The sequence below is a fragment of the Phyllobates terribilis genome, unplaced genomic scaffold (assembly GCF_046119375.1).
Source record: "Phyllobates terribilis strain yellow unplaced genomic scaffold, ASM4611937v1 Scaffold_9__5_contigs__length_417890890, whole genome shotgun sequence".
Taxonomy (NCBI): Eukaryota; Metazoa; Chordata; class Amphibia; order Anura; family Dendrobatidae; genus Phyllobates; species Phyllobates terribilis.
This window is the reverse complement of record NW_027362769.1, coordinates 179,354,161-179,426,249: the sequence shown is the minus strand read 5'-3', so window position 1 is coordinate 179,426,249 and position 72,089 is coordinate 179,354,161. Positions and strand designations below refer to the sequence as shown.

At 47.9% G+C, this 72,089-nt stretch overlaps 1 protein-coding gene across 1 annotated transcript; it reads left to right on the top strand.

Moving 5' to 3' along the window:
- Positions 1-27,622: 27,622 nt before the first annotated feature.
- SMARCAL1 (SNF2 related chromatin remodeling annealing helicase 1) lies at positions 27,623-56,905 on the top strand. Its single transcript, XM_073647458.1, has 17 exons — positions 27,623-27,774; positions 33,304-34,116; positions 35,044-35,094; positions 35,432-35,686; positions 37,752-37,802; positions 39,481-39,664; positions 40,550-40,700; positions 40,926-41,084; positions 41,169-41,234; positions 41,555-41,695; positions 41,768-41,986; positions 46,894-46,964; positions 50,472-50,574; positions 51,345-51,527; positions 54,849-54,949; positions 55,093-55,189; positions 56,646-56,905. The coding sequence occupies exons 2-17, from the start codon at positions 33,345-33,347 to the stop codon at positions 56,811-56,813; spliced, it is 2,772 nt and encodes a 923-aa protein (XP_073503559.1). The 5' UTR covers positions 27,623-27,774; positions 33,304-33,344; the 3' UTR covers positions 56,814-56,905.
- The last annotated feature ends 15,184 nt before the right edge of the window (positions 56,906-72,089 follow it).

Genomic DNA, 72,089 nt, shown 5'->3' with positions numbered 1-72,089 from the left:
GTCACAAATCTTACATGCGACCACGCTTTTTACCTGTTACAAAACGACTTGTTTTTTCCCTGGAATAATAGAAATAGACCATTGAGGGGCATAAAGTATTTCAGGGGATAAAGGAAGCCATATTCTGCACAGTGTTGTGTTGCTGGCCGGCAGCTCGCAGTCTCTATTGTCGTTTTTGCTAAGCGCGTTGTTCCAAGGCTGCGATGCTTATTAGTGCAGGGGTGAGGGCTTGTTTTGTAACAGGTCAGTGTGGGGCCTCGGCGGGGGTCCTAGCTCCATACACAGAACGCTCTGTATTATTCATTCAGTCTCTAACACTAATGAACGCTCACTGAGCTTTTATGTCATCGCTTCTTTACTTGTGAAAATGAGCAGTAAAAATGCAAATCATATTTCACATCAAGAACATTGCAAATGAAGGTAAAAATGTAGGATCCTTCCAGCGTGAATGCAGAGTGTATGATTAAAGCGCATCTGCCACCAGATGTCACAATATAAGTGGCACGCAGTGGATTCTCAGGTAGATCCATTGGACCTGATGAGACTGGGGGCCTCAAAATGAAAATCCATATCAGAATGGCTGTATAATCCTGATATGAAAATCAGCATTTTAGGAGTCCTGGTGCAGAGAAAGCTCATGAGTCCAAGTTTATTTAATCTCCGCCGGCCCAGTCTGACAGCTGCAGCTTGTACTGAGCAGTGCGAGGTCTCAGCAGGAGGGAAGGGGGACACTGACCGCAGATAATCATGTTGAGGAGAGCCATAGGCTCAAATACTTAATTAACCTCAAGACATAGGAGATTGAGAGAAAAGACCCACAAAGTGTATTATTTCACCTTACATAAGGTTGTTTAGATCAAAAGATGGCTGCCACTTCCTGTCTCATCACAGCATGCTCTATTCTGGGAGGAAGCTGCATTCTATAGAAGGACTAACAAACCACAGAGCGACACATCGCATGGATCACGCCCCCTGATGACCTCATGGACCAACCCACCTTGATGACCTCATGGACCAACCCACCTTGATGACCTCATGGACTACGCCCCCTGATGACCTCATGGACCAACCCACCTTGATGACCTCATGGACTACACCCCCTGATGACCTCATGGACCAACCCACTTTGATGACCTCATGGACTACGCCCCCTGATGACCTCATGGACCAACCCACCCTGATGACCTCATGAACTACGCCCCCTGATGACCTCATGGACCACGCCCCCTGATGACCTTATGGACTACACCCCCTCATGGACCAACCCACTTTGATGACCTCATGGACTACGCCCCCTGATGACCTCATGGACCAACCCAACCTGATGACCTCATGAACTACGCCCCCTGATGACCTCATGGACCACGCCCCCTGATGACCTTATGGATCACGCTCCCTGATGACCTCATGGATCTGCCCATGGACTAACCAATGAATACATCTGGTTACTCCCATTCTAGGGTTAACCGAGCCCCTATTTACAGTCCATATAAGTCTATGTTCGGGTTGAATAAAGACCCTTGGAGCTGTGCCATAGCTGATCAAGGAGAGCTTACATCCGACTGTGTGTGTGTCTGATGTTATTCTTTCTTGCATGCACTTGATCATATCCATTAGGCCAGGAGCAGGCAACTAGTGAACATACGAAAGTGTTCACCCTAACATTTTTGGCGCTCAACGTAGGGCTAGCAGAGGGAGAGCCCTACACCCTGAGGACTGGCGAGTGGAACGGCAGGACGCATTGAATACCCCGAGCCAGGAGACTTGATCACCTCCATAACCAAACACGGTAAGTCTGCAAATTTTCATGATCTGTAGTCTTTTCCGGTGTTCCTCCGGGTATTCTGTGCAGATTGCCTGACTGAGTCCGGTTTTCGAGGTATCTGTAAGACGGCAGAAGGGTCTCTCCACTGCTGGCCATTTAATTGCGGAAGAACCGTCACGTGCTCAGTTGCCTGCTGCCTGTTATGTGTCGTGTTGAGGGGAGATTGACTGGTATTAAAGGGAGCAAGTGGATTTTTGAGCGGTGTCTGGAGAAGTAAAGGATATTGTCTGTGGTACAGTTCACGTTTGTCACCTGTGATACGATTTTCAGTTCTGGTGGAGAAAGTATGGGTACTTAGCCTGGAGTGAGTGACTCGGCGTGGCCTAGAGTGAGTGACTCGGCCTGGTACTGGCACGGAGCCTGGAGTGAGTGACTCGGTCCGGAGCCTAGTAAATTGAGTTTCGGCACTTAGCCTAGAGTGAGTGACTCGGTACGGGGCCTGGTAATTGGATTAATACGAGGTGTTTTATTTATTATATATATATATATATATATATATATATATATATATATATATATATATACATGCACACACATTTATATACAGTATATACAGTTAGGTCCATATATATTTGGACAGAGACAACATTTTTCTAATTTCGGTTCCAGACATTACCACAATGAATTTTAAACAAAACAATTCAGATGCAGTTGAAGTTCAGACTTTCAGCTTTCATTTGAGGGTATCCACATTAAAATTGGATGAAGGTTTTAGGAGTTTCAGCTCCTTACCATGTGCCACCCTGTTTTTAAAGGGACCAAAAGTAATTGGACAGATTAAATAATTGTAAATAAAATGTTCATTTCTAGTACTTGGTTGAAATCCCTTTGTTGGCAATGACTGCCTGAAGTCTTGAACTCATGGACATCACCAGACGCTGTGTTTCCTCCTTTTTGATGCTCTGCCAGGCCTTCACTGCGGTGGTTTTCAGTTGCTGTTTGTTTGTGGGCCTTTCTGTCTGAAGTTTAGTCTTTAACAAGTGAAATGCGTGCTCAATTGGGTTGAGATCAGGTGACTTACTTGGCCATTCAAGAATATTCCACTTCTTTGCTTTAATAAACTCCTGTGTTGCTTTTGCTTTATGTTTTGGGTCATTGTCCATCTGTAGTATGAAACGACGACCAATCAGTTTGGCTGCATTCGGCTGGATCTGAGCACACAGTATGGCTCAGAATACATCAGAATTCATTAGGCTGCTTCTGTTCTGTGTCACATCATCAATAAACACTAGTGACCCAGTGCCACTGGCAGCCATGCATGCCCGCGCCATCACACTGCCTCCGCCGTGTTTTACAGATGATGTGCTATGCTTTGGATCATGAGCAGTGTTACGGGTCCGGGTGGTGGAACCTCTGTGCCGAGGTGCAAGGAGGGACCCAGAGGGGCGTGACTAAGTATCCACCCGAACCGACCCTGGTCGTACGGCAGCAAACGACACCGTGACCAGGGAGGATCCGGGCTGAGGGACCAGGTGCTACTCTGGGGACGACCTTGTAAGAGAGCAGGTGGCTCCCACGGGTCAGATGGCTGGTACTGACCGGTATGGCGGATGGACACGGAAAGCAGGCGGAAGTCTCTGGTAGCAGACAGGTGGTCACAGTTAGAGAAAGCAGGGCAAGTAGCAGTCTTTCGGTTTACCAGGAAGGTGGTCACAGCAAGTGATGGCAGGGTCTCCAGGCAGGCTGGCAGGAAACAGGCAGGTGCTCCCAGGTGAGCGGGCAGACAGACGAGGCGGGTAACTGGCAGGTAACTGGTGGGCGCTCCCAGGTGAGCCGGCAGACAGACAAGGCAGGTAACAGGCGAGTGGTTCCAGGTGGGCGGCCAGACAGACGAGGCAGGTAACTGGCAGGTAACTGGTGGGCGCTCCCAGGTGAGCGGTCTGACAGACAAGGCAGGCGGATGCTCCCAGGTGAGCGGACAGATAGCCAAGGCAGGTAACAGGTGAGCGCTCCAGGTGAGCAGGCTGGCAGGTAACGGGCAGTAAACAGGCTGGAAGGCAGGACGAGAAGTCAGGCTAGCAGTGGGACCTGAGGGCTGAAGCACAGATCAGACACAGTGCAAACAACTTTGCTCGGGCACCTCCATTTTGGAGGAGGTGCCTTATATATGGGAGGTCCTCCGGCAATTGGCCGGGGACTCCTTAGGATGGCGCGCGCGGTCCCTTTAAGAGAGGGGGAGCGCGCGAGCGTCCTAAGCACACAGCCGGGGAAGGAGCGCGTGCCGGAAGCAGCGGGGAGAGAAGCGCTAGAGGACGCCGCGCCAGGAGCGGGGAGGTGAGAGGGACGGCGTCTCTGCCTAGCAAGGGGCAGAGACGCCGATGCTACAAGCAGTACCACGTCTTCGCCATACTTTTCTCTTTCCATCATTCAGGTAGAGGTTGATCTTAGTTTCATCTGTCCAAAGAATGTTCTTCCAGAACTGTGCTGGCTTTTTTAGATTTTTTTTAGCAAAGTCCAGTCTAGCCTTTTTCTTCTTGATGCTTATGAGTGGCTTGCACCGTGCAGTGAACCCTCTGTAGTTACTTTCACGCAGTCTTCTCTTTATGGTAGATTTGGATATTGATACGCCTACCCCCTGGAGAGTGGTGGTCACTTGGTTGGCTGTTGTGAAGGGGTTTCTCTTCACCATGGAGATTATTCTGCGATCATCCACCACTGTTGTCTTCCGTGGGCGCCCAGGTCTTTTTGCATTGATGAGTTCACCAGTGCTTTCTTTCTTTCTCAGGATGTACCAAACTGTAGATTTTGCCACTCATAATATTGTAGCAATTTCTCAGATGGGTTTTTTCTGTTTTTGCAGCTTTTTGCAGGATGGCTTGTTTCACCTGCATGGAGAGCTCCTTTGACCGCATGTTTACTTCACAGCAAAACCTTCCAAATGCAAGCACCACACCTCAAATCAACTCCAGGCCTTTTATCTGCTTAATTGAGAATGACATAACGAAGGGACTGCCCACACTTGTCCATGAAATAGCCTTGGAGTCAATTGTCCAATTACTTTTGGTCCCTTTAAAAACAGGGTGGCACATGTTAAGGAGCTGAAACTCCTAAACCCTTCATCCAATTTTAATGTGGAAACCCTCAAATGAAAGCTGAAAGTCTGAACTTCAACTGCATCGGAATTGTTTTGTTTAAAATTCATTGTGGTAATGTCTAGAACCAAAATTAGAAAAATGTTGTCTCTGTCCAAATATATATGGACCTAACTATATACGGAAATCAGACAGTAACCACGTGGCAGGACGGAGACGGATAGAAAGTGTGTGCTGCAGACTCAGTTTTTTCTTTAGAATCTCAGGTTTGAGTCATCCTCCCTCGTCTTATTGTTTGTTTTGTGTTTATCTTGGTCTATATAGAGAAAGATGGAGAAATTAATGTAGTTTTGTCGTATTGGCACTAAGCCAAATTCAGATGGCAAGTTAGACCCGTGTGCATTAGTTGCGACCCGTGAAGGGAAAAGTCACGTTAAACAATGTAAAAAGCTTATGAAGTTGTGTGGAATGCCAGAAGGGGGGAGGTTACAGCCCCTGGAGTGGAAGACTGTCTTAAAAGAGAGAAAAGGTACTTTAGAAGATAATGGATTGTTGTCTACTGCCAGGGCATGGGAAAGAGTCTCTGAAAGTTTGTATAGAGAAAATTGGGTAGAAGAGGAAAGAAAAGAGGACAGAGTTTTGAGTTATGTGTATTACAAAAATGTATCCTGTGAGCGGCCACTGCCATATAATGGTGGCACATTGCCATGTGCTGCTTCTGGTGGTGGCCATTTTGTGGATGGCAAATGTGCTCCTTCTGGCGGCAGCCATTTTGTGGATGGCAAATGTGCTCCTTCTGGAGGCAATTTTGTGGATGGCAAATGTGCTCCTTCTGGCGGCGGCCATTTTGTGGATGGCAAATGTGCTCCTACTGGAGGCAATTTTGTGGATGGCAAATGTGCTCCTTCTGGTGGCGGCCATTTTGTGGATGGCACATGTGCGGCCTCCGGTGGCGGCCATCTTGGAACGTTGCCCCAGATCATACAAACTGAGCCATATCATCATGTAACTGACATAGATCTGGCTAAATCGAGTGAGGCACAATCCAGGAATATACACACGACTTTCGGAGGTGAACATACTAGGCCAATGCTACACACCACAAGACCAGATCCTTTTTACCCAGTAATAACCACTAATAGCCAGTACTATACTCCTTCGGGAAGTGAACAGGCTTTACCCATGTTCCCTGTCACAACGGTGTCCAGTGGGCCACCGACCCTTTCACCTAACACTCCCATCGTGAGCCCAGCTATTCTCCCACCTGGATCATCCCCAGTACTGACCCTTTCCACTGTCACTTCCACCGGCAACTCAGCCGCACGTCCACACGAGTTACTTCAAGCAGCGACCTCTCCTCCCAACACTTCCGCTACAACAGCACTCTCACGCAGTCTACCTAACTCTATTCCCAGTACCTCACAGCCCCTCGAGCAGCCGAGCGCACACCTGTATGGAATAGTGGCCACTGAATCAAGGAGGGGCTCAATCTGGGGGGGGCACCAACATCACAGGAAGCACAAAGGGGAGGGAATGTTGGCAACCCATTTTTGAAAAAGAACTTCCTGAGGGACCCTTGTTACTGGTGGGTAAGGGTGACATAATGACAATGGAAAAGGACGCTATTGTTAATGCGGCCAACCCTCGGTTAGAGCACAACGGAGGTGTGGCTGGAGCTATAGTGGAGGCAGGAGGGGCGACTATTCACACTGACAGTCGAATCATTGTTGAGTCGCGTGGTCAGATAGCTGTTGGGGACATAGCGGTGACTAAATCTGGCAATCTTCCTTGTAGAATGATCATACACGCTGTAATCCCTATTTTTGACCCTATTCATCCAGATGTCAGTGCTCGACAACTACGCGCGGCAATAACTCGTATCTTAGAGTATGCGAATATTAGTGAGCAGAGATTGAGACCTTGACAATTCCTGCCATTGGTTTTGGCATCTTCGGGTTCCCTGTTCATGCGTGTGCAAGGGAGATTTTTGGAATTATAATGAACAAGTGTAGCCCCCGAAGCATTTGCTGCCTATCCGAAATCAGGTTAATTAGTAATGAGCAAAAAAGAAGCAAGACAAAAATATAACTCATACCCTACCATAATTATATATAAATGTAAAGCAAAATTGCATAATAAATATAGGGTACTTAGTGAACTATTTTTGATCAAAAAAAGTATACAAGCCGTCCCACCAGCGGCAAGGTGACCCTAAATTGGGACGGTACCTATACTGCCTATATTAAAAACCTTACTGTATATCAAAGTTGAAGTAATGCATATAAAAGGGTAGACAAATAGGACCGGGTCCCAACTCCAGACCACCTAGGCCCGTGGTAAGCTACATATATACCAATCAGCTCAACAAAGGGCATGCCACACCCTTAAATTGCACAGAATGCAAACAAGTCAAAAAACCAGACAATGTGAACTGAGGTCTAAGATGGCAGACATACAAGAAACAGAGGCATGTTCACACTAGCAAAAAAGAAGCAAGACAAAAATATATCTCATACCCTACCATAATTATATATAAATGTAAAGCAAAATTGCATAATAAATATAGGGTACTTAGTGAACTATTTTTGATCAAAAAAAGTATACAAGCCGTCCCACCAGCGGCAAGGTGACCCTAAATTGGGACGGTACCTATACTGCCTATATTAAAAACATGCCTCTGTTTCTTGTATGTCTGCCATCTTAGACCTCAGTTCACATTGTCTGGTTTTTTGACTTGTTTGCATTCTGTGCAATTTAAGGGTGTGTATTTTTGTCTTGCTTCTTTTTTGCTAGTGTGAACATGCCTCTGTTTCTTGTATGTCTGCCATCTTAGACCTCAGTTCACATTGTCTGGTTTTTTGACTTGTTTGCATTCTGTGCAATTTAAGGGTGTGGCATGCCCTTTGTTGAGCTGATTGGTATATATGTAGCTTACCACGGGCCTAGGTGGTCTGGAGTTGGGACCCGGTCCTATTTGTCTACCCTTTTATATGCATTACTTCAACTTTGATATACAGTAAGGTTTTTAATATAGGCAGTATAGGTACCGTCCCAATTTAGGGTCACCTTGCCGCTGGTGGGACGGCTTGTATACTTTTTTTGATCAAAAATAGTTCACTAAGTACCCTATATTTATTATGCAATTTTGCTTTACATTTATATATAATTATGGTAGGGTATGAGATATATTTTTGTCTTGCTTCTTTTTTGCTAGTGTGAACATGCCTCTGTTTCTTGTATGTCTGCCATCTTAGACCTCAGTTCACATTGTCTGGTTAATTAGTAATGAGGACAGGACTGTTACAGCTTTTAAGACTGCCTGCATCACCTGGACTCCATCCCATGATATAGGAGCTGCCCAAATAGAGCCCCTCATTCCAGGACTGTTACCTCCTCCTGCTCCTCATACACCAGTAATTAAACCTGTACTTCCGGTGCCATCTCTACTCCCGCCTCAGGTGCCACCAACCGTGCCAAAGCCCACGTCTGAGTAAAAGCCCACCCTTTGTCAAGTTTACACCCCAGCAAGCTGCTACTCTGCTGAACCAACTCCCAGATCCAGAAAAAACAGCCGATGCCTTTCTATAGAAGCATGCTTCAAATCCAAAGGAATTACTCCGCCACATGGCAAGATCTCATTTCCCTGGGAAATCTTAAAGCAGGCGATGCATATTGGCCTGTTATGGACACTGCATTTAATGATGCCTCACTTGTCAGTGACACCACATGGGACTCTGGTGTTCAGTTCTGCCAACGACTTAAGCTCTGACCTGTTAACGCAGCAACCGTACTAGAAAGTCCCATTGTGCCCAATCCACATACACTGTTGTCAGAAATACCATCAGATGCAAAACGTTTCACTGTCATCGATCTGGCCAATGCTTTCTTCAGCGTACCACTACATCCAGAAGATTGGTACCTGTTTGCCTTCACTTACAGAGGATCACAATACACCTGGACGGTCTTACCACAATGAGCACAGAACTCACCAAGTCATTTCTCTCAGGTTCTTGCCTCTTGTTTACAGCCGCGGAAAGAGACTAACCATCAAGTTGTCCTTCTTCAGTAAGTGGATGATCTCCTACTATGTTGTCCGGATCAGGCGACAGCTAAAGAGTCGAGTCTCTGTCTTCTCCTTCATCTTGCACAACAAAACTGCAAGGTGTTCCTCAACAAAATCCAGTGGTGTCAGCCCAAAGTTGTGTTTTTAGGCCACTGTCTCTCTCCAAACCTGAAACACCTAACGGGTGAAAGGAAACTTGCTATTGAGACCGTTCCTCTACCAAAAGGACCTAAGCAATTACAAGCTTTCTTAGGACTTATCACATATTGTCGCCAATGGATTCCAGATGCCTCAAAAGCTGATGCAACCGTTGTACGATGACCTCAAGACGTCAGCTTTTCCACTACGCCCCAAATCCGTGGAAGCCTTCTACACTCTTAAACAGGCCATACAGTCTGCACCAGCTCTTGGAATCCCAAATTATCAACTACGTTTTTACTTGGTTGTCAGTGAAGTAGCAGGACATGCTTCCGGAGTCCTAGCACAGAAACATGGGGGAAGAACAAGACCCATCGGCTATTACTCTGCCCGCCTGGACTCGGTGTCTCAAGCTTCCCCGACTTGCCTCAAAGCCGTTCATGCTGCACATGTGCTTCTGGACAAAACTTCTGATATCATCTTAGGACATCCAGTTCTCTTAATGGCTCCACATGACATAAAAGCTATTCTTGACCAAACTCAACCTAAACATCTGTCGCTGCAGCGTCATATGAGACTCCAATGTTCCCTCTTGATTCCGGATAATGTCATTATTGTCCACTGCACCATCCTCAACCCGTCCACGCTACTCCCTCTTTCCAGGGGGGATGTGGATGATGATACTGATGCTCTAGGTGAAGATGCCTTTACACACTCAGAGGATCATGATTGTCTCGAACAGATGCAGGAAGAAGCTGCCTTCAAGAGAAATGTGTCTGAAGACCCACTCCCGCATGCTGACCTGACGTTCTTCACCGATGGTTCCAGAATTGCAGATGAAACAGGAAGATTCCATCCGGGATATGCCGTGGTTACACATGACCAGGATTCATTTAGGAAAGAGAAAGCAGCGGTGTACGTGTCTCAAGACACTGAAGAAGGGCCTCAAAGCTCTCTTATGAAGTTTTATCCATTTACATCAATACAAGACACCGGATGATGAAAAGAAGTCGTGGCAAGAAGCAGGAGCTAAAAAGGATGAAGATGGAGTCTGGAGGAAGAACAAAAAGATCAGTCTACCTCGTAATCTGTACCCCTCGGTGACAGAATGGGCACACGGTATCACCCATAGAGGCAAGAATCAGATGAATGACTTGATTTGGAAGATTTATATGGCACCTGGAATTTCTACTGTCACCCAAAAATATTGCAAGTCCTGCTTTGTGTGCACAACATGCAATCCAGCACCGCCTCAGAAAGTTACTCAGAAACATTTGGCTAAACCACTCTATCCCTTCAAATCGATCATTTTCAAATGCCAAAAGTAGGGAAGTACGAGTATGTACTGGTAGTGACTGACATGTTCTCGGGATGGCCTGAAGCCTATCCAGTAACCAATATGACTGCCAGAGTGGCTGTTAAGAGACTGATGACTGAGGTAGTGTGCAGATATGGATTCCCAGAGGTGATTGAGAGTGACCAAGGACCCGCATTCATTGCAGCACTGACTAAGGAACTATGGACATTGGTAGGGGCCGATTTGGGTTTACATACTCCGTATCACCCCCAGAGCAGTGGTAAAGAAGAAAGACTAAATGGCACCTTGAAAAACAAAGTACTGAAAGCCAGTCAGGAGGTCAATATTTTCCACAACAGCTAGCCTTAGGAAGTGATACTCTTGTAAATTATGTCATTGCTCTTACTAAAGAATTGTCAGTAACTCATGCTCGAGTTTTATCATCCATTCCAGATCCAGATTTCATTGAAGGTACTCACACTTTCCAACCTGGTGACTACGTGCTGGTGAAGAAGTTCACCAGAAAGACATCCCTGGAATTGAGATTTGAGGGTCCCTACCAAGTGCTCCTGACCACTCCTACTTCAGTCAAACTTGAAGGAAGACCGACGTGGATACACGCCTCCCACTGCAAGAAGTTCGTGCCTCCATGAGAACCTTATACATAATGTTACATATCATCTACTTTGTGTGTTGTACTCATTTGTAGGAACACAACAGGTCGCAATCACCCAAGCAAGAGGGGTGACACTTAACACTGATGGGTGAGGGAACCACAGTAGGGACAAAAGGTTAATAAAGTATTTAGGGGGGACTGTTGAGGAGAGCCATAGGTTCAAATACTTAATTAACCTCAAGACATAGGAGATTGAGAGAAAAGACCCTCAAAGTGTATTATTTCACCTTACATAAGGTTGTTTAGATCAAAAGATGGCTGCCATTTCCAGTTTCATCACACCATGCTCTATTCTGGGAGGAAGCTGCATTCTATAGAAGGACTAACCAACCACAGAGCGACACATCGCATGGATCACGCCCCCTGATGACCTCATGGATCAACCCACCTCGATGACCTCATGGACTATGCCCCCTGATGACCTCATGGACCAACCCACCTTGATGACCTCATGGACTACTCCCCCTGATGACCTCATGGACCAACCCACCCTGATGACCTCATGGACCACGCCCCCGATGACCTCATGGATCACGCCCCCTGATGACCTCATGGATCACGCCCCCTGATGACCTCATGGATCTGCCCATGGACTAACCAATGAATATGTTAAGGATCCGGGTGGCGGAACCTCTGTGCCGCGGTACAAGGAGGGACCCAGAGGGGCGTGACTAAGTATCAACTCAGACCGACCATGGTCGTACGGCGGCTAACGACTCCGTGACCAGGGAGGGACCGAGCAGAGGGACCAGGTGCTACTCTGGGGACGACCTTGTAAGAGAGCAGGTGGCTCCCACGGGTCAGCAGACTGGGACTGACCGGTATAGCGGATGGACACAACAGGCAGGCAGAAGTCTCTGGATAGTTGACAGGTGGTCACGGCATGTGACGGCAGAGCAGGTAGAAGTCTCTAGGTAACAGACAGGTGGTCACGGCAAGTGACAGCAAGAGCCTCCAGGTAGGCTACGGCAAGTGACGGCCAAGCAGGCTGAAGTCTCTAGGTTAGCAGGCGGGTGGTCACGGCAAGTGACAGCAGGAGCCTCCAGGTAGGCTTTCAGGCAACAGGCAGGTAACAGGCGAGTGCTCCCAGGTGAGCAGGCTAGCAGGCACGGCAGGTAGCAGGCAGGTAACTGGCAGGTGCTTCCTGGTAAGCAGGCGGACTTGCCCATAGACAGACTGGCGGGTAGAACGGAAGGCAGACTGTCGGGCTGGAGAGTAGTCAGGCTGGCAACTGGACCTGAGGGCTGAAGCAGAGGTAAGTATGCTGTGCATCAACTTTTGCTAGGGCACCTCCATTTTGGAGGAGGTGCCTTATATATGGGAGGACCCTCGGCTATTGGCCGGAGACTCCTTAGGACGGCGCGCGTGGCCCCTTAAGAGAGAGGGAGCGCGCGCGCGCCCTAAGCACAGTGCCCGGGAAGCTGCGCGCGCTGGCAGCAGCAGGAAGAGGAGCGCAGGATGACGCCACGCGGGGAGCGGGGAGGTGAGAGGGACGGCGTCTCTGCCTGGCAGGGGGCAGAGACGCCGATGCTACAGTACCCCCACCTTTACGCCCCCTCTTTTTTAGGCCAGAAATAAATTTTTCAAGGAGAAGAGGGGCATGGATGTTCTCCCTGGGTTCCCAAGTTCTCTCCTCTGGGCCAAACCCCTTCCAATCCACCAGGAAAAAGGTTTTTCCTCTTACCCTTTTGGTAGCCAGAATATTCTCTATCTCAAAAACGTCCTCAGCAGAAACCGGAGCAGGGGGAGTACCTGGATTGTTGGAAAAAGAATTAAAGACAACTGGTTTGAGGAGAGATACATGGAAGGAGTTGGGAATCCGTAAGGTGGCTGGATTGATTTGTTTAAGGACTTCAAATGGACCGATGACCCAACTTGTAGGAGGGTATTTTGAGCCAAACATGTTTAGAGGAGAGCCAAACCTTGTCTCCGGGACGGAATTGAGGCGGATCCAGACGTCTCTTGTCAGCATGGTCTTCATCCACTCGGAGGACTGAAGAAGTGCGGACCTAGTATTCTCCCAAATGGTGGAAAATTCGCTGACCAGAGACTCCACAGCAGGGTTGTCCACAGAAATGGAGACGGGAAACGGAATCCGGGGATGTTGACCATAGACTATAAAGAACGGAGACTTGGAAGATGATTCGCTCTCATGGTTGTTGTAGAAGAATTCGGCCCATGGCAGGAGATCCACCCAATCAGTATGGTGAGCGTTAACAAAGTGCCGGAGGTAGCTGGTAAGGATCTACTTGATCCGCTCCACTTGACCACTGGACTGTGGATGATAAGCGGAGGAGAAATCCAGGGTGACATCCAGCAGCTTACACGTAGCTCGCCAGAAACGTGAGGTGAACTGAACCCCTCGATCCGACACGATGTGGAGGGGTAGGCCATGGAGACGGAAGATGTGGAGGAAGAAGTCCTTAGCTAGCACTGATGCAGACGGGAGACCAGGCAGAGGGATGAAGTGGGCCATTTTAGAAAAGCGGTCGGAGACCACCCAAATGACTGTACAACCGGCAGAGACAGGGAGATCTGTAATAAAGTCCATAGAAATGTGTTGCCACGGGCAGCAGGTACGGGAAGAGGCAGGAGGTGACCGGCTGGAAGATGTCTGGGAACTTTGTTTCGGGCACAGGACGAACAGGCTGAGACGAAGTCTACCACATCCTTGCGCAGGGTAGGCCACCAGTAATGCCGGGCGATGAGCAGGAAGGTCTTCTTTTGGCCAGCATGGCCGGCTAGTTTAGATGAATGACCCCAGCGAAGAACCTTCTCACGATCCGGTACTGCTACAAACGTCTTACCAGGTGGAAGACGAGTTAGATCCAAGGGGGCCACATTCATCACTTTGGAGGGGTCGATGATGTGCATAGGTTCCTCCTCTTGATCGGAGGACAGGAAGGATCGGGACAAGGCGTCGGCTTTGACATTCTTGTCCGCCGGGTGGAAGTGTAGGACGAAGTCGAAGCGGGCGAAGAACAAAGACCACCGGGCCTGGCGCGGGTTGAGTCTTTGGGCATTCTGGAGATATGCCAGGTTTTTGTGATCCGTATAGATGATCACTGGGTATAGAGCCCCTTCAAGCAGGTAAAGCCACTCCTCCAGCGCCAATTTAACGGCTAACAGTTCTCGGTCTCCTATAGAGTAGTTGCGCTCAGAGGAGGAGAAGAGTTTGGAGAAGAAGCCGCAGGTTACCATTCTCCCGGAAGAAGATTTTTGGGTGAGCACCGCTCCGGAGGAGGAAGCATCAACCTCCAGGTAGAACTGTTTGTTGCTATCCGGACGGTGCAGCACTGGGGCAGAGGAGAAGGCTTGCTTTAAGGAAAGGAAGGCCTCCTCAGCTTCGGGCGACCATTCCTTGGGATTTGCTCCCTTACGGGTGAGCGCAGATATGGGAGCAGTCCGAGAAGAGAAGTGCGGGATGAAGAGACGATAGTAGTTGGCGAAGCCCAGGAATCGCTGAATCGCCTTCAACCCCTCCGGACGGGGCCACTTTAGGACAGCAGAGAGCTTCTCAGGATCCATTCGTAGGCCTGTCTGGGAGATAACATAGCCCAGGAATGGAAGAGAGGTCAGCTTGAAGAGGCACTTCTCGTATTTTGCATAGAGGTGGTTCTGCCTGAGCCTAAGCAGGACCTGACGAACATCCCTCCGGTGTGTGGGAAGATCCGGAGAGAAGACCAAGATATCGTCCAGGTATACCACCACGCAGGAGTAAAGAAGATCACGGAAGATGTCGTTGACCAATTCTTGGAAGACAGCGGGAGCATTGCAGAGACCGAAGGGCATCACACGGTACTCATAGTGACCGTCCCGGGTATTGAATGCCGTCTTCCACTCATCTCCTTGACGGATTCGGACCAGGTTATACGCTCCATGAAGATCCAGCTTGGAAAAGATCCTAGCTCCCTTAAGGCGATCAAACAACTCGGAGATGAGCGGCAGGGGATATTTGTTTTTTACCGTGATCTGATTGAGTCCTCTATAATCAATACAGGGGAGTAGCGAACCATCCTTCTTCTTGACAAAGAAGAATCCGGCTTCAGCCGGGGAGGTAGATTTCCGGATGAATCCCCTAGCCAGATTCTCCTCAATGTACTCAGACATGGCTCGGGTTTCGGCTGCAGACAACGGGTAAATAAAACCCACGGGGTGGAGTGCCGCCAGGTACCAGGTCGATCGGGCAATCATATGGCCTATGAGATGGCAGTGTCTCTGCTTCCTTTTTACCGAAGACATCTGCATAGGACCAGTAAGGTAAATAGACCGGGTAAATAGACCGGGTAAATAGACCGGGTAAATTAGCTGGGGTAGGTAGTGGACGAGTCGGGCGAACCGGAATCAGGCAGGTCCTATGGCAGTCCTGCCCCCACCGGAGTACTTCACCGGATTGCCAGTTCAGCACGGGTTCATGTGTCTGGAGCCAGGGTAGACCTAGCAATAGGGAGTGAGAGAGTCCGGACAGCACATAGAAGGAGATTTTCTCCGAGTGCAGCATTCCCACCTGCAGGGTTAGGGGCTCAGTGACGAGCAGGATGGTCACCGGAAGGAGTCCTACATCCACGGAGGTGACGGACAATGGTTCAGCCAGAGGTTTGGTGGGAATACGGTATCTCTCTACCAGGGACTGGGAAATGAGGTTTCCAGCAGCTCTGGAATCCAGATGAGCAATTTCAAGGAGACGGTTCTCTCCCCAGGAGATAGAGACAGACAAAGTCAGGGATGGAGAGGGCTTACTTTTGCCTAGGACGACCTCTCCAAGCGGTCCTAGACACTGAAGTTTCCCGGCCTCTCCGGGCAGGAACGGATCAGGTGCTCTTTACTGCCACAATAGAAACAGCTCCCCTCGGCTTGACGTAACTCTTGGCGAGATTTGACCATCTTGGTCTGGTCGATCTGCATGGGTTCGGGCGAGTGCGCCCGGGGAGTGACTAGTTGAGAGGCAGGTCTCTGGAAAGTAGGAGCGAGGCGGGGGAACTTTCTCTCCCGAGTGGTCTCTTTGGTGCGTTCTTGGAACCGGATGTCAATGCGGGTAGCGAGTGACACCAGGTCATCCAGGATGGTAGGAATGTCCGGACCGGCTAGCTCATCCTTAATCCGACCGGAAAGACCCTCTCAGAAGACGGACACCAGAGCCTCGTTATCCCAGGCAAGCTCAGAAGCGAGGGTACGGAACCGTATGGCATATTGGTCCACGGTGAGACTCCCTTGGCGGAGACGTAGCAGAGAGGAGGCTGAAGAGGATTTTCGCCCTGGCTCATCGAAGACTCTCCGGAAAGCCGCGAGGAAAGACGATAGGTCAGACACCAGGGGGTCCCCTCTCTCCCACAGGAGGATTTAGCCATGCCAGTGCTTCCCCAGTGAGATGGGACATGATGAATGCCACCTTAGCCGGATCGGAGATGAACTGATGTGCCAAGAGTTCAAAGTGCAGGGTGCACTGGTTTATGAAACCCCGAGCTAGAGCGGGGTCGCCTCCAAAACGAGGAGGTGCAGAAAGCCGGGGGCCTGGGTTGGATGCCGTGGTATTGGTGGGCAGCGGCGCTGCCGGAGCGGGTGTTGCTCGACTAGGGGAGGACACAGGTGGTACGGACAGCGTGTCCAGGCGAGTGTTGACAGACCGCAGGTAGGTCAGGATGGTTTCCTGTTGGGATCTCTGACGAGAAACCTCCTGGTACAGGTCAGCAAGCAAAGGAGCCTGGGGGCCACCGGGTTCCATGGCCCGAGCAAACTGTTACGGATCCGGGTGGTGGAACCTCTGTGCCGCGGTGCAAGGAGGGACCCAGAGGGGCGTGACTAAGCATCAACTCAGACCGACCCTGGTCGTACGGCGGCTAACGACTCCGTGACCAGGGAGGGACCAGGTGCTACTCTGGGGACGACCTTGTAAGAGAGCAGGTGGCTCCAACGGGTCAGCAGACTGGGACTGACCGGTATAGCGGATGGACACAACAGGCAGGCAGAAGTCTCTGGATAGTTGACAGGTGGTCACGGCACGTGACGGCAGAGCAGGTAGAATTCTCTAGGTAACGGATAGGTGGTCACGGCAAGTGACAGCAGGAGCCTCCAGGTAGGCTACGGCAAGTGACGGCCAAGCAGGCTGAAGTCTCTAGGTTAGCAGGCGGGTGGTCACGGCAAGTGACAGCAGGAGCCTCCAGGTCGGATTTCAGGTAACAGGCAGGTAACAGGCGAGTGCTCCCAGGTGAGCGGGCTGGCAGGCACGGCAGGTAGCAGGCAGGTAACTGGCAGGTGCTTCCTGGTAAGCAGGCGGACTTGCCCATAGACAGACTGGCGGGTAGAACGGAAGGCAGACTGTCGGGCTGGAGAGTAGTCAGGCTGGCGGACTGGAACAGTAGTCAGGCTGGCAACTGGACCTGAGGGCTGAAGCAGAGGTAAGTATGCTGTGCATCAACTTTTGCTCGGGCACCTCCATTTTGGAGGAGGTGCCTTATATATGGGAGGACCCTCGGCTATTGGCCGGGGACTCCTTAGGACGGTTCGCGTGGCCCCTTAAAAGAGAGGGAGTGCGCGCGCCCTAAGTACAGTGCCCGGGAAGCTGCGCGCGCCGGCAGCAGCAGAAAGAGGAGCGCAGGAGGATGCCGCGCAGGGAGCGGGGAGGTGAGAGGGACAGCGTCTCTGCCTGGCAGGGGGCAGAGACGCCGACGCTACAGAATACATCTGGTTACTCCCATTCTAGGGTTAACCGAGACCCTATTTACAGTCCATATAAGTCTATGTTCGGGTTGAATAAAGACCCTTGGAGCTGTGCCATAGCTGATCAAGTAGAGCTTACATCCGACTGTGTGTGTGTCTGATGTTATTCTTTCTGGCATGCACTTGATCATATCCATTAGACCAGGAGCAGGCAACTAGTGAACATACCAAAGTGTTCACCCTAACAATCAGGCTATGTGGGCAGAGGTTCAGCAGCAGGGAGGAGAGACACTGAGGGCTGATAAAAAGGCTAGGTGGGCAGATATTCAGCAGTAGCAGGGAGGAGAGACACTGAGGGCTGATAATCAGGCTAGGTGGGCAGCGATCCAGCAGCAGCAGGGAGGAGAGACACTGAGGGGCTGATAATCAGGCTAGGTGGGAGAGGTTCAGCAGCAGGGAGGAGAGACACTGTGGCTGATAATCAGGCTAGGTGGGCAGAGATTCAGCAGTAGCAGAGAGGAGAGACACTGAGGGCTGATAATCAGGCTAGGTGGGCAGAGATTAAGCAGTAGCAGGGAGGAGGGACACTGAGGACTGATAATCAGGCTAGGTGGGCATAGATTCAGCAGTGGCAGGGAGGAGGGACACTAAGGACTGATAATCAGGCTAGGTGGGCAGAGGTTCAGCAGTAGGGAGGAGAGACACTGAGGGCTGATAATCAGGCTAGGTGGGCAGCGATACAGCAGCAGCAGGGAGGAGAGACACTGAAGACTGATAATCAGGCTAGGTGGGCAGAGATTCAGCAGCAGCAGGGAGGAGAGGCACTGAGGGCTGATAATCAGGCTAGGTGGGCAGAGATTCAGCAGTAGCAGGGAGGAGGAACAATGAGGGGTTGATGGTCAGGCTAAATGGGCAGAGATTTAGCAGTGGCAGCATCTTCCTAGCCTATTAATATCAGCTCACAGCTCTCTGCATAGCCTTTACTAGTTATTAAAAAGGGGGGGCACAAAAAAATGATGTGGGGTTCCCCCTATTTTTAATAACCTGCAAAGACTAAACAGATAGCTGCGGGCTGATCTTGATAGGCTGGGAAGGGGACATGCATATTGGACTCTTCCAGACACCAGCTCTCATCTGCCCTAGAAATCGTGCATCCCTTAGATGAACCAATTCTGGTGCTTAGCCTCCACTTTTCCCACTTGCCCTGGGGCGCTCGCAATCGGGGTAATGATTTTGGGGTTGATGTCAGCTGTGTAATGTCCGCTGACATCAAGCCCAGGAGCTAGTAATATGTTGAGGCTCCTATCAGAAACCTCCATTACTAACCCCGTAGTGAAAAGTAATAAACATACACACAGAGAAAAGTCCTTTAATTGTAAAAAGCACTCTCTGACAATAACCCTCATTTACCCATTTATTACCATAGAAATAACAGTAATCCACATGCTCCGCCGTAATCCATAATAAGGAGGTTCCACGATGATCCCGGAGGCTGTGGTCAGCGGGGACATTAGTAACGTGACTGATATGACCGGCTATAAAACCCCATGTTAGAGACAGGTGGGGGGGCACGCTTGCCATTTCACAGGACACTGAACAACACATGGTGTCATCCTGACACACGTGCTGGACACAGACAGATGCAATCTACCATCCAGGATCCCAGGAAAAGATGGTAGAGATCACTCTAACTATTTAACTATTTTATGTAACTTCTGCAATCATCATTCTTTTTAATGGACAATTCAAGAATAAATCAATACATTTTTTTATAAGAATATCGTGATATTGATACTTTAGTAACATAGTAACATAGTTTTTAAGGTTGAAGGAAGACTAAGTCCATCTAGTTCAACCCATAGACTAACATGTTGATCGAGAGGAAGGCAAAAAACACCATGTGGCAAACACTAAGCTCCACATTGGGGAAAAAAATTCCTTCCCGACTCCATACGACAATCAGACTAGTTCCCTGGATCAACGCCCTATCAAGGAATCTAGTATATATAACCTGTAATATTATACTTTTCCAGAAAGGCGTCCATGCCCTTCTTAAACTTTAATAGTGAATCACTCATTACAACATCATGCGGCAGAGAGCTCCATAGTCTCACTGCTCTTACAGTAAAGAATCCGCGTCTGTGATTATGATTAAACCTTCTTTCCTCCAGACGTAGAAGATGCCCCCTTGTCCCAGTCTCAGGCCTCAGAGTAAAAAGATCAGCAGAAAGGTCTTTGTACTGTCCCCTCATATACTTGTACATAGTAATAAGGTCACCCCTAAGCCTTCTTTTTTCCACAGTAAATAACCCCAAGTGTAATAACCTGTCTAGGTATTGCAGACCCCCCAGTCCTCTAATAACCTGTCTTGGTATTGCAGACCCCCCAGTCCTCTAATAACCTGTCTTGGTATTGCAGACCCCCCAGTCCTCTAATAACCTGTCTAGGTATTGCAGACCCCCCAGTCCTCTAATAACCTGTCTAGGTATTGTAGACCCCCCAGTCCTCTAATAACCTTGGTCGCTCTTCTCTGCACCCGCTCTAGTTCAGCTATGTCTTTCTTATACACCGGAGACCAGAACTGTACACAGTATTCTACGTGTGGTCGCACTAATGACTTGTATAGAGGTAAAATTATCTTCTCCTCATGAGCATCTATGCCTCTTTTAATGCATCCCATTATTTTATTTGCCTTTGCAGCAGCTGCCTGACACTGGCCACTAAACGTGAGCTTGTCGTCCACCAATACACCTAGGTCTTTTTCAGTTACAGTTTTGCCCAGTGTTTTACAATTAAGCATATAATTATACATCTTATTTCCTCTGCCCAAGTGCATTACCTTACATTCATCCCCATTAAAGCTCATTTGCCATTTATCAGCCCAAGCTTCTAGTTTACATAGATCCTCCTGTAATATAAAATTGTCCTCCTCTGTATTGATTACCCTGCAGAGTTTAGTGTCATGTGCAAACATTGAAATATTACTCTGTATGCCCCCTACAAGGTCATTAATAAATAATTAAAGAAGAAGGGGGCCCAATACTTACCCCTGTGGTACCCCACTGTTACCTGAGACCCAGTCTGAGTGTTTTCCATTAATAACCACCCTTTGTTTCCTATCACTGAGCCAATTCTTAACCCACATACATATATTTTCCCCTATCCCCATTGTTCTCATTTTTAGTATCAACCTTTTGTGTGGAACCGTATCAAAAGCTTTTGAAAAGTCCATATACACAACATCCACTGCATTTCCTTGGTCCAGTCCGGAACTTGCCTCCTCATAAAAACTGATCAGATTAGTTTGACAGGAACGGTCCCTCGTAAACCCATGTTGATATTGGGTCATGAGGTTCTTCTTCTTCAGATACTCTATTATAGCATCTCTTAGGAAACCCTCCAGGATTTTACCCACAGTAGAGGTTAAGTTTACTGGCCTATAATTTCCAAGTTCGGTTGTTGTCCCCTTTTTGAATATTGGCACCACATTTGCTATACGCCAGTCCTGTGGTACAGACCCTGTTATTGTGGAATCTTTAAAGAATAAAAATAATGGTCTATCTATGACGTTACTTAATTCCTGCAGTACTCGTGGGTGTATCCCATCCGGGCCCGGGGATTTGTCAACTTTAGTGATTTTTAGACGCCGCCGCACTTCCTGCTGGGTGAAGCAAGTGCTGGGTGAAGCTACTGGAGAATTTTTGTTATCACTAATCATGTTTTCTGTCATGCGATTTTCTTGTGTAAATATGGTTGAAAAAAAATCATTTAGCATATTGGCTTTTTCCTCATCCTCATCCACCATTTCAACCAGACTATTTTTAAGGGGGCCAACACTATCATTTTATAGTTTTTTACTATTTATGTAGTTAAAGAATATTTTGGGGTTATTTTTACTTTCTCTGGCAATGATTCTCTCTGCCTCAATCTTTGCTGCCTTGATTTGTTTTTTACATAAATATAGAAAATTAAATAAATTATTTAATGCCTCATCACTACCTACTTGCTTTAGTTCTCTAAATGCTTTCTTTTTGTCACTTATTGCGCCCCTTACAGCTCTATTTAGCCATAGTGGTTTCCTCCTATTTCTAGCATGTTTATTCCCATAGGGTATATATTGTGCACAGTTACTATTCAGGATGCTAATAAATGTTTCCCATTTGCTTTATGTCTCAGGATATCGTCCCAGTTTATTGCACTAAGATCATCTCTCAACCGTTGGAAATTTGCCTTCCTGAAGTTTAGTGTCCTTGTAACCCCTCCACTACACATCTTATTAAAGGTTACATGAAAACGTATTATTTTGTGATCACTATTACCCAAGTGACCCCCGACTCGTATATTTGATATGCGGTCTGGCCTATTGGTTAATATTAGGTCTAGCAGTGCCCCCCTTCTTGTTCGGTCCTGAACCAGTTGTGAAAGGTAATTGTCTCTCATAGTTGTCAAAAACCTTGTAACGGGTCTGGGAGGTGGAACCTCTGAGCAACTATACAAGGGGGCAGTCCTTGTTAGGAAGCGGGTGGCTCCCAGGGAAGACGGGCAGGTACTCACGGCAAGTGACAGGGACAGTCTCTGGGTAGAAGGGCAGGTAGTCACGGCAAGTGACAGGGACAGTCTCTGGGTAGAAGGGCAGGTAGTCGGTGAACGCTCCCAGGTGAGCGGGCAAGAGTCTCTGGACAGGCAGGTGGTCACGGCAAGTGACGGCAGAGCCTCCAGGTAGGCTAGCAGGCAGGTAACAGGTGAGCGCTCCCAGGTGAGCGGGCAAGAGTCTCTGGACAGGCAGGTGGTCACGGCAAGTGACGGCAGAGCCTCCAGGTAGGCTAGCAGGCAGGTAGCAGGTGAACGCTCCCAGGTGAGTGGGCAAGAGTCTCTGAACAGGCAGGTGGTCACGGCAAGTGACGGCAGAGCCTCCAGGTAGGCTAGCAGGCAGGTAACAGGTGAGCGCTCCCAGGTGAGCGGGCAAGAGTCTCTGGACAGGCAGGTGGTCACGGCAAGTGACGGCAGAGCCTCCAGGTAGGCTAGCAGGCAGGTAGCAGGTGAGCGCTCCCAGGTGAGCGGGCAAGAGTCTATGGACAGGCAGGTGGTCGCGGCAAGTGACGACAGAGCCTCCTGGTAGGCTAGCAGGCAGGTAACAGGTGATCGCTCCCAGGTGAGCGGGCAAGAGTCTCTGGACAGGCAGGTGGTCACGGCAAGTGACGGCAGAGCCTCCAGGTAGGCTAGCAGGCAGGTAACAGGTGAGTGCTCCCAGGTGAGCGGGCAAGAGTCTCTGGACAGGCAGGTGGTCACGGCAAGTGACGGCAGAGCCTCCAGGTAGGCTAGCAGGCAGGTAGCAGGTGAGCGCTCCCAGGTGAGCGGGCAGGCTGGTCCATAGACAGACTGACAGGTGTCGAAAGGCAGACCGTCAGACCACAGGCTTGCAAGCAGGTAAGCGGATAACAGGCAGGTATCAAGCAGGAAACTGGCAGGTGACTGGCAGGTAACAGGCAGGAATCTGGCAGGTGACTGGCAGGTAACAAGCAGGAATCTGGCAGGTGACTGGCAGGTAACAGGTAACGGGACCTGAGGGCTGAAGCAGAGTGAAGGCTTTGCAACAACATTGCTCGGGCACCTCCATTTTGGAGGAGGTGCCTTATATATGGGAGGTCCTCCGGCAATTGGCCGGGGACTCTTTAGGACGGCGCGCGCGGTCCCTTTAAGAGAGGGGGAGCGCGCGCGCCCTAAGCACACTGCCGGGGAAGGAGCGCGTGCCGGAAGCAGCGGGGAGAGAAGCGCTGGAGGACGCCGCGCCAGGAGAGGGGAGGTGAGAGGGACGGCGTCTCTGCCTAGTACGGGGCAGAGACGCCAATGCTACAAACCTATTACGTTTGCTGGAACTACAGATTTGAAGTCTCCCATAATAATGACTTCTCCTTGAGTCGCTGCTTCATCTATTTGCTTTACGAGGATATTCTCCGCTACTTCCATTATTTTTGGAGACTTATAACAAACCCCTATCAGTAATTTATTATTTTTTCCCCCTCCCCTTATCTCCACCCACAGGGACTCTACATTTTCATTAGATTCACATATATCCTCCCGCAAGACAGGTTTTAAGGATGATTTTACATATAAACACCCCCCCCCCTCGCTTGTTTGTACGGTCATTTCTGAACAGACTATAGCCCTGTAAATTAACTGCCCAGTCATGGCTCTCGTCCAGCCACGTCTCAGATATCCCTACCATGTCATAATTATTTTCCAACAAAATTAATTCTAATTCCTCCATTTTGTTGGTGAGGCTTCTGGCATTAGTGTACATGCATTTTATGTATCTCTCTGTACCTCTGTTCCTTCTTACTATATTGACTCTTCTAACCCCAGCCCCAATTTCTTTATTTGTGCCCAGGTCACTATCTGCACTATCTTCCCCACCTATAAAATGAATACCTTCCCCCCCAATCCCTAGTTTAAACACTCCTCCAACCTTCTTGCCATTTTCTCCCCCAGCACAGCTGCACCCTCCCCATTGAGGTGCAGCCGGTCCCTAGCATAGAGTCTGTAGCCAACTGAGAAGTCGGCCCAGTTCTCCAGGAACCCAAACCCCTTCTTCCTACACCAGTTCTTGAGCCACTTATTTATCTCCCTAATCTCCCGTTGCCTCTCTGGCGTGGCACGTGGTACCGGTAGTATTTCAGAGAATACCACCTTGGAGGTCCTTGCTTTCAGCTTGCAGCCTAATTCCCTGAAATCATCTTTAAGGACCTTCCACGTACCTCTAACTTTGTCATTTGTGCCAATGTGCACCATGAAAGCTGGGTCCTCACCAGCCCCTCCCAGTAATCTGTCAACCCGATCAGCGATGTGCCGGACTCGAGCGCCAGGTAGGCAGCACACTGTTCGACGATCCCTGTCTTTGTGACAGATTGCCCTATCTGTTCCCCTAATAATTGAGTCCCCCACTACCAGCACCTGCCTGGCCTGCCCTGCTCTCCTATTTCCCTCTTTATTGGAGCTGACACTCCTCCGGCTTTCAGGGGACATGCCTTGCTGCAGCAGTGCTACCCCTGTACCGTCACTCCCCTCATCTGCCAACTTTGCAAACTTATTGGGGTGTGCCAGATCAGGACTAGCCTCCCTGGCACTCTTCCCTCTACCCCCCCTTCTAACTGTCACCAAACTAGCGGCCTCACTGTCCTGCAGCTCCCGACTACCACCCTCCCCCACATCTACCCCAGTGAGCAGCTGCTCAGTGAGCAGCAGACTCCTTTCCATATTGTCAATGGATCTCAGTGTTGCCAGCTGCTCATTTAGATCCAGTACCTGGGCTTCCAAACGCACAACGTGCACACATCTTGCTCAGCAGTAAGCAACCCCGACCGGCTGTTCAAGGAATGCATACATGTGGCAAGATGTACACTGGATAGCATTGTCAATAATGGAGCTCATTTTCTAATGGGGATTGCAATAGACAGAATGTTAAGTAAAAAGAAAAGTAAAGAATTAATAAAATACAGACAGCAATTCAGTCCAAAGTCCTCCCTTCCAAACTCCCTGAATCCAAAGTCACTGAAAAACAAGTCACACACTTACTTTCGTTCGCACTTACACTCCGGTCACACTCAGCTCGTTCACACTCGCAAACTAAGAGATTTAAAGAGTTTTTTTTATTTTTATTTGTTTCCCTTTTCCAGCAATGCACCCTACAGCTCAATGCACTTCCCATTTTGATCGATCGCATCTGATAAGAAGTCCTTGATAGAAAAAATATACAGAAAGAAGTTTTTTTTTTTTACAGGGTCTACGTGTGTGTCACCACACGTACCGGAGACACTGATGTGTGAAGGGGACAGTGAAGATATAGACTGTGCAGACTTCAAATATGCCAGATTTATCACAGTGTTTCATATTGTATCACAATTTGGGGGCATTTAGCTTAATAAATCCAGTAAATTAGTATTTTGTTAGCAAAAATAGAGAAAAAAACTCCACATAGGTAACATTCAATGATACAAAGCATGTGGGAATGAAATGACCTGCTTACAACATAAAGAAAGAGTGAACAAAGGCCTCCACTTCAGACTGGCGCGTTTCGCCCTTAGCTTCACCCAGGGGTACTAAGTTAGAGAGGGCTAAATTGGTTCTCTAGGTATTTAATATTGATGACTTGTCCTTACTTCAATCCTGGACATCCCCTTTAAGCTAACCTTAATAATCTCAATAATTTTGCAGCGGTGTTCACAAAGAGACATCGACAACGGAGAAAATCTGCTCACGTTCTATTCTAGACACGTTGTCAGTTACCTCGTCTCCTTGTACCAGTGTAACCCACAGATTCCTGGACTCCACAAGAGCTCGGAGTCCGGCATTACCTGGCGCCGAGACGTTAGCAGCCAATCCTGTAACTCTTGTTCGTCGCTCGCTGCGGCCTCCATGGATTACAATCGTTTTTCCAGCACATTGCAAAGATGATCAGTCAGGAGAGGGGGAAGTTCAGGGGTCTTCTCTGAGCCGCAGAGCGGTCACATTACAGAACAGCTGTGAGCGGCCTGGGCCTATGGCGGCATTGACAGGACGGTAAGAAAGCTCCGCATGGAAGTGTATCTAATCCTATCATGTGGGATACTGTCTGCTGAGCTGTGTATCTAATCCCATCCTGTGTGATACTCTGTGCTGAGCAGTGTATCTAATCCTATCATGTGGGATACTGTCTGCCGAGCCGTGTATCTAATCCTATCATGTGGGATGCTCTCTGCTGAGCCGTGTATCTAATCCTATCATGTGGGATACTCTCTGCCGAGCCGTGTATCTAATCCTATCATGTGGGATACTCTGTGCTGAGCCATGTATCTAATCCTATCATGTGGGATACTCTCTGCTTAGCCGTGTATCTAATCCTATCATGTGGGATACTCTCTGCCGAGCCGTGTATCTAATCCTATCATGTGGGATACTCTCTGCTGAGCCGTGTATCTAATCCTATCATGTGGGATACTCTCTGCTGAGCCGTGTATCTAATCCTATCCTGTGTGATACTGTCTGCTGAGCAGTGTATCTAATCCTATCCTGTGTGATACTGTCTGCTGAGCTGTGTATCTAATCCTATCCTGTGTGATACTGTCTGCTGAGCAGTGTATCTAATCCTCTCCTGTGCGATACTGTCTGCTGAGCAGTGTATCTAATCCTATCATGTGGGATACTCTCTGCTGAGCCGTGTATCTAATCCTATCATGTGGGATACTCTTTGCCGAGCTGTATATCTAATCCTATCATGTGGGATACTCTCTGCCGAGCCGTGTATCTAATCCTATCATGTGGGATACTCTCTGCTGAGCCGTGTATCTAATCCTATCATGTGGGATACTCTCTGCTGAGCAGTGTATCTAATCCTATCATGTGGGATACTCTCTGCTGAGCCGTGTATCTAATCCTATCATGTGGGATACTCTTTGCCGAGCTGTATATCTAATCCTATCATGTGGGATACTCTCTGCTGAGCAGTGTATCTAATCCTATCATGTGGGATACTCTCTGCCGAGCCGTGTATCTAATCCTATCATGTGGGATACTCTCTGCTGAGCCGTGTATCTAATCCTATCATGTGGGATACTCTCTGCTGAGCCGTGTATCTAATCCTATCATGTGGGATACTCTCTGCTGAGCCGTGTATCTAATCCTATCATGTGGGATACTCTCTGCCGAGCCGTGTATCTAATCCTATCATGTGGGATACTCTGCTGAGCCGTGTATCTAATCCTATCATGTGGGATACTCTCTGCTGAGCAGTGTATCTAAGCCTATCCTGTGTTTTACAATCTGCAGTACTGGTGTATCTAATCCTCTGCTGTGTGATACACTTTGCTGTGCTGCTGTATCTGATGCTGTGTGATACCCTTCACCACGTGACACCGGAGTATCACGGATAATGTCTCAGGACACCTCAGCTTTACGTCCTTTCCTCCAGAGCTGCCGCCAGCAGTTACCATGGCGCCCGGAGTCTCGGTGACGTCACCTCTGCGCCTCTCCTTCCCTGATGTCGCTGGGTGATGACGTCAGGTGCTAACTGGTGGCGGCGCCTATACAAATCTGTGATGGGGAATGAGGCGGGTAAGTGACAGCGGCAGCTCCCTGGGCCATGGGCATGCTGGGTGTGGTAGTGCTGGGAGTGGAAGATTTAGTAGTGCTGGGACTGAGGTTTACCTGGGAGTAGTACTGGGGTTGTGATGGGGGATGTGTGGTGGTAGTGTTGGGGCTGTGGTAGTTCTGGGAGTAGTAGTTCTGGGGCTGTGATGGTGGTAGTGCAGGGAGTAGTAGTTCTGGGGCTGTGATGGTGGTAGTGCAGGGAGTAGTAGTTCTGGGGCTGTGATGGTGGTAGTGCTGGGAGTAGTAGTTTGGGGCTGTGATGGTGGTAGTGCTGGGTGTAGTAGTTCTGGGGCTGTGATGGTGGTAGTGCTGGGTGTAGTAGTTCTGGGGCTGTGATGGTGGTAGTGCTGGGTGTAGTAGTTCTGGGGCTGTGATGGTGGTAGTACTGGGTGTAGTAGTTCTGGGGCCGTGATGGTAGTAGTGCTGGGGCTGTGATGGTGGTAGTGCAGGGAGTAGTAGTTCTGGGGCTGTGATGGTGGTAGTGCTGGGTGTAGTAGTTCTGGGGCTGTGATGGTGGTAGTGCTGGGAGTAGTAGTTCTGGGGCCGTGATGGTGGTAGTGCTGGGGCCGTGATGGTGGTAGTGCTGGGAGTAGTAGTGCTGGGGCCGTGATGGTGGTAGTGCTGGGAGTAGTAGTGCTGGGGCCGTGATGGTGGTAGTGCTGGGAGTAGTAATTCTGGGGCTGTGATGGTGGTAGTTCTGGGGCCGTGATGGTGGTAGTGCTGGGAGTAGTAATTCTGGGGCTGTGATGGTGGTAGTTCTGGGGCCGTGATGGTGGTAGTGCTGGGTGTAGTAGTTCTGGGGCCGTGATGGTGGTAGTGCTGGGTGTAGTAGTTCTGGGGCCGTGATGGTGGTAGTGCTGGGTGTAGTAGTTCTGGGGCCGTGATGGTGGTAGTGCTGGGAGTAGTAGTTCTGGGGCCGTGATGGTGGTAGTGCTGGGTGTAGTAGTTCTGGGGCCGTGATGGTGGTAGTGCTGGGAGTAGTAGTTCTGGGGCCGTGATGGTGGTAGTGCTGGGAGTAGTAGTTCTGGGGCCGTGATGGTGGTAGTGCTGGGAGTAGTAGTTCTGGGGCCGTGATGGTGGTAGTGCTGGGAGTAGTAGTTCTGGGGCTGTGATGGTGGTAGTGCAGGGAGTAGTAGTTCTGGGGCTGTGATGGTGGTAGGGCTGGGAGTAGTAGTGCTGGGTGTAGTAGTTCTGGGGCTGTGATGGTGGTAGTGCAGGGAGTAGTAGTGCTGGGGCTGTGATGCTGGTAGTGCTGGGGCCGTGATGGTGGTAGTGCTGGGAGTAGTAGTGCTGGGGCCGTGATGGTGGTAGTGCTGGGAGTAGTAATTCTGGGGCTGTGATGGTGGTAGTTCTGGGGCCGTGATGGTGGTAGTGCTGGGTGTAGTAGTTCTGGGGCCGTGATGGTGGTAGTGCTGGGTGTAGTAGTTCTGGGGCCGTGATGGTGGTAGTGCTGGGTGTAGTAGTTCTGGGGCCGTGATGGTGGTAGTGCAGGGAGTAGTAGTGCTGGGGCCGTGATGGTGGTAGTGCTGGGAGTAGTAGTGCTGGGGCCGTGATGGTGGTAGTGCTGGGAGTAGTAATTCTGGGGCTGTGATGGTGGTAGTTCTGGGGCCGTGATGGTGGTAGTGCTGGGAGTAGTAATTCTGGGGCTGTGATGGTGGTAGTTCTGGGGCCGTGATGGTGGTAGTGCTGGGTGTAGTAGTTCTGGGGCCGTGATGGTGGTAGTGCTGGGTGTAGTAGTTCTGGGGCCGTGATGGTGGTAGTGCTGGGTGTAGTAGTTCTGGGGCCGTGATGGTGGTAGTGCAGGGAGTAGTAGTGCTGGGGCCGTGATGGTGGTAGTGCTGGGAGTAGTAGTGCTGGGGCCGTGATGGTGGTAGTGCTGGGAGTAGTAATTCTGGGGCTGTGATGGTGGTAGTTCTGGGGCCGTGATGGTGGTAGTGCTGGGTGTAGTAGTTCTGGGGCCGTGATGGTGGTAGTGCAGGGAGTAGTAGTTCTGGGGCTGTGATGTTGGTAGTGCTGGGAGTAGTAGTTCTGGGGCCGTGATGGTGGTAGTGCTGGGAGTAGTAGTGCTGGGGCCGTGATGGTGGTAGTGCTGGGAGTAGTAGTGCTGGGGCCGTGATGGTGGTAGTGCTGGGAGTAGTAGTTCTGGGGCCGTGATGGTGGTAGTGCTGGGAGTAGTAATTCTGGGGCTGTGATGGTGGTAGTGCTGGGTGTAGTAGTTCTGGGGCCGTGATGGTGGTAGTGCTGGGTGTAGTAGTTCTGGGGCCGTGATGGTGGTAGTGCTGGGAGTAGTAGTTCTGGGGCTGTGATGGTGGTAGTGCTGGGAGTAGTAGTTCTGGGGCTGTGATGGTGGTAGTGCTGGGAGTAGTAGTTCTGGGGCTGTGATGGTGGTAGTGCTGGGAGTAGTAGTTCTGGGGCTGTGATGGTGGTAGGGCTGGGAGTAGTAGTTCTGGGGCTGTGATGGTGGTAGGGCTGGGAGTAGTAGTGCAGGGAGTAGTAGTTCTGGGGCTGTGATGTTGTTAGTGCTGGCAGTAGCAGTTCTGGGGCCGTGATGGTGGTAGTGCTGGGAGTAGTAGTGCTGGGGCCGTGATGGTGGTAGTGCTGGGAGTAGTAGTGCTGGGGCCGTGATGGTGGTAGTGCTGGGAGTAGTAGTGCTGGGGCCGTGATGGTGGTAGTGCTGGGAGTAGTAGTCCTGGGGCCGTGATGGTGGTAGTTCTGGGGCCGTGATGGTGGTAGTGCTGGGAGTGGTAGTTCTGGGGCCGTGATGGTGGTAGTGCTGGGTGTAGTAGTTCTGGGGCCGTGATGGTGGTAGTGCTGGGAGTAGTAGTTCTGGGGCTGTGATGGTGGTAGTGCTGGGAGTAGTAGTTCTGGGGCTGTGATGGTGGTAGGGCTGGGAGTAGTAGTGCTGGGGCTGTGATGGTGGTAGGGCTGGGAGTAGTAGTGCAGAGAGTAGTAGTGCTGGGGCCGTGATGGTGGTAGTGCTGGGAGTAGTAGTTCTGGGGCCGTGATGGTGGTTGTGCTGGGAGTAGTAGTTCTGGGGCCGCGATGGTGGTTGTGCTGGGAGTAGTAGTTCTGGGGCCGCGATGGTGGTTGTGCTGGGAGTAGTAGTTCTGGGGCCGTGATGGTGGTTGTGCTGGGAGTAGTAGTTCTGGGGCCGTGATGGTGGTAGTGCTGGGAGTAGTAGTTCTGGGGCCGTGATGGTGGTTGTGCTGGGAGTAGTAGTTCTGGGGCCGCGATGGTGGTTGTGCTGGGAGTAGTAGTTCTGGGGCCGCGATGGTGGTTGTGCTGGGAGTAGTAGTTCTGGGGCCGTGATGGTGGTTGTGCTGGGAGTAGTAGTTCTGGGGCCGTGATGGTGGTTGTGCTGGGAGTAGTAGTTCTGGGGCCGTGATGGTGGTTGTGCTGGGAGTAGTAGTTCTGGGGCCGTGATGGTGGTAGTGCTGGGAGTAGTAGTTCTGGGGCCGTGATGGTGGTAGTGCTGGGAGTAGTAGTTCTGGGGCCGTGATGGTGGTAGTGCTGGGAGTAGTAGTTCTGGGGCCGTGATGGTGGTAGTGCTGGGAGTAGTAGTTCTGGGGCCGTGATGGTGGTAGTGCTGGGAGTAGTAGTTCTGGGGCCGTGATGGTGAAAGTGCTGGGAGTAGTAGTTCTGGGGCTGTGATGTTGGTAGTGCTGGGAGTAGTAGTTCTGGGGCTGTGATGGTGGTAATGCAGGGGCTGTGATGGTGGTAGTGCAGGGAGTAGTAGTTCTGGGGCTGTTATGGTGGTAGTGCTGGGGCTGTGATGGTGGTAGTGCAGGGAGTAGTAGTTCTGGGGCTGTGATGGTGGTAGTGCTGGGAGTAGTCCTGTGTGAAGATGGTGGGTGAGCTCCCGGCAGTGCTGCAGGATGTCTCTGATCTCTGTGGCTCCTGTCTCTGCACCTTCTTGTTTCTTACTTATGGATTATGTAACCTGACGCCACACAGTTTCCTCCCTGTGACCTATGGGGCGCTTCCATCCGACCACATTTTTCCTTCTTCCCAGAGCCAGAACTTCTTACTTTTCATCCCCGGTCCATGTGAGTGATTTGTTTTCTGTGGGACGAGGTGAAGCAAAAAAAAAAAAAAAATCCAAGTTTGGTGAAATGAAAAAATATATATTTTTTTGGGTTTTGTCTTTAGGGCGTTAATTATGCGATATCAGTGAGCTGACAGCGCGAGTCCCCCGGTCATTGCGATTACAGCGACACCAAACCTGTGTAGATTGTTTTATTTTATTTTTTTTTTTACAAACTTCTGGATTTTGTTTTCATGACTTAAATATGAAGCCGACTTTCTGTCGTCGTTTCTCCGACTCGCCACGTTTTCATTCCTCCGTGGATGCAGCTGCATGGCGGCTCGTTTTCTTGTGCGCCGTGCTGGCGTTTCTATTGGGCTACATAACATAGTTTTTTTTTTTTTTTTAAATGTGGGAAAAGCTGTTTTTAAACTTAGTTTATGCTTTATTTTTTATTCTTCTTAGAAAACTTGAACTTGTGAACATTGGCATAATTGTGCTGTATTCTGTAATCTTCAGTAATACATTATATAGTGAAAACTGTGTCCGGGGAAGCCTGCACCGCGTGACTTGACAATGGTTATACGGCCGTGATTGGAGCTGGCTATGATTGCTGCGGATAGTTGCGGGTGCCGCCACCCAGGATATTCATTTGTTACACGTCTGAGAAGAGTTAAAGGGGCTGTCCAACCTTGGGCTACAAGTCTGCAGTCACTCTATGTGACTTCAGACTTGTGACTCCTCACATTGTATACACTGCTCGCTGTGAAGATTCTCTGGTGCCAGCGCCGGGAACGACGGTCATGTGACTGCAAGTATGTGATATCCATACTCCCGGCCACAATCCGACTAGACTGTGTCCAGCGCCGCTCAGTACACCCATCTAGGTGACACATGACTGCATATATGCAGACTATATACTTACAGCCACACGCTCTCGCCGGAGAACGCTCAGAGCGCACAGTGCACGTGATGTGAGGATTCACAAGTCTGCAGTCACATAGGCTACAAGTCTGCAGTGACTTTAAAGCTCCGCTCAACTCCGTGCTGGGTGGTGACATCACACGTACTGACACCCGCCAGGTCAAGTATGTGATTGGCAGGTATTGTGCACCTGTCCTAAAGTGGCATTTGAGCCCCTTCCTTCTGACTAGGGCAGGAGCAGATTACTGCCACTTGTGCATACGGCATGGCCGGTATCAGTAAATGGCACATAGCCCTGCCCATGCGGCCACGGCTCCTCCTGGCACGGTGTAATACCTCAACACTGTTGGTTAGTAGTGTGTAAGATGCATAAATCTGCATTGAAGCTGTATACACAAATTTATTTATTTATTTTTTTTTACTTTTAGGTAAACCGAAACAATAACAAATAGTTAGCAAAATATATACAGACCATTGAAGGAATATTCCTTGCCTAAAATTAGCTGCCATGTGCTTCATTTTATGAGCGTTTTGTGTTTTCTCAGGTTACAGCGGTTGATTCCGATCCGGGGTCAAATCCAAGACGATGTCCGTCTGTCTGACCGAAGAGCAGAAGAGGAGAATCGAGGAGAACAGGCAGAAGGCTTTGGCCAGGAGAGCGGAGAGACTCGCCTCCCAGAAAGACAGAGTTAATCCGAACGCGCCCCCCATTTCCAATACCAAATCTCAGCCAAGCGGAGGCAAGCACCTGCAAAATGCACAACCGGCCTTCAGCACAGCGGCGGCCAAAAATGAAGACTGGAAAGGGAATGGTGTTAAATACATCACTCCAAATACTGGAAACTGCGGTGCGAATGCATCGGACAATGTCAAGAATCCGCCACGTGCACAAACTATCTCCAACACCCTGGAGAACGCAGCGACGGCTCCAGCCGAGGTGGATTATATGACGACCTCCTCTAATGTTAGTGCCGGACAAACACGGCAACCAGACGGAGCCAAAAACTTTCTCCAAGAGTCCCACAAGTCTCCGGATAACTCGCACAGGACGCACGACGACGAGCGTTCTGGTCCCAGGAGAGCTGGGACGGAGCTGATAAAGAGCATCAGTTCTGCTTCTAAATTCTATGGATCGGGGGCATCAACAACCCCCTCTAAGACCACGGTGCCTGCGCCACAGACAGACGGGAGGGAGACTACAGCCGGTGCCAACAGCTTCGAGGCCGTACCTGCCAAAAAAGGCGCGATCGGCATAAAAGGTCGTTGCGTCAAACACGCCGGAGAGCGGTTCCGGGTAGAGGTCGGATATAATGTGCAGCTCATCGCCCTCTTCAAAGGGATTCCCAGCAAAAACTATGGTGAGCGCATCACATGGTTCTCTTCTCATTAATGTATTTAATCCGTCGTCCAGTAGTCCAGAAAGTCAGAATATCTGATAATCTGCCGCTTATTACTGACACGAGTGAATTCATTAGACCTTGCTACTGATGTCTGATAATCCAGAATATTTGATGCTGGATTTAAACAAAACTGTTTCTTATTCACTGACAGCAAGCAGGGATATTGGAAAATGTGGATTTGAAGCAAAGTATATTAGAAAATTGCAGAAATAATTTGAGCTCAGTGGGTCGGTCTTCTGAAACCCTGGTTCCTGTGACGGTGGGTCCGGCCAGATTGAGCCCCCCTGGTCTGATGAGTGTTTGCACTACTGGGGCACACGGGGAGGATTTGCCTTCTTGGGACCCCCAGATGACGCAGCACTGTATGATAATTCTGGTATTGCAGCCTCGTGTTTGTGCGAGGAGCGAGGCTGCCGTCCCGCTCTGACGGAGGAGATCTGTTAAGGAGTTAAAAGATCTCCACTGTTTAACCCATCGAGTGCTGCAATCAATGCCGATCTGTGCATTTAAGGGGGCAGCGCCTCAGGTGGGGACCCCTCTGATTGAGCCACAGGGAATCTCTATGACCCCCTCGTATGCATTTGTACCTAAAATTAGGCTCATTCTGCAAAAATAAAATCCCCATACCGATATGTGGAGTAAAATCTACCAGATTTAATTTCTCTGCCGATTTACTGTATTTCTCTCCACATCCGTAGTGTGACCCCGGGCCCCCTTCTGCAGGTCTCCTGTGCTATCAATCCTTCATTTCTATCCACCATTCAGCTGTACAGGAGCTATTGTTCTCTGTAGTCAGCCATGTCAGGCTATTTGTAGTCTTTTCCAATCATCACATATTTCTACTTGTGGTTTATTATTGATGTTTGGTTTATTCTTCTTTTTTAGATCCTGCAACTAAAATGTGGAATTTCGGCCTGGAGGATTATCCGAGTCTGAGTGAGTATAGGAGCGACGCCTCACCCTGTGTGTAACACCTGAGTATTCCTCCCTTATACTCTGGTCACATCCAAAGCTGCATTGAATTGTCTCCTAGGCGGCTTTTAGCACCCCGGCTGCTCATCGCCCTGCAGCCCGGCTGGTCCTGTGGTACTTGCATTGTGCGACGCCGTACATCGCAGCATTCGCTGAAAACCCTCCACTTCCCCATCTCCCACAATGCAATAAAGTGTGAAATACTGTATTCTGCATGGAGCATCTGTGGAATATACAATTAATATATATCTATATATATCTATATATATCTATATCTAACAACCCTCCTGTCTGTCTGCAGTGAGCGAGGTCCAGAAGCTGCAGAACGTCACCCTGAAGCCCCTGGAAGGAATGGAGGACATCGATATCCCCGCACTACTGTCCAGTGCCAGCGGGGGCGCCAGCGCTCTTCTAGCCATGTGCAACAACTGGCAGAGACCTAATGCCGTCTTAAAGGGCAAATGCCTGCTATTGTCTCGTTCTCGCTTTGAGGTGGACATCGGGTATCACGTGGAGGTGATCGGTCTGTTCAAGCAGATGAACTCTCGGAATTACGGTAAGAAGCGGATTGTGTCTGGTTATTGATCAGTGGAGTTGGTGCAAATCGATTCCCAAGACCTGGTCCCATCATCCGTGTCAGTGATCTGTGGCTGCTGGACGGGAGCCATGCAACGGACTCTTACCTGATGGCACACACGGCTCGTCTCTTGATAAGCTGGCCTGGCCTGACGTCCCAACAGAAGAGGAGCGGGGGCTGCCATCGCCCCCTACAGGTGCTGCCATGTGATCGGCCATTGCTGGCTCCCAGTAGTATTCTGCATGGCGACCAAAGCAATCATTAGCTGACTTTCTCAGACTCCTGACTAGTAAACCTTCTTTGTTCTGCAAAGTTGCCAGACTTATGAGTATCTGGATTTGGTAAATCGGGATAACTGACCCAATGGTTGCCAGAATCTGACATCTCTGGGCCACAATGACCATGGTTACCGGTACAGCTGACATGCGGGTTGTCATCCAAACTTTTCCAGGCTCCTGAAACTTACTGACTTCCAATATTGCTAAAGAAATAAAGCCGATGTGTTGTGTAGGAGTGCGGGTCAGTCCCTATGGGAGCGGCAATGACGGACACATTGGTTCTTGCTCAACTTCTCCAAACTCATCCTGCGTTTTTTTTCAGTTTTACTGCTCAGGACGTCAGGTGATGACTCTGCCGTCCGCTATATTGGGGGGCATATTGGTTGTTGTCTATCTTTCCTAACTGAAAATAAGTAGATGCTTGGAAAGAATAAGGTCTATGTAGTTAAATGAATTGTCCAGGACTTGGGTATACATCCTCAGGATTGGTCACTGATATCAGATTGGTGGGGGTCCAGCACTAGGCGCCCCCCCCCCCACCAATCTGCTGATCACAGCCGGCCGAATGTACAGATCCATACTACTCCGTTACACTGTGTAGGTGCTGTGCTGCTCCGGCTCTGTATGTTGCGACCAGCTGATCGGTGGGGTGCAGGGTGTCCGACCCCCGCCAATCTGATATTGATGACCTATCATATCTATTAATATATTTTGGACACCTCTTTAATGACACCTCATACAGATCTGTGATCAGACCCTGCCAGTAAGTAAAGGAAAGCCGCAAACGGCCGGGGTCTGACCTGAGAAGAGAGGTGAGGCAGCCACGCTTTACATTTCAGCCACGTCTGGAGCCGTTTCTACAAGACACCTGTCCGGCAGCGGAAATTCCAAGACTTTATCTCTCAGAAATGCAAAAAAAAAAAAAAAAAATAAAAAAAAAATAAAAATAAATAAATAAATATATATATATATAAAAACTGCTTTGTCTGAATCGTCCCTTACCTGACCAGGTCAGATTTTTATCCTCCAGGTGTAAGGAAGAATATTTGCTGATAGCAGAGATAGTGAAAATGGTGAGCAGTTGCAGCAGTGTGTATAAAGCCCTAGATCGCTTCTTTGTATGATGATTATATGCGGTGGACGAGTTACCGTGATATGAACACCGGCAGCTGTTCTGCTCGCTCGCTTCATCCACGAGTGCACGTCTTCTCAGTAGGGTGAGAGGAGTACGTCGCTTTCAGATTCCTGGCACCTGCTTGTCTCACTTCAGAAGGAAACGATCAGGCATGTTGAAATCCAACAGTCCAATCCTCTCTTTCCCCAACATCACCAGTTAAAGGAGGGTAGTCAGGAGGCACCATACAAATTATATGGCCGTCCCAACCCTCCTAATTTGTGTGTTCAAGGCAGCGTTCATCTGATATACATGGCCTCCTGCTGATATCAGCCCCGAGCTATCTGCACCCAAACTCAACAGGACAGCCGGCTGTGTACAGGAGTTACATCAATTCTACACCAACAAAATGATTAGAAAGTTTCATGAAAAACTTTAGAGAAAGTTCCTTAATTACGAAGTAAAAAAACTATTTAGTGCAGTCACTTATGACGAGGCGACTTATTGAGAAGTTGTGTCCTGTGTATAGGGGATTTCGGTGTCAGCTCCTCTGTGCTGCTCTCAGCTCTTTTATAAGGTTTCATACTTTGTTTAATACTTTGGTTACTTTATTGCTTTTTTTTTTTATCTTTAAATTCTTATTTCATTACAGACATGAAAACCAGAAAATGGAGCTTTCTCCTGGAGGATTACCAGAAACTGAGTAAGCTTCTCTTCAACAGTTCACAATTGGGCTACGACTGCACAGATCGCATTTACACCACAAATCTAACAAAATCTGCACGCAAATCCACAGCAGTAAATCCATACTAAATCTGGTGCAAGTTTTGCTTGGTTTTGTAAGTTGTGCACTCGCCGTACTGATCCCCCCATCACTCGCTCTATGACAGTTGCTGGGGTCCTGTCGGTCTCTATATCCCGACCTCCTGCTGCAGACGCCTATAGACATTGAATGGGGCGGTGATGTGCATGAGTGCTTATCTGTCCATTCAGTTGTGGAACCCCACTCAGCACTGTTCTCTGGATCGGTGGGACCCCCAGTGATCTGTAAATTTCCTATAGATCTGTTAATCATGGTGGACCTGCCCCTTTATTTGGCATCCAACTGCAGCTGTGATTCTCCATGTGTCTGCTGACGTCGCTGCTCTTATTATATTCCCCAAGTAATCTATGACTAATAGTTTCCTGGAAGAATCGTCCATAAAGAGCTGTCCAGTCTGGGGAATGGAGTCACCTGCTATCCGAGCTGCATATGGGGGTCTGTTCCAGGGTCACCTCGTATTCACAGTCCTTTCTTTGTGGCTCTTAAAACAGTGCATGTCAACTTTGGAAATGGGGGGTCAGTCCTGGGGTCACCCGCAGATCTGCTGTCTTTACTGTGTACTGTATAATGGTACATGTCTTTGCTGCGGTCCTGTCATCTCTGTGTATGGGGGTCTTTTCCGGGGTCACCCGCAGATCTGTCGTCCTCAGCCCACTTCTCGTATAACAGTTCATGTCAGGATAACATTGAATGTGACCGGTGTCCAATGGGCTAATTGGCTGCTTGCAGTGAGAATGGTGCCGCCATGGTGGTTGTATGAGAGGGGGCACAAGGAACGTCCTGTCGTCCCGCTCTTCTCCTCCACGGCACCAAGTGTCCGCAGCTTATAATGGTGCAGGAGCGATATAAGAAGAGTGAGATCAGTCACATCTTATTACCGTACAAACGGCTGATAACAGGATGGGTGATCGCATCCACCTGTCCTACCATCCTCCTGTAACAAGCTTGTAGTGACTGACAACAGAGAGCAATAAATTACATCCACCTTTCCTGCAATTATCATCTCCCCGGAATAAAAGGGGCCATTTTACTTAACCCCATGTGTACTGTTCCTTGCTTCTGGAGCTGTAAAATAGTGAGAAAAAACAGCAATTCTGCAACAGGTTGGAAGATGTTGGCTGTCACTAATCCACTGAGATCAGTCCGCCATGCTGCAGTCCCGTTTAACCCCTTATTATGGGGATGTGACACCTATGGAACACACTTGTATGTTATAGCGCCGCCTTGTGGTCTACTAGGGAAATTACTTTTATTACTTTTGAGCACTGACGCTTTGTTGGTGGGATCCCACTCATCCGCTTTTTGCATCTCTGGCAGCGGGCAGATATACACAGTATACAGTGACTGTTCTCAGGTATTGCCGCTCCCATGGCATGGCTCTGCAGTATCTAAGTCCAGGACATCCGCTTAACACTGCTGATTCTGTACTGTGCCTTTTACTAGCAGCCTACACGATGCAGGTGACTAGCTCAGAACTTTCTAGATCTACATTTACCAGATGCCCTTACAAATTACAATCCCTGTTGCCTGATCCTAAGCGTTGATGTCTCTTTTGCAGTGGAGGCCTTACTAAGAATACAGCAAACAGAGGTAGAGCCTCTCCCCAGACCTGTGGTTCAAGCATTTGCCTCTCAATTCGATAAAACGTGTGTAAGTCGCTCTGAGATCCCGGATGTGGACCTGTCCGTGGTGGACTTCAAGCTGGAGAGCAGCCTGATGCCGTTCCAGAGGGAGGGGGTGAAGTAAGTGAAAGACGTGACCCGAGTGCTGCTGGTGGCACCGTTGCACGGGTCGCGGCACCGTTGCACGGGTTTCGGCACCATCGCACGGGTCGCGGCCTGGAGAGTGCAGCTGTGCTAGGCGAGGCAGTGGTGGATGAGGCGCTGAGTGGTGGTCATTATCACACATGATGCAGAGGGCAGAGTCCGCACCTCTTGGAAGTAATAATACTATAACACCACCATCTGAGGCAAATGTGGCAGGAAATAGGGAGGCACCTAAGCAATGTAATTGACCAGCAGAGTCTTAGTTTATGAGATCTGTCAGCAGATGGACCCCTGGTCTCCAGCGGATAATCTCAGCTGTAAAACCTCTGCTGATTACTGTAGGGTCGATGCGGTAAGACTTCACGTGCACCCAGTCCGCAGCCACTTCAGTGTCGCCTCTCCCCAACTCTGCCGTCATGATCCGACCAGGAGAAGACAATCTAAGCAGTAGGGTCCGGGACAGTAACAAGAAAGCAAGACCCTGTGGCGTAATCCCAAGGGCAGGTTCCCAGGGGGTGGCTGCTTAGTATATTAGGAAAAATTGCTGCAGTTTACAGTATCAGCAAAGTGGATGAGAATTAGGAAATGTAGTTCACTCTGAAAAAATAGGATTTTTAATATGCAGCGGGCCAATTAATGCTGCGGATTGTAGCCTATGCATCGCGTATCTGCAGTTTTCTGTGCTGTTTATGATTTGCACGATCTCAGTCCTCTGGGTGCATAACCAGAAGATTGATTTGTCATGATGTTGGGCGATGCCGCGTTGTACTGACAGAAGCCTCTCCGGCCTCCTTCTGGGTGGCCTCGCTGCGTAGCTCCGCTGCTGTTTCTAGTTTCCTAACTCCTCTCACTTATTTTCAGCTTTGCCATCTCACGGGAAGGTCGTCTGCTCCTTGCTGATGACATGGGCCTGGGGAAGACAATCCAGGCCATCTGCATCGCCGCCTATTACAGAAAGGAGTGGCCGCTGCTTGTGGTGGCGCCATCCTCCGTCAGGTTTACCTGGGCTGAGGTGAGGAGTCTCCTGGCGTTCAGGTGCATGCATGTAACTACAGGTTTAGTCTGTTGTGTCTGTATCAGTAGATGATATGTGAGCCGCTGTGTGTCCGGTCCGTGATGGAGGAGGCTTCCTACTCTCTCTCTCCCAGCTACAACTCCCATCGTGGTCTTGAAACCTCCATTACCCAGGTGGCCTCTGATCTGTGGTCCAGGATTCACCCCCCCCATCCTTATTTAGGCTTTCCATAGATGGCTGCCGTCCGTCAGGTCAGACAGCATCAATGTTATAGTCACCGGTCGCGACAGCCAGTCCGCCAGCCTCATCAACATCGTCAGCTTCGACCTCCTCGGGAAGATGGACAGGACAATTACCTCCAACTTCCGAGTCATCATTATAGTAAGTGCCCGCTCTTGCCCCGCCGGACCCTTTTCTTAGAATATCTGCCCCGTTAGTCACCGGTTCCTAATTTATTGTTTCAAGGACGAATCTCACTTTTTGAAGAACGGAAAGACGGCCAGATGCAAGTCTGCTATGCCCTTGTTAAAGGTACACGACGCCCTGACTATAGCGCCCCCCTGTGTGGGATGTATGTGGTTACACCTGTGATGTAAAGGGTAAGTGCCCGAAGTTCTGTGTTATACGGATGTGACAGAAGCAATGCACCGTGAAAACGTCTGCGGCTTTGATTTACTTTTCTCAACATTTCAAAGAGCTCTGCTTGCTGGCAGTGAATAGCAGCATTGCTTACTTTTTGGCTGCTGAACACGTTCTTCCAGAATTGGGGTGCGTCGTCACTCCACTTTCTTAAGATCCTGAGCGGCGCAGTGTTCGATCACTAATAGACACAAGCCTCTTGTGTTTCGTAGAGCGCAAAGAGAGTCATCCTGCTGTCCGGCACCCCGGCCATGTCCAGGCCAGCGGAGCTATACACCCAGATCGCCGCCGTGAGACCCAGCTTCTTCCCACGTTTCCACGACTTTGGGGTCCGATACTGTGACGCTAAACAGGTGAGTGTCGGGTGACCCTATAACAGAGCCGATATCGGTGATCGGAAAATGTCATCGCCTTCTCCTCCCTAGATGCCCTGGGGATGGGATTACTCCGGATCCTCTAATATGACCGAGCTGAAACTCCTGCTGGAGGAATCCATAATGATCAGACGGCTGAAGTGCGACGTGCTCTCCCAGCTGCCCGCAAAGCAGCGCAAGATGGTGGTCGTCGCTCCCGAGGGCATCAATGCGAAGACGAAAGCAGCGTTAGTCGCAGCCGCTAAGGAGATGGCGCAAGGTTTCAAAAGCGTGAGTTCCCAAACATCCAGCCCGATACATAATGTGGGAAACATTGTAACAAGATGAAGATCGGTCTCCATAGCAACAGACTACGGCAGGTCCTGTGTAGTCAGGTCCCAACACGCATCCTAGATGCCCACCTCCTAGATCAGGGATGTCCAACTCAAAAACACAGAGGGACAAAATTAAAAACTTCCACAAAGTTGCGCGGGCCAACCTTGATATTTATTAAAAAAAAAATCTTAGTGTTCGTCAGGGTCACAGAAGAGCATATCTCACAACTTTGCAGCCCTTACAGAGTAATTTTCCTCCTATTGAAGCCCCTAGATTGCCCTTTCATTGCCCCTATAAAGTATAATGCCAACAAAAGTGCCCCTCAAACACAGTATGATACCCCCACAATACCCTGCACACGCATGGTATGATGACCCGACTATACCCCCGACCCCCTCAGCTCACCCTGGAAAAGTATGGTGACCCCAACACAGTATGATGCCCTTCACACAGTATTATGGGCCCCACATAGTCCTCCATACAGAATAATGGCCCCCACATAGTCCTCCATACAGTATAATGGCCCCACATAGTCCTCCATACAGAATAATAGACCCCTACATAGTCCTCCATACAGTATAATGGGCCCCACATAGTCCTCCATACAGAATAATGGGCCCCACATAGTCCTCCATACAGAATAATGGGCCCCACATAGTCCTCCATACAGAATAATGGACCCCACATAGTCCTCCATACAGAATAATGGGCCCCACATAGTCCTCCATACAGAATAATGGGCCCCACATAGTCCTCCATACAGAATAATGGCCCCCACATAGCCCTCCATACAGTATAAAGGGCCCCACATAGCCCTCCATACAGTATAATGGGCCCCACATAGCCCTCCATACAGTATAATGAGCCCCACATAGTCCTCCATACTGTATAATGAGCCCCACATAGTCCTCCATACAGTATAATGGGCCCCACATAGCCCTCCATACAGTATAATGGGCCCCACATAGTCCTCCATACAGTATAATGGCCCCACATAGTCCTCCATACTGTATAATGAGCCCCACATAGTCCTCCATACTGTATAATGAGCCCCACATAGTGCTCCATACAGAATAATGGGCCCCACATAGTCCTCCATACAGAATAATGGGCCCCACATAGTCCTCCATACAGAATAATGGGCCCCACATAGTCCTCCATACAGAATAATGGGCCCCACATAGTCCTCCATATAGAATAATGGGCCCCACATAGTCCTCCATACAGTATAATGGCCCCACATAGTCCTCCATACAGTATAATGGCCCCACATAGTCCTCCAAACAGTATAATGAGCCCCACATAGTCCTCCATACAGTATAATGAGCCTCACCTAGTCCCCCATACAGTATAATGGCCTCACCTAGTCCCCCATACAGTATAATGGCCTCACCTAGTCCTTCATACAGTATAATGGCCTCACCTAGTCCTCCATACAGTATAATGGCCCCCACATAGTCCTCCATACAGTATAATGGGCCCCACATAGCCCTCCATACAGTATAATGGCCCGCACATAGTCCTCCATACAGTATAATGGGCCCCACATAGTCCTCCATACAATATAATGGGCCCCACATAGTCCTCCATACAGAATAATGGGCCCCACATAGTCCTCCATACAGAATAATGGGCCCCACATAGTCCTCCATACAGTATAATGGGCCCCACATAGTCCTCCATACAGTATAATGGGCCCCACATAGTGCTCCATACAGTACAATGGCCCCCACATAGTCCTCCCTACAGTACAATGGCCCCCACATAGTCCTCCATACAGTATAATGGCCCCCACATAGTCCGCCATACAGTATAATGGCCCCACATAGTCCTCCATACAGTATAATGGGTTCCACATAGTCCTCCATACAGTATAATGGCCCACATAGTGCTACATACAGTATAATGGCCCCCACATAGTCCTCCCTATAGTACAATGGCCCCCACATAGTCCTCCATACAGTATAATGGGCCCATATAGTCCTCCATACAGTATAATGGCCCCATATAGTCCTCCATACAGTATAATGGCCCCACATACTCCTCCATACAGTATAATGGCCCCCACATAGTCCGCCATACAGTATAATGGCCCCACATAGTCCTCCATACAGTATAATGGGCCCCACATAGTCCTCCATACAGTATAATGGTCCCACATAGTACTCCATACAGTATAATGGGCCCCACATAGTCCTCCATACAGTATAATGGGCTCCACATAGTCCTCCATACAGTATAATGGGCTCCACATAGTCCTCCATACAGTATAATGGCCCACATAGTGCTCCATACAGTATAATGGCCCCCTCATAGTCCTCCCTACAGTACAATGGCCCCCACATAGTCCTCCATACAGTATAATGGGCCCCACATAGTCCTCCATACAGTATAATGGGCCCCACATAGTCCTCCATACAGTATAATAGGCCCCACATAGTCCTCCATACAGTACAATGGCCCCCACATAGTCCTCCATACAGTATAATGGGCCCCACATAGTCCTCCATACAGTATAATGGGCCCCACATAGTCCTCCATACAGTATAATGGGCCCCACATAGTCCTCCATACAGTATAATAGGCCCCACATAGTCCTCCATACAGTATAATGGGCCCCACATAGTCCTCCATACTGTATAATGAGCCCCACATAGTCCTCCATACAGTATAATGGGCCCCACATAGCCCTCCATACAGTATAATGGGCCCCACATAGTCCTCCATACAGTATAATGGCCCCACATAGTCCTCCATACTGTATAATGAGCCCCACATAGTCCTCCATACTGTATAATGAGCCCCACATAGTGCTCCATACAGAATAATGGGCCCCACATAGTCCTCCATACAGAATAATGGGCCCCACATAGTCCTCCATACAGAATAATGGGCCCCACATAGTCCTCCATACAGAATAATGGGCCCCACATAGTCCTCCATATAGAATAATGGGCCCCACATAGTCCTCCATACAGTATAATGGCCCCACATAGTCCTCCATACAGTATAATGGCCCCACATAGTCCTCCAAACAGTATAATGAGCCCCACATAGTCCTCCATACAGTATAATGAGCCTCACCTAGTCCCCCATACAGTATAATGGCCTCACCTAGTCCCCCATACAGTATAATGGCCTCACCTAGTCCTTCATACAGTATAATGGCCTCACCTAGTCCTCCATACAGTATAATGGCCCCCACATAGTCCTCCATACAGTATAATGGGCCCCACATAGCCCTCCATACAGTATAATGGCCCGCACATAGTCCTCCATACAGTATAATGGGCCCCACATAGTCCTCCATACAATATAATGGGCCCCACATAGTCCTCCATACAGAATAATGGGCCCCACATAGTCCTCCATACAGAATAATGGGCCCCACATAGTCCTCCATACAGTATAATGGGCCCCACATAGTCCTCCATACAGTATAATGGGCCCCACATAGTGCTCCATACAGTATAATGGCCCCCACATAGTCCTCCCTACAGTACAATGGCCCCCACATAGTCCTCCATACAGTATAATGGCCCCCACATAGTCCGCCATACAGTATAATGGCCCCACATAGTCCTCCATACAGTATAATGGGTTCCACATAGTCCTCCATACAGTATAATGGCCCACATAGTGCTACATACAGTATAATGGCCCCCACATAGTCCTCCCTATAGTACAATGGCCCCCACATAGTCCTCCATACAGTATAATGGGCCCATATAGTCCTCCATACAGTATAATGGCCCCATATAGTCCTCCATACAGTATAATGGCCCCACATACTCCTCCATACAGTATAATGGCCCCCACATAGTCCGCCATACAGTATAATGGCCCCACATAGTCCTCCATACAGTATAATGGGCCCCACATAGTCCTCCATACAGTATAATGGTCCCACATAGTACTCCATACAGTATAATGGGCCCCACATAGTCCTCCATACAGTATAATGGGCTCCACATAGTCCTCCATACAGTATAATGGGCTCCACATAGTCCTCCATACAGTATAATGGCCCACATAGTGCTCCATACAGTATAATGGCCCCCTCATAGTCCTCCCTACAGTACAATGGCCCCCACATAGTCCTCCATACAGTATAATGGGCCCCACATAGTCCTCCATACAGTATAATGGGCCCCACATAGTCCTCCATACAGTATAATAGGCCCCACATAGTCCTCCATACAGTACAATGGCCCCCACATAGTCCTCCATACAGTATAATGGGCCCCACATAGTCCTCCATACAGTATAATGGGCCCCACATAGTCCTCCATACAGTATAATGGGCCCCACATAGTCCTCCATACAGTATAATAGGCCCCACATAGTCCTCCATACAGTATAATGGGCCCCACATAGTCCTCCATACAGTATAATGAGCCCCACATAGTCCTCCAGACAGTATAATGGGCCCACATAGTCCTCCATACAGTATAATGGGCCCCACATAGTCCTCCATACAGTATAATGAGCCCCACATAGTCCTCCAGACAGTATAATGGGCCCACATAGTCCTCCATACAGTATAATGAGCCCCACATAGTCCTCCAGACAGTATAATGGGCCCCACATAGTCCTCCGTACAGTATAATGGGCCCCACATAGTCCTCCATACAGTATAATGGCCCCACATAGTCCTCCATACAGTATAATGGGCCCACATAGTCCTCCATACAGTATAATGAGCCCCACATAGTCCTCCATATGGCATCACGAGCCAGAGTTTGACGTGTATCCCAGATACACACACAAACTGCAGGAGAAGTATTGTATAGAGATACATGTACCACAGTCTGTGCAGCCGAGACCAGGAAATCGCTCCAATATGTTCCCTGTTGTTACAGAAAGTGCAAGAGAAAGAAGCGCTGCTCCTCTTCTACAACAGGACGGCAGAAGCCAAAATCCGATGTGTTATGTGAGTGACGCTTCAGGGGAGGAAGAGAACTAGACCCCCTATATCTGAGGAACAGGGTCTTGTGTAATGTATGTACACAGTGACTGCACCAGCAGAATAGTGAGTGCAGCTCTGGAGTATAATACAGGATGTAACTCAGGATCAGTAATGTAATGTATGTACACAGTGACTGCACCAGCAGAATAGTGAGTGCAGCTCTGGAGTATAATACAGGATGTAACTCAGGATCAGTAATGTAATGTATGTACACAGTGACTGCACCAGCAGAATAGTGAGTGCAGCTCTGGGGTATAATACAGGAGGTAACTCAGGATCAGTAATGTAATGTATGTACACAGTGACTGCACCAGCAGAATAGTGAGTGCAGCTCTGGAGTATAATACAGGATGTAACTCAGGATCAGTAATGTAATGTATGTACACAGTGACTGCACCAGCAGAATAGTGAGTGCAGCTCTGGAGTATAATACAGGATGTAACTCAGGATCAGTAATGTAATGTATGTACACAGTGACTGCACCAGCAGAATAGTGAGTGCAGCTCTGGAGTATAATACAGGATGTAACTCAGGATCAGTAATGTAATGTATGTACACAGTGACTCCACCAGCAGAATAGTGAGTGCAGCTCTGGAGTATAATACAGGATGTAACTCAGGATCAGTAATGTATGTACACAGTGACTCCACCCGCAGAATAGTGCGTGCAGCTCTGGAGTATAATACAGGATGTAACTCAGGATCAGTAATGTAATGTATGTACACAGTGACTGCACCAGCAGAATAGTGAGTGCAGCTCTGGAGTATAATACAGGATGTATCTCAGGATCAGTAATGTAATCTATGTACACAGTGACTGCACCAGCAGAATAGTGAGTGCAGCTCTGGAGTATAATACAGGATGTATCTCAGGATCAGTAATGTAATGTATGTACACAGTGACTGCACCAGCAGAATAGTGAGTGCAGCTCTGGAGTATAATACAGGATGTATCTCAGGATCAGTAATGTAATCTATGTACACAGTGACTGCACCAGCAGAATAGTGAGTGCAGCTCTGGAGTATAATACAGGATGTATCTCAGGATCAGTAATGTATGTACACAGTGACTGCACCAGCAGAATAGTGAGTGCAGCTCTGGAGTATAATACAGGATGTAACTCAGGATCAGTAATGTAATGTATGTACACAGTGACTGCACCAGCAGAATAGTGAGTGCAGCTCTGGAGTATAATACAGGAGGTAACTCAGGATCAGTAATGTAATGTATGTACACAGTGACTGCACCAGCAGAATAGTGAGTGCAGCTCTGGAGTATAATACAGGATGTAACTCAGGATCAGTAATGTAATGTATGTACACAGTGACTGCACCAGCAGAATAGTGAGTGCAGCTCTGGAGTATAATACAGGAGGTAACTCAGGATCAGTAATGTAATGTATGTACACAGTGACTCCACCAGCAGAATAGTGAGTGCAGCTCTGGAGTATAATACAGGAGGTAACTCAGGATCAGTAATGTATGTACACAGTGACTCCACCCGCAGAATAGTGAGTGCAGCTCTGGAGTATAATACAGGATGTAACTCAGGATCAGTAATGTAATGTATGTACACAGTGACTGCACCAGCAGAATAGTGAGTGCAGCTCTGGAGTATAATACAGGATGTATCTCAGGATCAGTAATGTAATGTATGTACACAGTGACTGCACCAGCAGAATAGTGAGTGCAGCTCTGGAGTATAATACAGGATGTATCTCAGGATCAGTAATGTAATCTATGTACACAGTGACTGCACCAGCAGAATAGTGAGTGCAGCTCTGGAGTATAATACAGGATGTATCTCAGGATCAGTAATGTATGTACACAGTGACTGCACCAGCAGAATAGTGAGTGCAGCTCTGGAGTATAATACAGGATGTAACTCAGGATCAGTAATGTAATGTATGTACACAGTGACTGCACCAGCAGAATAGTGAGTGCAGCTCTGGAGTATAATACAGGATGTAACTCAGGATCAGTAATGTAATGTATGTACACAGTGACTCCACCAGCAGAATAGTGAGTGCAGCTCTGGAGTATAATACAGGATGTAACTCAGGATCAGTAATGTAATGTATGTACACAGTGACTGCACCAGCAGAATAGTGAGTGCAGCTCTGGAGTATAATACAGGATGTATCTCAGGATCAGTAATGTAATGTATGTACACAGTGACTGCACAAGCAGAATAGTGAGTGCAGCTCTGGAGTATAATACAGGATGTAACTCCGGATCAGTAATGTAATGTATGTACACAGTGACTGCACCAGCAGAATAGTGAGTGCAGCTCTGGAGTATAATACAGGATGTATCTCAGGATCAGTAATGTAATGTATGTACACAGTGACTGCACCAGCAGAATAGTGAGTGCAGCTCTGGAGTATAATACAGGATGTAACTCAGGATCAGTAATGTAATGTATATACACAGTGACTGCACCAGCAGAATAGTGAGTGCAGCTCTGGAGTATAATAAAGGATGTATCTCAGGATCAGTAATGTAATGTATATACACAGTGACTGCACCAGCAGAATAGTGAGTGCAGCTCTGGAGTATAATAAAGGATGTATCTCAGGATCAGTAATGTATGTATATCGTGACTCTTGTAATGAATTTTGTGTGGCTCTCTGATGATATAGAGAGGCATTATAATTACTGTATTTTTCGGACTATAAGACGCACCCAAGTTTTAGAGGTGGGAAATAGTGAAAAGAAAACTTGCTTGCCTCTTATTCTGGACCCACAATAGGCAGAGAGCGGGGTCACACTGGCTGGGGCTGAGGCTGCGGAGGCGGCTGGCGTTGTGGCAGCGGGAGGGGGCTGTGGCTGCAAGGGGGGGCTGTGGCTGCAAGGGGCTACGGAAGCGGAAGGGGCTGTGGCGGCGATGGAACTGTGTTACACAGTAACGAGCGGCGGCAGCAGCAGCAGGTTTGTGGGCGCAGCCATGAATTCACTATGGCCGCGCTAGACATCAGGAGGTGGGCGGTCCCTGGTCCAGATCGCGCGCTGCAGTGACATTACTTAGGAGGCAGGGCCGGTGATGACTGCGCGCTGTACTGTTCTGCGTTGCCCCGGCCCTGCCTCCTAAGTAATGTCACTGCAGCGCGTGATCTGGACCAGGGACCGCCCACCTCCTGATGTCTAGCGCGGCCATAGTGAATTCATGGCTGCGCCCACAAACCTGCTGCTGCTGCCGCCGCTCGTTACTGGGTAACACAGTTCCATAGCCCCCTCCGCTGCCGCAGCCCCCTCCGCCCCCACATCACAAAACGGTACATTCGGACCATAAGGCGCACCCCCATTTTCCCCTATAATTTGGGGTAAAAAAAGTGCGTCTTATGGTCCAAAAAATACGGTATGTATTTATGATAAATATTTCAGGGGGTTGATATGAGTTACATATATCCTGTGCAGACGTCTGTTCGGTGTGTAGATGATAATGGTCTTCGTACATATTGGACATTTGCAGAGAATACATCCTGGATCTGCTGGAGAGCGGGCGGGAGAAGTTCCTGGTGTTCGCCCATCACAAGCTGGTTCTGGACAATGTCTGTGAAGAGCTGGGGAAGAAGGTGACCCGAGATTCTCCATCTTCACCTACGGTTACACGAATGTGATTAATTGGTGGTTGGTTTAATGTCTGATCATCTGCCCTCAATTCAGTTAGCTAAAAGCTCAGAACAGACAGGCAGACGAGTTGTTTGGGACTTGGCGTCTGACAACCCCCTTGAGAAGACTGGTTGTTAGTCAGCGCACCCCAGTAACTAGATGTGACGTAGCTGTTATTTTTCTGCAGTAAGTTGTGTGATTCCTGCAGCCGGGGGTAAATCGGGTCGTTCCTGCGGCCGGGGGTAAATCGGGTCGTTCCTGCGGCCGGGGGTAAATCGGGTCGTTCCTGCGGCCGGGGGTAAATCGGGTCGTTCCTGCGGCCGGGGGTAAATCGGGTCGTTCCTGCGGCCGGGGGTAAATCGGGTCGTTCCTGCGGCCGGGGGTAAATCGGGTCGTTCCTGCGGCCGGGGGTAAATCGGGTCGTTCCTGCGGCCGGGGGTAAATCGGGTCGTTCCTGCGGCCGGGGGTAAATCGGGTCGTTCCTGCGGCCGGGGGTAAATCGGGTCGTTCCTGCGGCCGGGGGTAAATCGGGTCGTTCCTGCGGCCGGGGGTAATCGGGTCGTTCCTGCAGTCTGTGATGCCGCCTGCTGCTTGTAGTCTGGTCTTGTTACCTTTGTTTCCAACTGTATTATCAATCAATTATTCTACGAACAATGGCTCATCCCTTTAACCTCTCCGATCCTGGCGTCTGACTTTTATGTCTCTTACTAATCCTGGCTGCATGTTTTTCTAGAACGTAGGATTTATCCGCATTGATGGAGCCACCTCCTCAGCTGATCGCCAGTCACTTTGCCAAAGATTCCAGTTTTCGGAGAAGTCCTGTGTCGCTGTGTTGTCCATCACGGCGGCCAACATGGGGCTGACCCTGTCCTCAGCGGACTTGGTGGTGTTTGCGGAGCTGTTCTGGAACCCGGGGGTGAGTGCCGTCTTCCTTTATGAGGAGGGAGGTAGGGGAATCGCTTGTCTGCACCTCTGCTACATGAACATGATTTCAGCTCTTTTGATTTTGGGTGAAAAGTTTTGCATTTCGGTAGGATTTGCCTTTAATTACAGATGAGTACAGTCACACTTGTGTCCCCGGGGGTCTCTGCGGCCAATGCCGCCGCCGCCGCTGTCACATTTGTGCTGTAAACAGAAGTGAAGGTCCAGTAAATCCGCACCTAATGAATCCGCGAAGCTTTGTTCTCCCAGCGACTTCCAGGAATTGTGGCCGCTGAACTCGCGGAGACGCAGATGCAATCAGCCTCATGGAGCTCTAATGCTCCCCACGTCGGCTCTTCACCTCCCTTCACCTGACTGAAGCGTGCGGGGGCGCAATGTTCTCCCAGGAACTCAAGTTCAAAGTATTTCACATTTCCAAAATAGTCACCTTAAACCCAGCACATTTCATGGTGGAAGGCGCACGGCTTAGATTTAGGGAGAGAAAAACAGAAAGTAATCAGATTTAGGCACAAATATGTCTGGACGAAAGCTGGGTGACAAGCAGTGTGGCTGCGCTTACAGCTCTTTTTTGGGTCTGTTACCCTGCCTTCTTTGACTCCTGAATGGCTTGTAATACAGGGATACATCCCACAATACTATATAACTGAACATTCAGAGTCTAGGAAAGTGAGGTACACCAAAACCTATTCTAAGGATACGTGATGACTTGCAGATCACTGGGGTCTAATCACTGGGTCCCAGCAATCCCAAGAACAGGACCATCAGCTGCCACATTGAAATAGATCAGAAATTCTTAGGTTATGGGTCAGCTGGAGATAATGGGGCTCTGTACTACACCCTCCCCAACAGTCTCATAGATGGTGAACGGAGCAGTGGCTTGGCCATATGGCCAGTTCTGTTCTGCGCGTGCGCGCTCTCCCTCCTTGTACGCCTCCTCTCTGCGCACACGCTCCCTCCCTCCCCGTACGCTCCCACTCTGTGCGCTCGCTCCCTCCCTGTACGATTCCTCTCTGCGCACACGCTCCTTCCCTCCCCGTACGATTCCTCTCTGCGCACACTCTCCCTCCCTCCCCATACACTCCCTCTGTGCGCTCCTTCCCTCCCCGTATGATTCCTCTCTGCGCACATGCTCGCTCCCTCCCTCCCCGTACACTCCCTCTGTGCGCGCTCGCTCCCTCCCCGTACGATTCCTCTCTGCGCACATGCTCCCTCCCTCCCCATACACTCCCTCTGTGCGCTCCTTCACTCCCCGTACGATTCCTCTCTGCGCACATGCTCCCTCCCTCCCCGTACACTCCCTCTGTGCGCGCTCGCTCCCTCCCCGTACGATTCCTCTCTGCGCGCACGCTCCCTCCCTCCCCGTACACTCCCTCTGTGCGCGCTCGCTCCCTCCCCGTACGATTTCTCTCTGCGCTCGCTCCCTCCCCGTATGCTCTCTCTCTGCGCTCGCTCCCTCCCCGTACGATTTCTCTGCGCGCATGCTCCCTCCCCGTACGATTCCTCTCTGCGTGCACGCTTCCTCCCTCCCCGTACGATTCCTCTCTGCGCACATGCTCCCTCCCTCCCTGTACACTCCCTCTGTGCGCGCTCGCTCCCTCCCCGTACGATTCCTCTCTGCGCACATGCTCCCTCCCTCCCCATACACTCCCTCTGTGCGCTCCTTCACTCCCCGTACGATTCCTCTCTGCGCACATGCTCCCTCCCTCCCCGTACACTCCCTCTGTGCGCGCTCGCTCCCTCCCCGTACGATTTCTCTCTGTGCTCGCTCCCTCCCCGTACGATTTCTCTTTGCGCTCGCTCCCTCCCCGTACGATTCCTCTCTGCCCGCACGCTCCCTCCCTCCCCGTACACTCCCTCTGTGCGTGCTCGCTCCCTCCCCGTACGATTCCTCTCTGCGCGCACGCTCCCTCCCCGTACGATTCCTCTCTGCGCGCACGCTCCCTCCCTCCCTGTACGATTCCTCTCTGCGCGCACGCTCCCTCCCTCCCTGTACGATTCCTCTCTGCGCGCACGCTCCCTCCCTCCCTGTACGATTCCTCTCTGCGCGCACGCTCCCTCCCTCCCTCCCCGTACGATTCCTCTCTGCGCGCACGCTTCCTCCCTCCCCGTACGATTCCTCTCTGCGCGCACGCTTCCTCCCTCCCCGTACGATTCCTCTCTGCGCGCACGCTTCCTCCCTCCCCGTACGATTCCTCTCTGCGCGCACGCTTCCTCCCTCCCCGTACGATTCCTCTCTGCGCGCACGCTCCCTCCCCCCACGTACGATTCCTCTCTACGCGCACGCTCCCTCCCCTCCCGTACAATTCTTCTCTGCGCGCACGCTCCCTCCCTCCCCGTACGATTCCTCACTGCGCGCACGCTCCCTCCCTCCCCGTACAATTCCTCTCTGCGCGCACGCTTCCTCCCCGTATGATTCCTCTCTGCCCGCACGCTCCCTCCCTCCCCGTACAATTCCTCTCTGTGTGCTCACTCCCTCCCCGTACGATTCCTCTCTGCCCGCACGCTCCCTCCCTCCCCGTACACTCCCTCTGTGTGCTCCCTCCCCGTACACTCCCTCTGTACGTGCTCCCTCCCTCCCCGTACGATTCCTCTCTGCGCACATGCTCCCTCCCTCCCCGTACGATTCCTCTCTGCGCACATGCTCCCTCCCTCCCCGTACAATTCCTCTCTGCGTGCTCGCTCCCTCCCCGTACGATTCCTCTCTGCCCGCACGCTCCCTCCCTCCCCATACACTCCCTCTGTGCGTGCTCGCTCCCTCCCCGTACGATTCCCCTCTGCGCGCACGCTCCCTCCCTCCCCGTACGATTCCCCTCTGCGCGCACGCTCCCTCCCTCCCCGTACGATTCCTCTCTGCGCGCACGCTCCCTCCCTCCCCGTACGATTCCTCTCTGCGCGCACGCTCCCTCCCCCCCGTACGATTCCTCTCTGCGCGCACGCTCCCTCCCCCCCGTACGATTCCTCTCTGCGCGCACGCTCCCTCCCTGTACGATTCCTCTCTGCGCGCACGCTCCCTCCCTCCCCGTACGACTCCTCTCTGCGCGCACGCTCCCTCCCCTTACGATTCCTTTCTGCGCGCACGCTCCCACTGTGCGCTCGCTCGCTCCCTCCCCGTACGATCCCTCCCGGTGCGCTCGCTCCCTCCCCATATGATTCCTCTCTGCGCGCTCGCCATAGGTTCTTTGTATAATCCCTCTACACTTTGCATATTAACGCTTTCGTCGCTCTCCTGTTCTGTTGCAGCTTTTGGTTAATAACATAACTCGTTGGCTCCACATTCTTGATTGTTTCTTTGTAGATTTTGATTCAAGCAGAAGATCGGGTGCACAGAATAGGTCAGACGAGCTCCGTCAATATCCACTACCTGGTAGCCAAAGGAACAGCGGACGACTACCTGTGGTAAAAATAAATCTTAATTCACCACACGTATGTTGTTTTACACAGCTACAATCACTTTTGTCGTAATTGTCTCCGTTGTATCTCGGTATCCAGGATGTGCTGCGGCTGTTGACAGATCTTTCTATTTCTCTGCTTTTTAACAGGCCAATGATTCAGGAGAAGATCAAGGTGCTGGGCCAGGCGGGTCTGTCAGAGGCTAACTTTTCAGAAACTACAGAATCTACAGATTATTTCTATAAGGTGAGAAGGGCTACGACATCTACACATCACAATACTGTGTCCTATCTATCTGTGTGTGATCTATCAAGTATCTATCGACTTAATCTCAGATCTATAGTTCATGTATCTCTCACATATCTATCCATCAAAAAAACAAGCCGCACAATCCAAATGTGGGTGCAAACCGTCATCCAAGGAAAGTAGAGGAGAAATTACTGAATTGTCAAAAATAGAGGAAGGTACTCCCAAGTCTGCAAGTGAAAAAGATCAGGGGGCTCGATTCATCAATTGCAATTTTTTTTAAGTTGATTTTCTTTTTTTTTGGTGTTTTCTCCTCCAAGTTGTTTAAAATGCCGCTCGGAGGTTCATGAATTTTGCGCAAAATCCAAGCTGCTCTTTATTTTTCTCATTGACCTTTTTATGCATTGTCAGAGTAAGAAAAAGTTGCATGTTGCAAAACTTGCACAAAACATTTCAGACGTACAGAAATTCATCCCATGAACTGGAGTTCAACTGTGCAAAAAAAGAAAAAAAAAAAAAAAATGTTCTGAGCTTTTAAAAACTTTGTAATTTGATGAATCGGTTGCAAACGTCTGGGAAGCAGAGTGAACAAAACTTATAAGATAAACTTCAAAAAGAAATAGAATAAGGAGCGAATAAAAGACCAAAAATAGACAAAAAAAAAACAACAACACATGCAGCAATGAAGCAGGCCTGATGTCTTTATTCACCAGAGGTAACGTCTCAGCCTCTCGTGAAGATTTAGTCCCTGGCATAGTGTCCTTCGCTACCAATAATCCCTGCGCTCTATACTATGTTGGTGATATCTCTCTTTTCACATCTTTATGAATTTAGACACGTTATCACCTGGATGTGATGTGGGATTATAGGGTATTTCTACGCTTTTTATATAAGTATCTGATCTATTCAGCAGTGTATGGATATTCACGTTGGTCGTGCTGATTCATTATGTAACTTTCCAGCAATTCCAAAGTTTGTGACTTAATTAATTGTACTCATTGGACATCTCTGTATAGATCCCTGCGTTTGCTCACTGAACGCTTTGCTGATATATGTTGCATCACAGACATGCTCGATTCCTCGCCAGACTTCACAATATTTTTCTGCAGCTTAAAGTTACACAAAAGTTTTGCACATTTTCTAAGTGTTTTATGCCAGAAATCTGGTAAAACCTTTTGGATGAATCGGGGGCCAGTGCATCAGTCTGGCTCATATTTGCCCGACCTCAGTGACCTGTGTTATTATCAGGGTCTTTTTTGAGGATTCTCAGATTATCTCAGTCCGACGTTTTGATTACAGAGCATCAGACTCTGCAATATGGAGCCCCGTGTAATCATTCCTGTGTGGACCGGCCTCCGCTCCGGACTACCAGAATTCCTCTCTATGGTTGGACACTTTTACTTCTGGTTGGTGACTCGCTACAAACTAAACCTCATCTCATGTGATATTTACACAGGACCCTAAACAGAAGAGCATATATGAGCTGTTCCAGAGGTCGTTCTCGCAGGACGGGGCTGCGGATGACGCAGATGAAGCTCTGCTCCTGGAGGCCTGCGAGGAGTTTGACCAAGAACCTCCTGATGGAAACATCTGCAAGAAAAGAAAAATTGAGGATTATTTCTGACCTTTAAAAATTGTTCACAGCGCAGCGTGTGATTGTATATTCGTCTATTTTGTTAATATCATTTCATAATTAAAGATAAATATTAATAATAATGCGTCGTCTGTTCCCTCATTCACAGATCACTAATTGTCTGCAGCCTAAAGCGGCCCTCTGACGTTATGTAACAAAAATAATAAATTACCAAAAGATGAGAAGTACGTTGTGAATGTACCAGGTGCCATCCTGACCCTGAGTTACATCCTGTATTATACTCCAGAGCTGCACTCACTATTCTGCTGGTGCAGTCACTGTGTACGTACATTAAATTACTGATCCTGAGTTACATCCTGTATTATACTCCAGAGCTGCACTCACTATTCTGCTGGTGCAGTCACTGTGTACATACATTACATTACTGATCCTGAGTTACATCCTGTATTCTCCTCCAGAGCTGCACTCACTATTCTGCTGGTGGAGTCACTGTGTACATACATTACATTACTGATCCTGAGTTACATCCTGTATTATACTCCAGAGCTGCACTCACTATTCTGCTGGTGCAGTCACTGTGTACATACATTACATTACTGATCCTGAGTTACCTCCTGTATTATACCCCAGAGCTGCACTCACTATTCTGCTGGTGCAATCACTGTGTACATACATTACATTACTGATCCTAAGTTACATCCTGTATTATACTCCAGAGCTGCACTCACTATTTTGCTGGTGCAGTCACTGACTACATACATTACATTACTGATGCTGAGTTACATCCTGTATTATACTCCAGAGCTGCACTCACTATTCTGCTGGTGCAGTCACTGTGTACATACATTACTGATCCTGAGTTACCTCCTGTATTATACCCCAGAGCTGCACTCACTATTCTGCTGGTGCAGTCACTGTGTACATACATTAAATTACTGATGCTGAGTTACATCCTGTATTATACTCCAGAGCTGCACTCACTATTCTGCTGGTGCAGTCACTGTGTACATACATTACATTACTGATCCTGAGTTACATCCTGTATTATACTCCAGAGCTGCACTCACTATTCTGCTGGTGCAGTCACTGTGTACATACATTACATTACTGATCCTGAGTTACATCCTGTATTATACTCCAGAGCTGCACTCACTATTCTGCTGGTGCAGTCACTGTGTACATACATTATATTACTGATCCTGAGTTACCTCCTGTATTATACTCCAGAGCTGCACTCACTATTCTGCTGGTGCTGTCACTGTGTACATGCATTACATTACTGATCCTGTACTGATCCTGAGTTACATCCTGTATTATACTCCAGAGCTGCACTCACTATTCTGCTGGTGCAGTCACTGTGTACATACATTACATTACTAATCCTGAGTTACATCCTGTATTATACTCCAGAGCTGCACTCACTATTCTGCTGGTGCAGTCACTGTGTACATACATTACATTACTGATCCTGAGTTACAAACTGTATTCTCCTCCAGAGCTGCACTCACTATTCTGCTGGTGGAGTCACTGTGTACATACATTACATTACTGATCCTGAGTTACCTCCTGTATTATACCCCAGAGCTGCACTCACTATTCTGCTAGTGCAATCACTGTGTACATACATTACATTACTGATGCTGAGTTACATCCTGTATTATACTCCAGAGCTGCACTCACTATTTTGCTGGTGCAGTCACTGACTACATACATTACATTACTGATGCTGAGTTACATCCTGTATTATACTCCAGAGCTGCACTCACTATTCTGCTGGTGCAGTCACTGTGTACATACATTACATTACTGATCCTGAGTTACCTCCTGTATTATACCCCAGAGCTGCACTCACTATTCTGCTAGTGCAATCACTGTGTACATACATTACATTACTGATCCTGAGTTACATCCTGTATTATACCCCAGAGCTGCACTCACTATTTTGCTGGTGCAGTCACTGACTACATACATTACATTACTGATCCTGAGTTACATCCTGTATTATACCCCAGAGCTGCACTCACTATTTTGCTGGTGCAGTCACTGACTACATACATTACTGATCCTGAGTTACATCCTGTATTATACTCCAGAGCTGCACTCACTATTCTGCTGGTGCAGTCACTGTGTATATACATTACATTACTGATCCAGAGTTACATCCTGTATTATCCTCCAGAGCTGCACTCACTATTCTGCTGGTGCAGTCACTGTGTACATACATTACATTACTGATCCTGAGTTACATCCCGTATTATACTCCAGAGCTGCACTCACTATTTTGCTGGTGCAGTCACTGACTACATACATTACATTACTGATGCTGAGTTACATCCTGTATTATACTCCAGAGCCTCACTCACTATTCTGCTGGTGCAGTCACTGTGTACATACATTACATTACTGATCCTGAGTTACATCCTGTATTATACTCCAGAGCTGCACTCACTATTCTGCTGGTGCAGTCACTGTGTACATACATTACATTACTGATCCTGAGTTACATCCTGTATTATACTCCAGAGCTGCACTCACTATTCTGCTGGTGCAGTCACTGTGTACATACATTACATTACTGATCCTGAGTTACCTCCTGTATTATACTCCAGAGCTGCGCTCACTATTCTGCTGGTGCAGTCACTGTGTACATAAATTACATTACTGATCCTGAGTTACATCCTGTATTCTACTCCAGAGCTGCACTCACTATTCTGCTGGTGCAGTCACTGTGTACATACATTACTGATCCTGAGTTACATCCTGTATTATACTCCAGAGCTGCACTCACTATTCTGCTTCTGAAGTCACTGTGTACATACATTACATTACTGATCCTGTACTGATCCTGAGTTACATCCTGTATTATACTCCAGAGCTGCACTCACTATTCTGCTGGTGCAGTCACTGTGTACGTACATTAAATTACTGATCCTGAGTTACATCCTGTATTATACTCCAGAGCTGCACTCACTATTCTGCTGGTGCAGTCACTGTGTACATACATTACATTACTGATCCTGAGTTACATCCTGTATTCTCCTCCAGAGCTGCACTCACTATTCTGCTGGTGGAGTCACTGTGTACATACATTACATTACTGATCCTGAGTTACATCCTGTATTATACTCCAGAGCTGCACTCACTATTCTGCTGGTGCAGTCACTGTGTACATACATTACATTACTGATCCTGAGTTACCTCCTGTATTATACCCCAGAGCTGCACTCACTATTCTGCTGGTGCAATCACTGTGTACATACATTACATTACTGATCCTAAGTTACATCCTGTATTATACTCCAGAGCTGCACTCACTATTTTGCTGGTGCAGTCACTGACTACATACATTACATTACTGATGCTGAGTTACATCCTGTATTATACTCCAGAGCTGCACTCACTATTCTGCTGGTGCAGTCACTGTGTACATACATTACTGATCCTGAGTTACCTCCTGTATTATACCCCAGAGCTGCACTCACTATTCTGCTGGTGCAGTCACTGTGTACATACATTAAATTACTGATGCTGAGTTACATCCTGTATTATACTCCAGAGCTGCACTCACTATTCTGCTGGTGCAGTCACTGTGTACATACATTACATTACTGATCCTGAGTTACATCCTGTATTATACTCCAGAGCTGCACTCACTATTCTGCTGGTGCAGTCACTGTGTACATACATTACATTACTGATCCTGAGTTACATCCTGTATTATACTCCAGAGCTGCACTCACTATTCTGCTGGTGCAGTCACTGTGTACATACATTACATTACTGATCCTGAGTTACATCCTGTATTCTCCTCCAGAGCTGCACTCACTATTCTGCTGGTGCAATCACTGTGTACGTACATTAAATTACTGATCCTGAGTTACATCCTGTATTATACTCCAGAGCTGCACTCACTATTCTGCTGGTGCAGTCACTGTGTACATACATTACATTACTGATCCTGAGTTACATCCTGTATTCTCCTCCAGAGCTGCACTCACTATTCTGCTGGTGGAGTCACTGTGTACATACATTACATTACTGATCCTGAGTTACATCCTGTATTATACTCCAGAGCTGCACTCACTATTCTGCTGGTGCAGTCACTGTGTACATACATTACATTACTGATCCTGAGTTACCTCCTGTATTATACCCCAGAGCTGCACTCACTATTCTGCTGGTGCTGTCACTGTGTACATGCATTACATTACTGATCCTGTACTGATCCTGAGTTACATCCTGTATTATACTCCAGAGCTGCACTCACTATTCTGCTGGTGCAGTCACTGTGTACATACATTACATTACTAATCCTGAGTTACATCCTGTATTATACTCCAGAGCTGCACTCACTATTCTGCTGGTGCAGTCACTGTGTACATACATTACATTACTGATCCTGAGTTACAAACTGTATTCTCCTCCAGAGCTGCACTCACTATTCTGCTGGTGGAGTCACTGTGTACATACATTACATTACTGATCCTGAGTTACCTCCTGTATTATACCCCAGAGCTGCACTCACTATTCTGCTAGTGCAATCACTGTGTACATACATTACATTACTGATGCTGAGTTACATCCTGTATTATACTCCAGAGCTGCACTCACTATTTTGCTGGTGCAGTCACTGACTACATACATTACATTACTGATGCTGAGTTACATCCTGTATTATACTCCAGAGCTGCACTCACTATTCTGCTGGTGCAGTCACTGTGTACATACATTACATTACTGATCCTGAGTTACCTCCTGTATTATACCCCAGAGCTGCACTCACTATTCTGCTAGTGCAATCACTGTGTACATACATTACATTACTGATCCTGAGTTACATCCTGTATTATACCCCAGAGCTGCACTCACTATTTTGCTGGTGCAGTCACTGACTACATACATTACATTACTGATCCTGAGTTACATCCTGTATTATACCCCAGAGCTGCACTCACTATTTTGCTGGTGCAGTCACTGACTACATACATTACTGATCCTGAGTTACATCCTGTATTATACTCCAGAGCTGCACTCACTATTCTGCTGGTGCAGTCACTGTGTATATACATTACATTACTGATCCAGAGTTACATCCTGTATTATCCTCCAGAGCTGCACTCACTATTCTGCTGGTGCAGTCACTGTGTACATACATTACATTACTGATCCTGAGTTACATCCCGTATTATACTCCAGAGCTGCACTCACTATTTTGCTGGTGCAGTCACTGACTACATACATTACATTACTGATGCTGAGTTACATCCTGTATTATACTCCAGAGCCTCACTCACTATTCTGCTGGTGCAGTCACTGTGTACATACATTACATTACTGATCCTGAGTTACATCCTGTATTATACTCCAGAGCTGCACTCACTATTCTGCTGGTGCAGTCACTGTGTACATACATTACATTACTGATCCTGAGTTACATCCTGTATTATACTCCAGAGCTGCACTCACTATTCTGCTGGTGCAGTCACTGTGTACATACATTACATTACTGATCCTGAGTTACCTCCTGTATTATACTCCAGAGCTGCGCTCACTATTCTGCTGGTGCAGTCACTGTGTACATAAATTACATTACTGATCCTGAGTTACATCCTGTATTCTACTCCAGAGCTGCACTCACTATTCTGCTGGTGCAGTCACTGTGTACATACATTACTGATCCTGAGTTACATCCTGTATTATACTCCAGAGCTGCACTCACTATTCTGCTTCTGAAGTCACTGTGTACATACATTACATTACTGATCCTGTACTGATCCTGAGTTACATCCTGTATTATACTCCAGAGCTGCACTCACTATTCTGCTGGTGCAGTCACTGTGTACGTACATTAAATTACTGATCCTGAGTTACATCCTGTATTATACTCCAGAGCTGCACTCACTATTCTGCTGGTGCAGTCACTGTGTACATACATTACATTACTGATCCTGAGTTACATCCTGTATTCTCCTCCAGAGCTGCACTCACTATTCTGCTGGTGCAGTCACTGTGTACATACATTACATTACTGATCCTGAGTTACATCCTGTATTATACTCCAGAGCTGCACTCACTATTCTGCTGGTGGAGTCACTGTGTACATACATTACATTACTGATCCTGAGTTACATCCTGTATTATACTCCAGAGCTGCACTCACTATTCTGCTGGTGCAGTCACTGTGTACATACATTACATTACTGATCCTGAGTTACCTCCTGTATTATACCCCAGAGCTGCACTCACTATTCTGCTGGTGCAATCACTGTGTACATACATTACATTACTGATCCTAAGTTACATCCTGTATTATACTCCAGAGCTGCACTCACTATTTTGCTGGTGCAGTCACTGACTACATACATTACATTACTGATGCTGAGTTACATCCTGTATTATACTCCAGAGCTGCACTCACTATTCTGCTGGTGCAGTCACTGTGTACATACATTACTGATCCTGAGTTACCTCCTGTATTATACCCCAGAGCTGCACTCACTATTCTGCTGGTGCAGTCACTGTGTACATACATTAAATTACTGATGCTGAGTTACATCCTGTATTATACTCCAGAGCTGCACTCACTATTCTGCTGGTGCAGTCACTGTGTACATACATTACATTACTGATCCTGAGTTACATCCTGTATTATACTCCAGAGCTGCACTCACTATTCTGCTGGTGCAGTCACTGTGTACATACATTACATTACTGATCCTGAGTTACATCCTGTATTATACTCCAGAGCTGCACTCACTATTCTGCTGGTGCAGTCACTGTGTACATACATTACATTACTGATCCTGAGTTACATCCTGTATTCTCCTCCAGAGCTGCACTCACTATTCTGCTGGTGCAATCACTGTGTACATACATTATATTACTGATCCTGAGTTACCTCCTGTATTATACTCCAGAGCTGCACAAACTATTTTGCTGGTGCAGTCACTGACTACATACATTACATTACTGATGCTGAGTTACATCCTGTATTATACTCCAGAGCTGCACTCACTATTCTGCTGGTGCTGTCACTGTGTACATGCATTACATTACTGATCCTGTACTGATCCTGAGTTACATCCTGTATTATACTCCAGAGCTGCACTCACTATTCTGCTGGTGCAGTCACTGTGTACATACATTACATTACTGATCCTGAGTTACATCCTGTATTATACTCCAGAGCTGCACTCACTATTCTGCTGGTGCAGTCACTGTGTACATACATTACATTACTGATCCTGAGTTACAAACTGTATTCTCCTCCAGAGCTGCACTCACTATTCTGCTGGTGGAGTCACTGTGTACATACATTACATTACTGATCCTGAGTTACCTCCTGTATTATACCCCAGAGCTGCACTCACTATTCTGCTAGTGCAATCACTGTGTACATACATTACATTACTGATGCTGAGTTACATCCTGTATTATACTCCAGAGCTGCACTCACTATTTTGCTGGTGCAGTCACTGACTACATACATTACATTACTGATGCTGAGTTACATCCTGTATTATACTCCAGAGCTGCACTCACTATTCTGCTGGTGCAGTCACTGTGTACATACATTACATTACTGATCCTGAGTTACATCCTGTATTATACTCCAGAGCTGCACTCACTATTCTGCTGGTGCAGTCACTGTGTACATACATTACATTACTGATCCTGAGTTACAAACTGTATTCTCCTCCAGAGCTGCACTCACTATTCTGCTGGTGGAGTCACTGTGTACATACATTACTGATCCTGAGTTACCTCCTGTATTATACCCCAGAGCTGCACTCACTATTCTGCTGGTGCAGTCACTGTGTACATACATTAAATTACTGATGCTGAGTTACATCCTGTATTATACTCCAGAGCTGCACTCACTATTCTGCTGGTGCAGTCACTGTGTACATACATTACATTACTGATGCTGAGTTACATCCTGTATTATACTCCAGAGCTGCACTCACTATTTTGCTGGTGCAGTCACTGACTACATACATTACATTACTGATGCGGAGTTACATCCTGTATTATACTCCAGAGCTGCACTCACTATTCTGCTGGTGCAGTCACTGTGTACATACATTACATTACTGATCCTGAGTTACCTCCTGTATTATACCCCAGAGCTGCACTCACTATTCTGCTAGTGCAATCACTGTGTACATACATTACATTACTGATCCTGAGTTACATCCTGTATTATACCCCAGAGCTGCACTCACTATTTTGCTGGTGCAGTCACTGACTACATACATTACATTACTGATCCTGAGTTACATCCTGTATTATACCCCAGAGCTGCACTCACTATTTTGCTGGTGCAGTCACTGACTACATACATTACATTACTGATCCTGAGTTACATCCTGTATTATACTCCAGAGCTGCACTCACTATTCTGCTGGTGCAGTCACTGTGTACATACATTACATTACTGATCCAGAGTTACATCCTGTATTATCCTCCAGAGCTGCACTCACTATTCTGCTGGTGCAGTCACTGTGTACATACATTACATTACTGATCCTGAGTTACATCCCGTATTATACTCCAGAGCTGCACTCACTATTTTGCTGGTGCAGTCACTGACTACATACATTACATTACTGATGCTGAGTTACATCCTGTATTATACTCCAGAGCCTCACTCACTATTCTGCTGGTGCAGTCACTGTGTACATACATTACATTACTGATCCTGAGTTACATCCTGTATTATACTCCAGAGCTGCACTCACTATTCTGCTGGTGCAGTCACTGTGTACATACATTACATTACTGATCCTGAGTTACCTCCTGTATTATACTCCAGAGCTGCGCTCACTATTCTGCTGGTGCAGTCACTGTGTACATAAATTACATTACTGATCCTGAGTTACATCCTGTATTCTACTCCAGAGCTGCACTCACTATTCTGCTGGTGCAGTCACTGTGTACATGCATTACATTACTGATCCTGTACTGATCCTGAGTTACATCCTGTATTATACTCCAGAGCTGCGCTCACTATTCTGCTGGTGCAGTCACTGTGTACATAAATTACATTACTGATCCTGAGTTACATCCTGTATTATACTCCAGAGCTGCACTCACTACTCTGCTGGTGCAGTCACTATGTACATACATTACATTACTGATCCTGTACTGATCCTGAGTTACATCCTGTATTATACTCCAGAGCTGCACTCACTATTCTGCTGGTGCAGTCACTGTGTACATGCATTACATTACTGATCCGGAGTTACATCCTGTATTATACTCCAGAGCTGCACTCACTATTCTGCTGGTGCAGTCACTGTGTACATACATTACATTACTGATCCTGAGTTACATCCTGTATTATACTCCAGAGATGCACTCACTATTCTGCTGGTGCAATCACTGTGTACATACATTACATTACTGATCCTGAGTTACCTCCTGTATTATACTCCAGAGCTGCGCTCACTATTCTGCTGGTGCAGTCACTGTGTACATAAATTACATTACTGATCCTGAGTTAAATCCTGTATTATACTCCAGAGCTGCACTCACTACTCTGCTGGTGCAGTCTCTATGTACATACATTACATTACTGACCGTGAGTTACCTCCTGTATTATACTCCAGAGCTGCACTCGCTATTCTGCTGGTGCAGTCACTGTGTACATACATTACTGATCCTGTACTCATCCTGAGTTACATCCTGTATTATACTCCAGAGCTGCACTCACTACTCTGCTGGTGCAGTCACTATGTACATACATTACATTACTGACCCTGAGTTACCTCCTGTATTATACTCCAGAGCTGCACTCACTATTCTGCTGGTGCAGTCACTGTGTACATACATTACTGATCCTGTACTCATCCTGAGTTACATCCTGTATTATACTCCAGAGCTGCACTCACTATTCTGCTGGTGCAGTCACTGTGTACATACATTACATTACTGATCCTGAGTTACATCCTGTATTATACTCCAGAGCTGCACTCACTATTCTGCTGGTGCAGTCACTGTGTACATACATTACATTACTGATCCTGAGTTACATCCTGTATTATACTCCAGAGCTGCACTCACTATTCTGCTGGTGCAGTCACTGTGTACATACATTACATTACTGATCCTGAGTTACATCCTGTATTCTCCTCCAGAGCTGCACTCACTATTCTGCTGGTGCAATCACTGTGTACGTACATTAAATTACTGATCCTGAGTTACATCCTGTATTATACTCCAGAGCTGCACTCACTATTCTGCTGGTGCAGTCACTGTGTACATACATTACATTACTGATCCTGAGTTACATCCTGTATTCTCCTCCAGAGCTGCACTCACTATTCTGCTGGTGGAGTCACTGTGTACATACATTACATTACTGATCCTGAGTTACATCCTGTATTATACTCCAGAGCTGCACTCACTATTCTGCTGGTGCAGTCACTGTGTACATACATTACATTACTGATCCTGAGTTACCTCCTGTATTATACCCCAGAGCTGCACTCACTATTCTGCTGGTGCAATCACTGTGTACATACATTACATTACTGATCCTAAGTTACATCCTGTATTATACTCCAGAGCTGCACTCACTATTTTGCTGGTGCAGTCACTGACTACATACATTACTGATGCTGAGTTACATCCTGTATTATACTCCAGAGCTGCACTCACTATTCTGCTGGTGCAGTCACTGTGTACATACATTACTGATCCTGAGTTACCTCCTGTATTATACCCCAGAGCTGCACTCACTATTCTGCTGGTGCAGTCACTGTGTACATACATTAAATTACTGATGCTGAGTTACATCCTGTATTATACTCCAGAGCTGCACTCACTATTCTGCTGGTGCAGTCACTGTGTACATACATTACATTACTGATCCTGAGTTACATCCTGTATTATACTCCAGAGCTGCACTCACTATTCTGCTGGTGCAGTCACTGTGTACATACATTACATTACTGATCCTGAGTTACATCCTGTATTATACTCCAGAGCTGCACTCACTATTCTGCTGGTGCAGTCACTGTGTACATACATTATATTACTGATCCTGAGTTACCTCCTGTATTATACTCCAGAGCTGCACTCACTATTCTGCTGGTGCTGTCACTGTGTACATGCATTACATTACTGATCCTGTACTGATCCTGAGTTACATCCTGTATTATACTCCAGAGCTGCACTCACTATTCTGCTGGTGCAGTCACTGTGTACATACATTACATTACTAATCCTGAGTTACATCCTGTATTATACTCCAGAGCTGCACTCACTATTCTGCTGGTGCAGTCACTGTGTACATACATTACATTACTGATCCTGAGTTACAAACTGTATTCTCCTCCAGAGCTGCACTCACTATTCTGCTGGTGGAGTCACTGTGTACATACATTACATTACTGATCCTGAGTTACCTCCTGTATTATACCCCAGAGCTGCACTCACTATTCTGCTAGTGCAATCACTGTGTACATACATTACATTACTGATGCTGAGTTACATCCTGTATTATACTCCAGAGCTGCACTCACTATTTTGCTGGTGCAGTCACTGACTACATACATTACATTACTGATGCTGAGTTACATCCTGTATTATACTCCAGAGCTGCACTCACTATTCTGCTGGTGCAGTCACTGTGTACATACATTACATTACTGATCCTGAGTTACCTCCTGTATTATACCCCAGAGCTGCACTCACTATTCTGCTAGTGCAATCACTGTGTACATACATTACATTACTGATCCTGAGTTACATCCTGTATTATACCCCAGAGCTGCACTCACTATTTTGCTGGTGCAGTCACTGACTACATACATTACATTACTGATCCTGAGTTACATCCTGTATTATACCCCAGAGCTGCACTCACTATTTTGCTGGTGCAGTCACTGACTACATACATTACTGATCCTGAGTTACATCCTGTATTATACTCCAGAGCTGCACTCACTATTCTGCTGGTGCAGTCACTGTGTATATACATTACATTACTGATCCAGAGTTACATCCTGTATTATCCTCCAGAGCTGCACTCACTATTCTGCTGGTGCAGTCACTGTGTACATACATTACATTACTGATCCTGAGTTACATCCCGTATTATACTCCAGAGCTGCACTCACTATTTTGCTGGTGCAGTCACTGACTACATACATTACATTACTGATGCTGAGTTACATCCTGTATTATACTCCAGAGCCTCACTCACTATTCTGCTGGTGCAGTCACTGTGTACATACATTACATTACTGATCCTGAGTTACATCCTGTATTATACTCCAGAGCTGCACTCACTATTCTGCTGGTGCAGTCACTGTGTACATACATTACATTACTGATCCTGAGTTACATCCTGTATTATACTCCAGAGCTGCACTCACTATTCTGCTGGTGCAGTCACTGTGTACATACATTACATTACTGATCCTGAGTTACCTCCTGTATTATACTCCAGAGCTGCGCTCACTATTCTGCTGGTGCAGTCACTGTGTACATAAATTACATTACTGATCCTGAGTTACATCCTGTATTCTACTCCAGAGCTGCACTCACTATTCTGCTGGTGCAGTCACTGTGTACATACATTACTGATCCTGAGTTACATCCTGTATTATACTCCAGAGCTGCACTCACTATTCTGCTTCTGAAGTCACTGTGTACATACATTACATTACTGATCCTGTACTGATCCTGAGTTACATCCTGTATTATACTCCAGAGCTGCACTCACTATTCTGCTGGTGCAGTCACTGTGTACGTACATTAAATTACTGATCCTGAGTTACATCCTGTATTATACTCCAGAGCTGCACTCACTATTCTGCTGGTGCAGTCACTGTGTACATACATTACATTACTGATCCTGAGTTACATCCTGTATTCTCCTCCAGAGCTGCACTCACTATTCTGCTGGTGCAGTCACTGTGTACATACATTACATTACTGATCCTGAGTTACATCCTGTATTATACTCCAGAGCTGCACTCACTATTCTGCTGGTGGAGTCACTGTGTACATACATTACATTACTGATCCTGAGTTACATCCTGTATTATACTCCAGAGCTGCACTCACTATTCTGCTGGTGCAGTCACTGTGTACATACATTACATTACTGATCCTGAGTTACCTCCTGTATTATACCCCAGAGCTGCACTCACTATTCTGCTGGTGCAATCACTGTGTACATACATTACATTACTGATCCTAAGTTACATCCTGTATTATACTCCAGAGCTGCACTCACTATTTTGCTGGTGCAGTCACTGACTACATACATTACATTACTGATGCTGAGTTACATCCTGTATTATACTCCAGAGCTGCACTCACTATTCTGCTGGTGCAGTCACTGTGTACATACATTACTGATCCTGAGTTACCTCCTGTATTATACCCCAGAGCTGCACTCACTATTCTGCTGGTGCAGTCACTGTGTACATACATTAAATTACTGATGCTGAGTTACATCCTGTATTATACTCCAGAGCTGCACTCACTATTCTGCTGGTGCAGTCACTGTGTACATACATTACATTACTGATCCTGAGTTACATCCTGTATTATACTCCAGAGCTGCACTCACTATTCTGCTGGTGCAGTCACTGTGTACATACATTACATTACTGATCCTGAGTTACATCCTGTATTATACTCCAGAGCTGCACTCACTATTCTGCTGGTGCAGTCACTGTGTACATACATTACATTACTGATCCTGAGTTACATCCTGTATTCTCCTCCAGAGCTGCACTCACTATTCTGCTGGTGCAATCACTGTGTACATACATTATATTACTGATCCTGAGTTACCTCCTGTATTATACTCCAGAGCTGCACAAACTATTTTGCTGGTGCAGTCACTGACTACATACATTACATTACTGATGCTGAGTTACATCCTGTATTATACTCCAGAGCTGCACTCACTATTCTGCTGGTGCTGTCACTGTGTACATGCATTACATTACTGATCCTGTACTGATCCTGAGTTACATCCTGTATTATACTCCAGAGCTGCACTCACTATTCTGCTGGTGCAGTCACTGTGTACATACATTACATTACTGATCCTGAGTTACATCCTGTATTATACTCCAGAGCTGCACTCACTATTCTGCTGGTGCAGTCACTGTGTACATACATTACATTACTGATCCTGAGTTACAAACTGTATTCTCCTCCAGAGCTGCACTCACTATTCTGCTGGTGGAGTCACTGTGTACATACATTACATTACTGATCCTGAGTTACCTCCTGTATTATACCCCAGAGCTGCACTCACTATTCTGCTAGTGCAATCACTGTGTACATACATTACATTACTGATGCTGAGTTACATCCTGTATTATACTCCAGAGCTGCACTCACTATTTTGCTGGTGCAGTCACTGACTACATACATTACATTACTGATGCTGAGTTACATCCTGTATTATACTCCAGAGCTGCACTCACTATTCTGCTGGTGCAGTCACTGTGTACATACATTACATTACTGATCCTGAGTTACATCCTGTATTATACTCCAGAGCTGCACTCACTATTCTGCTGGTGCAGTCACTGTGTACATACATTACATTACTGATCCTGAGTTACAAACTGTATTCTCCTCCAGAGCTGCACTCACTATTCTGCTGGTGGAGTCACTGTGTACATACATTACTGATCCTGAGTTACCTCCTGTATTATACCCCAGAGCTGCACTCACTATTCTGCTGGTGCAGTCACTGTGTACATACATTAAATTACTGATGCTGAGTTACATCCTGTATTATACTCCAGAGCTGCACTCACTATTCTGCTGGTGCAGTCACTGTGTACATACATTACATTACTGATGCTGAGTTACATCCTGTATTATACTCCAGAGCTGCACTCACTATTTTGCTGGTGCAGTCACTGACTACATACATTACATTACTGATGCTGAGTTACATCCTGTATTATACTCCAGAGCTGCACTCACTATTCTGCTGGTGCAGTCACTGTGTACATACATTACATTACTGATCCTGAGTTACCTCCTGTATTATACCCCAGAGCTGCACTCACTATTCTGCTAGTGCAATCACTGTGTACATACATTACATTACTGATCCTGAGTTACATCCTGTATTATACCCCAGAGCTGCACTCACTATTTTGCTGGTGCAGTCACTGACTACATACATTACATTACTGATCCTGAGTTACATCCTGTATTATACCCCAGAGCTGCACTCACTATTTTGCTGGTGCAGTCACTGACTACATACATTACATTACTGATCCTGAGTTACATCCTGTATTATACTCCAGAGCT

Bases quoted from the DNA above. Each gene is read 5' to 3' on its own strand.
- SMARCAL1 (XM_073647458.1), top strand. From the start codon at position 33,345: ATGTCCGTCTGTCTGACCGAAGAGCAGAAGAGGAGAATCGAGGAGAAC. The intron at 40,701-40,925 runs GTGAGGAGTCTC...ATCCTTATTTAG, and splicing joins TCAGGTTTACCTGGGCTGAG to GCTTTCCATAGATGGCTGCC. The intron at 41,235-41,554 runs GTACACGACGCC...TGTGTTTCGTAG, and splicing joins CTGCTATGCCCTTGTTAAAG to AGCGCAAAGAGAGTCATCCT.